This window comes from Triturus cristatus, chromosome 9 (assembly GCF_964204655.1).
Source record: "Triturus cristatus chromosome 9, aTriCri1.1, whole genome shotgun sequence".
In the NCBI taxonomy this organism is placed as follows: domain Eukaryota; kingdom Metazoa; phylum Chordata; class Amphibia; order Caudata; family Salamandridae; genus Triturus; species Triturus cristatus.
In genome coordinates, this window is record NC_140592.1 from 730651226 (window position 1) to 730723314 (window position 72089).

The 72089-nt window shown below is 46.4% G+C and overlaps 1 protein-coding gene across 1 annotated transcript; it reads left to right on the forward strand.

Moving 5' to 3' along the window:
• The first annotated feature begins 2075 nt into the window (after positions 1 to 2075).
• On the forward strand, positions 2076 to 42767 carry LOC146798626 (uncharacterized). The gene is made up of 4 exons (XM_085627768.1): positions 2076 to 2204; positions 13651 to 14141; positions 35733 to 35853; positions 42310 to 42767. Exons 1-4 carry the CDS (start codon positions 2076 to 2078, stop codon positions 42700 to 42702), a joined length of 1134 nt encoding a protein of 377 aa, XP_085483894.1. The 3' UTR covers positions 42703 to 42767.
• The last annotated feature ends 29322 nt before the right edge of the window (positions 42768 to 72089 follow it).

The following is a 72089-nucleotide window of genomic DNA, read 5'->3' on the forward strand; positions in this document are numbered from 1 at the left end:
GGCAGAATGATGTACTTTCCCAATGCCCACTTCCCAGAACCCACTGCGGTTCAGGCAGCTGCTCCAGAAAGGGGGAAAGGGGATTGGGACAGAGAAGAGACACTCCAACTACTCCTGGACTTCCTCCAACTATCAGCCAAGTCTTCTGTTGTCTACTCTATTATCTGGAGTTCACCTAATGCACACAAAGAAACAAATACCTGGATAACTCTTTGCTTAATAGTATATAACTGCTGTAACCTTCCACTAGCCTTTTTCCCCTACCAGGTTCCTCTGGAGTATAGCTTCTCTTCTTTAGATACTGTAGCTTCAGTTCGCTATCTTAGGGACTGAAGATTCCTAATGCACACAAGGAAAGAGAAACATTGGTTAAACACATTTCTTTCCCTCCCACCATCAATGACTAACTTTACATTTAATTCCCACCTGATGTATACCTGTATACTCCTTGTAGTTATTAGTACATTGGTTGTGTAATTTGGTATCTACCCCAAAAGGCTTTTACATCCGCTGGTTGCGCAGTTCCTCTCAGGTGAGTAACGAAGGAAAAGTTCAAGAGTTTCAAGTTTTAAAGGAAGCGCGCAAAAAGGAACAAGGTAGGTAAAAGAGGAAGGAGCAAATGAGGGAAGACGCAAGCGAAGCAAGGGTTTTAAATCTTCATAGCTGTCTCTTTGCGCAGTAGCAAACGATACAGAGGCAATCCCTAATTACTGGAATTGTCTTACTTGAATGCCGAAGTAGTTCAGAGTCCCCACATAGGAATTGGAGACGCTCCCATCTCAGGATTCATAAGTTGCAGTGTGGGCTCCGTGAGGTTCAGGACCGGAGTACCGGGGTTTGATGACTGCTGACTCTGCGGGAGAAGCCGGTACTGAAGTCCTCCTCCCACTGCTGCCAATATCTCCAACTCTCTCTCTCTCTACTAAGTCTCACGGAGATATTCAGCCGCTAGGAAGCGTTCACATTATAAACTTCCAAGCGGCGGTCAAAATACAGAAAATACCTGGAACGTCCATCTTACTAAATGACGCGACGCTAAGATTTTCTGCCGCTAGGAAGCATGCAGGGATAAATAACTTCCATACGACAGTCGAGTTCCAAGAATTTAAACGAAACTCTCTCTGGAATGAAATTATTTTACAGAGAGTTTCCCTGACCAAACACTCGTCTCCTCAAACAAATTGAAGTGCGCAGTTTAGCGCACAGCCTCACGGCTCGAAACCTTGAGTCTTGCGATATCTCAGAACTTCCATTAGTCTCAATGCAGCATAGTAGAAAAGCAAGCGGCCATCTTAGAACATGCAACACTTCTAGACGTTCAACCACAGGTTGCATAGGGAAGGTTTTACAACGATTCTAGATCCCTTACTGAGTCTTCCACTAGTCGCACAGAGCTGATTCCTGACAGTGGGTGTTCTGGAACTGAGAGCTGAAGATGCGGAGGGACGTAATCGACGGAACAATGTCCGGCTACTGGGCTTGCCGGAGGGAGTCAAGGGTAAACACATGGTGTCCTACCTGGAACAGTGGCTGAGAGACGTGGTAACTCCTGAGGGCCTGTCACCTTTTTACACTCTTGAAAGGGCCCATCGAGTTCCGGCGAGACCCCTGGCGCCGGGGCGTCCCCTGAAGCCGGTGATGTGCTATATTTTAGAGATAGGGCTCTCCTCTTTCAGAGGGCACATGCAGAGGGTCCCTACACTGTTGACAACAGCAAGGTTTCCCTCTTCCCGGATTACATACTGGAAGTGCAACTGAAAGGGGCCTCATTCCTGGAGGTCAAGAAGGCACTGAGGGATGAGGTGCTCCAGTACTCTCTGATGTTTCCAGCACGGTTGTGGATTATGTTGGACAGCAACACCCACTTCTGTGGTAGCCCGGGTGAGGCCTGGGACTGGATTGAGGCCTACAGACCTGGGGCCCCACAGACAGCGGGCTCTGCAGTCGAGTCAGGAAAGGTAGCAGAGCTCGGAAAACGCTCCAGACGATGATCCCGTCGAGGAGCCCTAAGGAGGCCAACCTCCCCATAAACTGAAAAGGAGAGGGCTGAAGTTTTGCAGGCGGTGGCGGCGCTTATGCAGGGTAAGAGCCCCACCACCGAGATAGAGGCTGGATCGTCAAAGGACACCGGGCACGTTGACCCGAACACATCCCACAGTGACAGTGTGAAGATACCGATGGTGACCCCGAACACGGCTGATGAGGTAATTTCAGGCTGTCTGAGCTCTGGGTGAACTTGGACTCCTACGATGCAGCCGACTGATTGGCATTAGTCTCTGGGTTGTCATGATCTTGTGGGGCTGGCGTGCTCCAAATGGTTTGGGCGTTAACCTTCTGTTTTCTTCTGACCCCCCCCCCCCCCCTCCCCCAGAGCACCTTACTGGAGTAAGGCCTCACTACGGATTATGTTCCATTCACTGTTTGGACGACTGACTGTTGTCAGGCTGTCCTGGGATTGGGGAGTTGTTTGAGATGGGGTTCTTTTGTTGATATTTTTAGTTTGGTTGCTTGCAGAGGCGAATGGTGGTGCACATATGGGGGAGCGGGCGGAGGTGGGATCCCCTTTGGGTGGGGTGGGTCCTGATGGAAATGGCAGGTACATCTAACACTGTGAGGTTCCTCACGTGGAACATCCGTGGCATGGGAACGATGGCCAAACGTCATAATATATACTCATATCTACAGCGCAGAGACATACATATAGCATTTCTCCAGGAGACCCACCTTAACAAGGAAGAGGCCGGGAGATTGCAGAAGAGGTGTTGGGGTCAGATCTTCTCGACCACCTATTTGGCTTTTGCCGGGTGCGTCTTAATTTGGGTGAAACCTGGAGTCCCCTTCGCTCTTGACCACGCCTGGCTAGATGCAGAGGGGTGGTATGCTCTGCTTATGGCGAGATTAGCAGGGCGGGAGGTGACCCTTCGTAATGTTTATGCTCCCAACCAGGAACAAGTGGGTTTCCTAGAGTCTTTTACCGCTTCCCTGGCGCAATGTTCAACAGATTCTTTTATACTGGGGGAGATTTCAGTTGTGTGGTGGATGTTGCCATGGACCGTTCGCACCCTACCCTGCTGGAGACCCGACCACTTCGTACTGCACTGGGCTTCCAGAGTTGGATGTCCCATTGGGGTTTGGAAGACACCTGGAGATTGCAACACCCAGGGGACAGGGAGTACTTATTTACGCCGGTCCACCAAGTTCATACAAGGCTCAATATGTTTTTATGTTCTCCAGTCCTTAATGGCTCCATGTCCCACACAGAATACCTGGGGCGCACCTTAACTGATCACAGTCCATTACTCATGCTACACCAACCCGTAGGTCGGCGCCCCCGATCCCTACGTGGAAACTGAATCAACTACTGCTTTAAGATGTCCCGTTTCGGACCTCGCTGGCAGCACTGATCGAGACATATTTCCCAATCAATTACAACACAGCCTCCTCTCCATAGGTAGAATGGGAGGCATTTAAAGTGGTGGTTCGGGGCCACTGCATGGCTCAAACGTGAAGGGCATATAGGGAGATCAACAGACTGGACAATTTGCAGGGCATGGATGACACGGCTCAGGTGTCCTTACAAGAAGCACGGACACAATATGATGAAGCGCTGAGCAGATTGAGGTGTTCCAGCTATAAAGAGTACCTAGATAAAGTGCAAAGGGAGGAAGGGAGGGCGGGTCGATTGTTAGTTTGTCTAATTAAACCAGAGTTTGGGGGAGCGCCTAGACTCAGGGAAATAGTGCACGACCCGGATGCCATAAAAGACTCTTTTTAAAAATACTACCAACAGCTGTATGAGGCCCGACTACATCCACCTTGCTGGATATTCAACACTTCCTGGCCCCTTTACAGCTTAGGGTATTGGAGACAGATGCTCAAGATGACCTGGAGGGTTTGGTTACTATGCACGAGATCAGAGCTGCTATTGCGACACTTGCACTCGGTAAGACGCCAGGGCTGGATGGCCTTCCGGCTGAGTTTTACCAGCGGTTCTCGGATATATTGGTGCCCCATCTTGTTACGTTATATACAGAGGCATATGAGGGACGGGGGGACTGCCAGACTCCACACAATGGGCACTAATGATACCTCTTCCCAAGTCCAAGCAACCAGATGCGGGAGTGAGAGAGTATGGACCACTCTCCATGCTTAACCTAGATTTTAAGATCTTGAGCAAGGTGCTGGCGGGCAGATTGCTTCCACACATGATGTCCCTAATTCACCCTGATCAAAACGGGTTCATTCCTCTCGCAGTACCTCATATAACCTTCGCAGGCTATTCTCAGTGCTCTACCATGCTGACGCATCAGCTCTCCAACAGGCAGCGGTGTTATCTGTCGATTTGGAGAAGGCGTTTGACACGGTGAGCTGGGAGTACCTCTTTGAAGTAATGTGCCGCATGGGCTTTGGGGATGACTGGGTGCGGTGGGTGCGGCTCCTTTATGCCTCGCCAAATGCGAGAGTAAAGACAGGAAGTACAATCTCCAGGCTTTGCATGATATCCCGGGGGTCCCGCCAGGGGTGTCCACTTTCCCCACTCTTGTTTGCCCTGGCTGTGGAACCGTTATCAGAGTGGCTTCGATTAGGTGGGAGAGGGCTGGGACTGACCTTAGGTGGGAGACTCCATATTGTCTCGCTATATGCGGACGACCTGTTGCTGTACATGGCGGAAGTGGTTGAGGGGGCAGCTGAGGCCCTGCAAATTCTGGGCGACCTTGCTCTTCTCTCAGGCCTTAGGGTCAATAAAGCTAAGACATATTTGTTTCCCATAGGCGGGCCACTACCTAGACCGGAGGCGCTACCGGCTGACACCCCCTGGGCCCTAGATGACTTAAAAGATGGTAACTTGGGAAAGACGTTGTGTTCTCTTCGCTACTGTGTACAGTTCTGGTGCACCTTGCAACTGCCCATTATGGCCCGGATTACATTATCTAAAATGGTAATGCTACCCCGGCTGCTATACTTTTTTGTGAACCTTCCGGTTCTGATGCCAAGAAGCTGGTTTCGGCCCCTACACGCTCTCCTGCGGCGCCTGGTTTTGGGGGATGGATGCCCGAGGGTTTCTTTGCAAATCCTACAGCGCCCTATATCCGAGGGCAGGCTGGGGGTGCCAAACTGATCCCTTTCGCGGACCTGGTGGAGGACAGTGGACTCCCCCCCCGGGTCAGTTCCTAACTTATGAAGTACTGACGCGTACGTTTGCGCACCTGTGGGACCCCGGGGAGGAAGAACCAGATACACACCCCGTCCTCCATGCTTTATTTACTCTTGGTATGGCTGGACACCTTCTGAAATGGCTGTATGTTGCTCTGGTGGAGGCCTCCACTGGTCCGCTAGACAGATTGAGGGCGCGTTGGGACACATTGGGGGGCAAAGTCCTCACTGTTTCAGAGTGGCGTATGGTTCTAAGATATTCAGGGAAAGTCTCTAGGAACACCAGACTAAAGTTTATTCAATTTAATTACATGTACATGACATATATGACACCGCACTGGCTTAACATGACATGTGGAGGGGAGGAGCGGCAAAGCCCTAGATGTGCTTGCCCAGACGCTGACTTTGGTCATATGACCTGGGACTGTCAATGGGTGCGCCCATATTGGGCGGCAGTGTTGGCTAAGATTAAAGACGTGATTGGTAGAGAGCTGGCTATAACAATTCAGACGTGTCTACTGGGCCTCTTCCCCAGACCTCCCAAGCGTAAGGTTGGGAATCGTTTGATTGATCTTGCACTGGGCCTTGCAAAGCGCAGGATCACGATGGAGTGGAAATCCGCAAAGGGACCACAACTTGCAGCCTGGAATAGGGATGTCGTCGCATGGGCAGAGGCGGAAGGCAGGCCCTGGCATGGGAGGAGGCCAGAGGGGTAAGAAAGCTTCCAATCACCGAACACTGGAGAGAAGTACTGGCTGAATGGGAGAAGCTGGTGGGTTCTGGCAGTGAAGAGGGAGAGTCAGACCATGAGTCGCAAACAGTCAATGAGGTTCTGGTCCCTCAGCCAGGGTCATCTGGGATGTCGGGAGTTTGATCTCTGGGAAGGAAGCGTATGGACATGGGATCCCCCTGGGGATGGCCGGCTGGCCACGAGTGAGATGTCAACTGTAGGGGAGTCCCCCCCCCCTGCACTGGACCCATTATAGGGTTAGCAATGCCTTCAACCACATTTGATGTCAATACTCGACACATCTACGACGCACCTCCGCACCAGTTCATTGTTTTTTCTGTTACTCGTTCTCTTGTTTCTCCTATCATTTCCCCCTATTTATTTTTCTCTCTGGGGTGGTTACAATATTAATGGCATTATGTGATTTAAGGTTGTAAACATGTATGCATTAGATGGTTCAAATTTGGACAACTCTCCATATAATTATCACTCTAACCCCGTGCGGGTGGAGCTAGCACCCACGAACATGGGCAGGAAAGGATGATGTAAAGTGATTCGATGTTCTTTTCTCCTTTTGTTATTTTTTTTTTATTGTTGATTGCTTCTGTTCCTTTCTCCTGACTACATCTAAAATGTAGAATAATTTAAAATGCCAATAAAAAATATCTTTAAAAAAAAAAGTATTCTAGATCACCAACAAAGAACAACTAATCTTACAATGAAGCTCTACTCACCCACTTCTCTGTACACAACATTGATGTTAGGAGATTAACATGTATTCTAGTGATGACTGTAAGAGTCACCTAAAGGATCACAATGAGCATATTGTGAGGTCATTGCCAGAGGGCAGTACAGTGGACCTCACAAGGGCCTTACCAGTAGTGGTCCCGGAGAGAGTCTCTGACCACACACAGCTCTCCCTTCACGCAGTCTGAGGCTCTTTGGATCGCGTCAGGGCTACAGGAGGATGCAAGTGCAATGGTAAGGTTAATCTTTAATCTGGGCTTGGAAGTGATTATATCTCCAGTGTTATCTTGTGCTGTTTAGTGAGGTTCAGTTCTCAGTTGAAAGGCCCTATGAGCTCTACTTGATCTTGGAAGGTGGTTCAGAAGCAAATTGTTCTTGCGGTGCACGCATTTAGGATTCTTCCCCTGGAATTTTAATTTCAAGTTCTAGTTGAGAGATGCCAGGCCCAGGCAGGTAGGGTAGTTAAACAACTTTGAACGTTTCAGTTCTGATCTAAATATAGTATATGTAATAGAGCACTGATGAAAAGAGAAAAATAGAAATGCTTTCCTAATACCACCTGAGTTGTTACTGTAGACAATTGGAGACTGTTTCGCTGTTGCAGAGAGAATACGTTTTTCAAAAAGGCTTGGTTCACCTTCTTTGTTAAATGTAGTTAGCTGGGAATTGAGCAAGTTGTTTACCCTTTCCTTGGGCAAAAGCTCAGGGTGATAATAGGTTATCCTTCCAGAAATTAGATGAAGGCTACCCCTTTGTTGTTACTTCCCAGCAGCCTTCTAGACCATACTTTGTGGTTTATACATTGGAAGAAACTATGGTTAAAGCTACAATAACGAGATTTAATCAAGGATTTTCTTAAATTTGATTATTTAATTGAACATAAAAAATTGAATGCAGAGTCATTATTCGTAGATGGATATACTAGACCTAAAATTTACATATATCACGAGCTGGGTAAATGGCATTTCTTAATGCCTTTTGTATTGAACAATCAATCTTGCCTTGACTAAAACAGAGGCTGAGTTCCTGTTTCTTATATACACATGATGCGGCAGTTTTATATCTGTTGATTTTGAGTATTCAGCGACAACTGAATTAACTGCCAAGTCAGATGATGATTAAAAAAACTTAGATGTGAACGTATGAAAAACAAAGGTTATGCTAAAAAATGGAATAGCTCATACTGGAAGTCAGAAATTTCAAAGACCTTCTAAATTTCAGGCGAATACTGAATATGTGGCCATTCAGATGGCCACTTGCTTTTGCTATTTTACAGTAAACATGCTGTAAGTTCACAGCCCTTTATTAAAGTGAATAGCATAGCATAGCATTTTAAAACATCCGTTATATTGTGGTGATTGTTCTTTTTATTGAACAGGAATTAGAGCAAGTTAGAACGATCAAATATTTACGTCAATTGTTCCTCGAGGCATTGGTCTGGGCATCCTATTGCTCAACACAATGAGAGGAAGTATGAAAAGTGGTAAATAGTTTTAATAGGATTAAATAGAATACTTAGCAGATTGGTGGTGCCACATAGGAGCCAATAAATAAAGCTTAAAAAACCAAAACTTTAAACATCCGTTTGTATGTATGAAATATTATAAGCCTGAATTCGACAAAGTAGAGGGTACGTTTTGGCTTGAATTAAATTGGCGTATCGCCCAAATAATATGCCTGTTCACACCAAAAGAGAGCATTTATTGGCAGAATGTTAACTTTACAAATTTGGCATGTGAAATTATTGGTATTCCACTTATATTGAACTAGCAATCTCATTATAATCAATGTAAAATTGAAAAGGAATTTAAATGGTCGCAGGACTTTCATTTAACTTTTGGAAGATGTTAATCATTTATTTTATCATTCAAGATAGTTTTCTGAATCACCACAGGAACAGACACTGTACCTGCAAGTACTACCTGATATTGGCGTTGTCAGAGTTGATTTAACTAAGTTACGCCTACAGACGTCCTTTCGCCTCTGTCTTCTAACTTGAGAGACGTTTGACACCAAATTGGTGGGGCATATGTACAAGCCTCGATCGTCACGGAAACGTCACTTTTAGTGACGTTTCCGTGGCGATAGGGGCTTTGCCTTATTTATATGGCAGCGTTAAGCCACTAAACGTGGCTTAACGCTGCCTTGTAAATAAGGCCCCCTTTCACGCTATGCTTAGTTTGAAAAGGGTGGGCAGTGGGCTTTGCAGTGGGTGTTCCATTGATTTTGACGCTGTCTCCTATTTAAAAGGGCAGCGTAAATAGGAGGCAGCTCCAAAATTGAGACCAGGGAAAACCTGGTATTAACTTGGCGAAACGAGGAGAAATGCTTTATTTCTCCTCGTTTTTGCTTTTTCCATGTGTGCTGCCTTGTGCAGCACACATGGAAAAAGCAAACCGCCCATGATTGTTTATGTTCAGGAAGGTAACCCTTCCTGCACATAAACAATCTTTTAAAAAAATGACATTTTATAACTTCCATGTGTGGTGCATTAAGCAGCAGACATAGAAGTGTCAAAATGGCATTTTAAGATTGTTTATGTGCAGGAAGAGGGACCTGCCTGTACATCAACAATCTTCCCCTGCACGCAGACACCCTTGATTTATGGTGCAAGGGTGCCTGCGTTGGCGCTAGGGAGGAACGCAAGGCTGCACCACATTCTTGTAAATATGGTGCAGCCTTGCGTTTCTGAAGTGGCGGAGTGAGGCATTAAGCCATGACGGGTAACGCTTCTCTCCACCACTTCTTTGTAAATACCCCCCTGTGTTTCAAGGAATCCTGCTGCCTTGTCATAAAGCATGCATATTTAAGTTTACCAATAAGTCTGAAAAACTGCTTTAAACTTGTAGGGCTTGGGGATAAAAATCAATACATAATGAGCATGCTTCTGGTCACATAGCATGACTATAACCCTCCATGTTGTGATTTGTGTGACTCTGGTGTATACAAATCTAAAGCAGACTTTACTCAGGTGAACACTAGGGTTGAATAATCATATCAACTGATAATGGAGTTTTTAAGTTTATTTCTACAAAAACAATATTGCTTAAATATTTGCTTATTTTAAACCATGATTGTAAGACATGGTGGATATGTTAAACAATAAATATATTTTAATTAAAAAAGGATTAGTGTAAAAACACGAAATTATGTTATGTGACTCAAGAAATGAATAGCAAAGCTTTACTTTTAAAATGATTATTCATTTTCAGTCAGCATTATAAATAGTGTGTGGTCACATGATCGAAATCATGTTAACGAAGCCACTTGAACGGCAGAGGCACCGGCAGTCCAATGATAGGACCTGTTGCTAGAAATGAATTCAGATTTTAAAAAGTTCTACTTTCAAAACATAGGGCATTTGTGTGAGTTGAAAGTAGGGCAGATGGGTGGTGCCCTGTTCACTTGCATGAGTAACAGAGCTAAGCACTACCATGTTCTTTAGAGAGACAGGTTTGGGCGTGTGGGTCTAGCGCAGAGGTGTGATCAGTGCAGTGATTATGACCAGTCTTACCATGCCTTTCCTCTACTGGTGGTGAGATAAGGATGACCCTTGTCTGAAGTCACCTGTCCTCAGAAATTCAGATTGACTGCATGGTGATCAAAGAATAAGGTGGTAAAAGGAAGCCAGAATATTGTCAACAAACAAAGAAAAATAAGGGAAAGCGCTACTTAAAGAAGAAATTGCTATCAAATTTCCAATATCAATTACAAGAGGAAGGGGGGACAGGGAGCTATTAAAAGGTCCAGAACATTTTGCTCTCAAGACCAAGTATGAAACCCAAACACTAAGAGGGTAACTGTTCCTGAGAAAGTGTTCATCAGGATGGAGGGAGATGGTCTTCCTTATTGGAAAGTAGTTCCCTCACACACATGTGAGGGTGTAATGATTCATCATCAGGCTTAGCTCCTCATGGTGTCGGCGCTGCAGTACCCCACGGAGCCCGGGAGAGAGCTCTTTGGCGAAGATATATAAAATATCGCCGCAATGATGAGTGTGGGTGTGTGGGGTGAGTGAAATGGTGAATTAAAACTATCTAAGGGGTACTGTGCGATAAATTTAATCAGGGGTCCCCTTGGTATGGATAAAAAATGATGTGCAGATTGTTAACTTCTAATTATGAAGAATAGCAATCTATCTATGTGTGTAGGTTGACATGTTTAACGACGCCTCAGAGGTCCAGGAGGGATCTATGGCAGCTATGGATAGGGTTAGGTGCATGGATTTTTGGTATGAAATGATTACCGTAAAGCGACTAACTCGGGAAGTAAGTAAAAAAAGTGCAGTGCTATATTGAATAAGCATAATGAGGTCTCGCAGTCCAACCGTACAATCAAGGAATTAGTGCACCATGCGTCGGTTGCAGAGGACTGCGTCAATGCTGCGGTGGAAACTATAGATGATCGCAGTGTAGAGCTTCTTCAACATGGGTGTAATCAAAAAAGTGCACACATAGTGCTCATGAAAGGGTAAACAGCGCGTGTAAGGCACGTGATATGGTGACAGCGACAAAGGCGTAATTAAAATTGGATTGACATAACAAGAGCAATGGGGCTACAATTAGCCAAGTTTATAGTTCAGCATCTTGCACATTGGTATTTTTCTTTCACTTCCCTCCTTGTCTATCAATTTCCTCCATGCATTCCAAAGAATGCTCCTTGGAGGTCACTGTTATTAATGAATTCATGTATTATTTCCCTGTGAGATCACTCTTGGATAGTATTTGTTCCTTTACTTTGCCAGTCTTGTACCTGAGCATTTATCACTGATATGCATATTCTTTTGTGCTCCGGACATTGACTAGCTCTCCTTTCTACTGCTCATGCCAATACAAATGGAACATCTTAAGATTCACATTACGTTTTTTTGGTTATAGTTTAATTGTCTCATTCCCACAGAAGCCAAATAATATATGTGGCGACTTTTCTTGAGATCACTGTTACTCTCTGATCATACACAGATGCAACATAAGTCTAAAACTCCTTTTCCTTTGATCCCACTGGCAGCACACATTGCATTTCAAGCTAGCAACAGACGCTTCGACATAAGCTCCCCTCCCACACAGCTTCGGTAGTTTGTAAGGTATAGTCAGTGCTTAAAGTGTAAACCATTAATTAGATAAGTGCAAATATCCCAAATTTTTCTTAGGAGCCAAGTTTTGAATACCGAGGTTGCTGAATACCAAAGTGGCCTAGTTTTCATTCCACATCAAGCCTCTTTCTTCCACCACACTACACTTCCTGGCTCTATATCTCACTCTTGCAGATTCTTTTTTATACCTACTTTCTCCCTTTATCACTGTGTTTCTACCTTTCGCGTACATCCATCTATCTCCCTTTTCTGTCTTTCTTTGGACCAAAGCCTGAAGACTAAAATGTATCTCAATCGCCCAAAATGGTTGTCTGTGCTCAACACCTGCAGCCCCAACACCCATTCTGGTGCTGGAGAAGTTCTGTGGTGAGCAGGAAAACACCCAACCAAATTCTAATCCTGGCCCCTTATTCTGGTGCTCGGAGTCCACCACTCTTGCGTGCACCAAAAGAACCATGTTTGCCAGTTGATGGTGGCAATTGATTTTATTATAAAGAACATAAAAAATATTTACCAGGAGCCACCAAAATGTATTTAGAAAATGAGCCAAGAAAAGAAAAAAAATGCAAAATATGGAAACTCAATGTAAAGTGCAGTTGCAAGTTTCAACTACATTTGGCGCACGGTTAATTTAACAAAATAATTTAGTTAGGTCTATTGTCTCCATAACAATTACAAAATTATGCTATCTCATCAAATTTGCATAAAAGAGCTTGGTTCGGTGCAGAATATGGAGAGCTTTGCACAGAATGTGTCCGAAGCTTCATCAAGTATGAGGTTTGTTTCTCTGTGTATCGGAAACTCCTCTTAAGGTATAGTTTGCAAATCCCTAGCTGCTCTGGTGCAAGGTGAACACAGAAGACAAGAAAGGGATCCCTTTTGTATCATTCACTCTTGGTCATTCATATCAATCCCCTCTTTTTCCTATAAGGAAAAAAGACAAGCATTCAACCTTTAGTTATTATCTATTCCACTATTTTGACACTGAACTCTGTTTGTATGTAAAAAAATTCCAATTTATTCCAGAAAATCTTCTTCAAAAATCGTTACATATGTCATGCAATATATTCTGCATAAAATGTCATTAGAATAAAAAAAATCTTTATATTTAAAAACAATATTCATAACAATTGTTTTTAAATATAAAGATTGTTTTATTTTAATGAAAATGTATACAGAGTATATTGCATGAAATATGTAACGATGTTTTAAGAAAAATATTTCTGAAATAAATCGGACATTTTTTACATACAGAGTTCAGTGTCAAAATAGTGGAACAGATAATAACTAAAGGGTTAATGGTTGTCTTTTTTCCCTATAGAAACAAACAAGGGATTGGTATGAATGACCAAGAGTGAATGATACAAAAGGGATCCCTTTCTTGTTTCAGTCTTTGACCCGCTCCCTTTTGATTAAATGGGTAACTCTCTCTATTTGGCGAACTCACACGCCCATGACCGACATAGATTAAACTTACAAGGATGATAGTATCATGAGATGATGAAAAATACATTTTATGTAGCTTCAGTGGAGATTGGGTCAATGGTAAAGCAACAGGAGGAATCTTTTCTTCCCCATTTCCCAAGCAAGGTGAACAAGGGAAACATGTTTAATTGAAACCTTACATATAAAAACGGTGACATAAATGTGATGGATCTTCATACATTTGATGAACTTTAACTGTTAAATAATAGGCAAGATAAGATGAATCTCACAGCTTTTTTCCCCTTAGTTCGACAACATTATTTAGGTCTCTGAAACATTTTAAGCTGGTCTCGTTCATCTAAGCGGCAAGACTAGGAAAGTACAATGAAAGTGTAATAACAAGCAGTTTTCCTCTCTGTTGTCTTCCTTCTCTGACACTGTCTCCTTCCAAACTGCTATGTCCCTTCAGCCTAAGTGTCTCCCTCTGTTGTCTTGTCCGTAGGCTGATCTTGGGACTCCTTCCATTCAGCGTAGAGCCAACAAAGTGAAGCCTGATTCCCCCTGCCGAACGCCTGATGCCCCCGAAGACTCCAGTGGGCCTCTCCATGAAGAAGCACGCTTCCAGACCCAAGCAATCTCTGCCACAGGAGACGTGCCCAAACAGAAGCTGGCACCGTCTATGGTTGGTGGGGACATGGCTCTCTGCTCCAATCAGAGCACCGTTTCCAAAGAGCATAACTACTGCAGCCAACAAGGGTCGGTTAAACCTCTCCTAGCTGCCCTGTGCTTCCGCAGAAGGAGATCCAAAGGCCGGGCACGAAAGCACTGCTTCCTCAGACTGGATGGAGCTACAGTGAGCCGGGAGGCTGAGTCGCAGGAGATGGTGCTCCAGAGCAAGCAGATACCAAAGGCCAAGAAGGTGTGTAGGCTGCTGGTGGTTTGCAAGGTTGGGGATGGGCTCTCCCAAGCACCCAGACTGGGCGGACACTCCATGTGACTAGTTCTGCTACGGGTCAGCTGAACCTTTAGGCGCACATGTTTATAGATGCAGCCCAGTGGGCTCGGTATTATGCATTCCACCAGTCTGTCTTCTATTTCACATGCCTTATGGACCCAGAAATGGAAAGAGAGTCCAATCAAAAACCTTACACTGCTATTTTGGAAAATGTTGATATGTCATATGTTGCAGCGGCCTGTCAGTGTGTGTATAAAAGTAATTGGCCTTCATGCATGTTTGCTTTCCATTTTTAGTTTTGGTGCAGGGCTCGGGGCTAAGCTATGGCACTGGTGTTATGGAAATGGGGCATAGCATGGGCAGTAATCCTGTGTTTTTCGTTGTCTGCCTTTGCTAAAATAAAAAGACCATCCATGTCACAATTGGTACTACTACAAGCATGGCACACTTCCTCTATTGTATGCAAATGCTGTATGCCCCTCTGTGATTGGCTGATGCGAGGGTGAGGGCTGTGCCAGGACTTCTAAATACTGTCTCCTCAGAGCACCATGGATACTGCAGGAAAGAGTTCTAGTGGCTGAGAGAGGGTGCACAGAATTGTTCTCTCCTTGGTGTTCCTCAGAGGGCACTGGGGAGAACAGGATGGGGTTGTCTACTGTGCTAGTGTAGTACAGCGTTGCATGCCTGCTTTGTAATTCGGTCATGGAGGTGGCTTGTATTAGACCTATTTTGTGACGCGTTTGGATGTACCTCCTTTCTTAGCAGGCCTGCTATGTGGCTTATCCACAAGGTCCAGGCGCTGCTGTCTTGTTTCCCGCCCACAACCCTCCAGTGATGTGCTGCTGAATCCTCCAGAGCCACCAACTCACACCCTCAACAACCCCACCTCACCATTCCGTGATGGTTGGCAACATCTCCTTCCCCTTCTTGATGGAGAAGGAGGCAATAACGTGCTGGGAGCACGTGGGACCTGGGGAGGTTGGCCCTGTGAATTTTAGGGTGGAGCCAAAGCTCCCTTTGGAGGGTGCCAGTCTGCAACAAAGCAAAATGCCTCCAATAATTTTTAAAGGGTTCGCCAACCCAGAAAACACTTACCCAATCTCCAAAAATGTGTAATCTCCAATGATTTTAATGGATTCGGAATCCAAAACCAGTCCATTTAACACTCCCAGCTCTTTTCTTCTTCCTTTGACTCTAAAGCTGTGCACTTGCCCACAGAGTAGTGTGTGAGACACCATCAGAATGCCCATGAGCCATTTTCCTGTATTTTGGCAAATTGTGTGCTTGTGCCTACTGCCACCAGCTGCCCACTCTGAATCCTGTAGTTCTGTGTGCTGCTGGTAAGCCTGTGTGCTGCTCACTTTCCTGAGGGTCACTGCCAAAGCTCAGGGAGCCATCTTTGTAGAGTGACTGTTGAATAATGCACCAGCGGCTCATCTGCACAGCCTCATCACAAGCACACCGTAACCTCCCTACTACTGGGTGGTAGGGGTTAGAACCTACAATGGCAGCAGAAGCTGTGTTCAAGGGATCTGCACTGTGCTTGAACTAGGGCGCTTCCTACAGCGGATGAGGCATCTGCAGTCTTGCTGCTATGCTCCCTGTATTTAGACAAAAATATGTAGATTCCAACTCAGTGGGTACTGAAATCAACTAAATGACGTTTATGGCTGATCACAGACAGCAAGATCTAGAATCTATTACAGCATTGGAGCCCGACATATAAGGCTCTACCGGTCATTAAAGGCCCACTCCAACATTAAAGGCCCAAGCAGAAGGCGAGGGTCTTTAATGAGGGAGTGGGCCTTTAATGGCCGGTAGAGCCCGCTATGGAGGGTTCTAAGGCTATTAGAACATTCCGCTCCTAGAGGGCACAATGTTCTAATTTGTCAAAACAAAGGCCTCTCCAAGCCCAAGAGGGTTTAAATCCCTTCATTCTCCGAGAAGCCTTTGTTCACAGCAACAGCTGTGAAATGGAAAAACCATTGGAATGTTGCTCTCCCGGCTTCTACCAGCCATTAGAAGCATGGTGCACTCCATTGTCTTCAATAGAGTGCTCAATATTCCAATGATCTAAATAGAATTATAGAGGCATTACTGTGAAGCACCGGGATGTTTTTCACTGGGGGGTTCTTAGTGACATACAATAGACAACAAAAGCGAAGCTTGAGTTCTCTTTGATGTAACTCATAACCCTAAGGTGAAAAACATCCCTGATATCTACAGTTACCTGTCATACCCTTTATAGGGGGCCCACAGGGCAAGCAGGGGCTACTGGACCACCACTGCGGGGGTTGGAGCCATTTGCCTCTGGTGTCCTGGGGACGGTCCTAGAAGCTCTAAAAAATGGACCAAGTACACCCTTTCTGCACTTGACTCTCCGTGTAGCGAGTGTGAGTAGTCAAAGGCTTCTGAGGGAAGTAATGTGGTGGGGTAGAGACTCACAAGTGAGGTAGTCAAACAACAGACACAACAATTCATTGTGCAGCCCAGTGCTTTCCTTTAGGTAAAAAAATACTTTAGGCACACCAAAATAAGATACTACAAATGTTAATCACTACAGGGTTGTGAACTACGGATGCTACTGGATTGACTACACAGAAATGAGTAGGCTAAAGTGCAGGTAAGGGGTCAATATGGGTGAAGCTGAGCAGCTTCCCTGGTTTCTATGATCAGTAGGTCAGTTTGTATTTCCTTTATTAGGCAGTTTCCTTTTAGGGGGGATGTAGTTTAAAGCACGGATGCTACAGAAATCTGTAGTAAAGCGCACAGTAATCTTACAATTCCAGCAGAGGTATTACCTGAGATGTCAGGCACTTCTTAAGCTTAAGGGCAAGCAGGCAGGCAACAGTTGAGCATTAGTACAGATGAGCAGATGTGGTCACAGTGCCGCAACTCGGCCAGGCAGCCGCCTCCTTTTCGCATAGGGCCTGGTGCAAGTGCAGAACATCTGGGGAAATTTGCACTAATTGTGCAAGTCTCGGCACTCCCAGAGGTTGTCTTCCATCCTCTGGGACATGGCATGAGTCTGGCCCACCCCCGGTATCGCTGTGCAGAAGGTATAGTCAGTGCAAGTCCATTATCCTCCTCTGTTGGCAGTCACAAGAGCGGGCATGCTAAGAGGAGGGGAGTGCTGAGCCGGCTTGGCTCAAGTTGTTTGGAAGTAGAAGCACTTAGTGAGGCCAAGAGCCTTTTGGACAGACTCGGTCCAACTCCAATTACTCTACCACAAACAGTCCACCCTTTTGGGCCTCCCTGTTCTGTACTTGGCAGCTGGGCGTCTCTTTTTTCATCAGTCTGCTCCTGCATGGTCGGACACACTTTTCTCCCCTTCTAACCATTTCAGACAGGTTTGTGGATCACAGGCACACCCACAGCTCATCCACCATGATGCACAGATTTAAGGTGATGTCCCCTGAACTTTGGGGAAATGGATTTTTGTCATATACCAACCCTGGGCTTCATTTTTGAGGTTTTGATGTAGGACAGCGCCGCAAGGAGCCTTGCTGCGCTGCCCTACGTCAAAACAAAAGGGCAGGAGTGTGCAGTATCTATGTGATAAGGCACATTCCTGTCCTTTTCCCCAGCGCCGGCACACAATGGGCTGCCGTGCGCCAACACAGGCACCCTTGCACCATGGAGCAAGAGTGCCTGTGTTGCGGGGCTGATGGATTTTGTGCAGGAAGGGACACAAGTGGCGATTTCCTTTTTCAATGTTAGCCGCAGAATGCAGCACACCTAGAAAAAGGAAAGCACGAGGAGGAATAAAAGCATTTCTCCTCGTTGCACCTCCCTAACGCCATCCCCGTTAGATTCTGACGTATTTCCAGGTTTTATGATCCAAAAAGTGATGTTCTGGTGGCGCAAAAGTGGCAGTAGGACCTTAGCACTTCAATTATTATGCAGATCGTTCCCTTACTAGGCATTGAAGAATCTTGTTCTTGAACATAGTTGAGTATTTTTGGTCCCACATTTACACACACACTTCTCAGACAGGGGATATTGAGCCCACTGCCATGCCCTGGAACCAGTTTCATGTTTTGTTTTTCTTTTTTCATAGTCTTTCTGCAGGGCGGACACAGTCTTTGTAAACGATGATGGCCCTCACATCAGGTAGTGATGGCTCTCACAGGCAAGAGCACCGACAAAAGCAGCACAATGAGTGTGTAAACTTTGCACCAGGCTATCATCAGGCCTTCCCAAAGTAGCACTCAGGGAGAGAAAAAAGAGGTAAGCACAGCCTAGAAACTTTCTTCCCTCTAACAACAGAATCTGCAGAATCATCCATATTCCCCCACTATTAACTCAAGTGTCAGTGCTCAGGAAGAACTAATCAGCAATCCACTGCTAAAAGGTCAACATAGAACTTCTAAAGGCAGCCTTGTCTCCACCCTCCCACCATTCAGTGTCTAGGGCAGGGGTCTCCAACCTTTTCTGTAATAAGAGTTACATATGTTACGTAAACATTGTTCTGAACTACTAATATTATTTTTAGTGTTTTAACAATGGCTACATCAGACCAGGTTACATTAGTTGCCAAAATATATATGCAAGATGATGTATATTTAGTGTTCATCTCAGCTCACGAGGCATGGTTGCCATCAATGTTAAAAAGCTCCAAGTGGATAATACATAAAAGCCAAAGTGGCAATGCCTCTGGCACCAAGTCAATAATATTGATGATAAGTCTTAATATCGCCACATAATTTATCACTTTTAAACATATTTTGAAAATTCAATAGTTTTTCTCCGTACATCAGTTTATGAGTTCTGCAAAAAACACACACTTCTGCCTTCAATGCACACTTTTTAATTTTGGTATAGCTATATTATTGTTATTATTCAACCAAACGAAAACTTCTAATTTAGAAGGGTGGTCTGCACACAGGAGAGATACTTAGAGGCTGAAAACCTACCAGTAGCTCACAAGCGACTCATTAGAGAAGCCTAGTCTAGGGTTACACCCTCCAGCTTGCGAATGCAGGCAATACGCTTATATTTTCTAGGGAGACTGTACCACCACCTCCATCTTGTGCCATGAAAAACAAGGGGCAATCTGAAATGGATCCCACCGGTCTCAACAACATTTCAAGCATATCCATACAGAGTCCTCCTACCATACACACTTTATACAACATGCACTCGACAGGCACATGGGATTTTCAGACAGGGATCTGGGTGTCTCATACAAGAAGAACATTATATGCGTGAGGCCAATAGGCACAACACTTCTAAAGATCTGTGCAGTGGCAGAAAAACAGTATTCTACCTCCACCACTTAATTATGAGAACCCAGGACATGGACAGCAGGCTGGTGTGAGCCAGAGGGCACACTTGAAGCACCACTCTTGGTCTCAGAACCAGGGTCTGGCTTCAGAGTCAAAGGGCAGGCATAGGCCTGAGCACTGCACACTGGATTACCATGTGACCTGGGCACAAAATTCAGAATACCATATATCGCATGGAATTGGAACACTCCGGGCAAGGGGTACACACCCATTTACCATGTAGGGGACATTCCTGTCACGAAATTTACCATCTGAGGGCCCGATTCACATAGTCAAACTGAGACGAAAGTCTAACTTTACGACTTTCGGTATTCACAAAGGGCATTTACGTGTAGTAAATGCCCTTTGTGAATACCGAAAGTCGTAAAGTTCGACTTTCCTCTCAGTTTACGTTTGTGAATCGGGGCCTACATCTGTATGTCATGTATGGCCCTCCATTTCATCTCCTGCTGCTCTCCTCGGTTCTGTAGGAATCATGAGCGGCCGGCCCTACATAACACGGCCTCATCTGCTTCAACCCCATGCCCCTTCCTACACCTGGTAACTTGCCACTAGCCCACACCACCCTTGTGACATATTATAAAAACCATATCTGACAACGCGTCAAACTCCCACACCATCTTCAGTATTGCAATCTCAAATATTCAAAGAATGTACATGGGGTCCTGCCACCCACTCAACACTATGTGCATTCACGGTCCCCTGGCCACATTTTGAAAAGCTGGTTCTCTGCCATCCCACGCAAACTACTCTCTCTTTTGCGCATTACTCAAGGAAAAGTCCTATCACGCCAAATATTTTTTTAAATAACATAAAATTTAACCTCCCTTCCCTTCTGCACCGGCACTTAATTGTCAACACCGGCACTTATGACAATATGCCACGTGGTGGCGCTGTTTGCCTAATTTAGAGATAAGCGCAACAGCAGTGGTATATTAATTCAATACACGTTAAACAAGCATTGGCATAGCCAATAGGTCTCGCCTTTGGGACCTTATAAGTGTTTAGCCATGCAACAGTTGCATAACTAGGAGAATGTGCTGCTCTACTACCTCAAACATTGCAGAAAGGGGAAGCTGCATTTGAATGGAGGAAAGCTGGTTCTCCCAATAGAGTGATTGCTAATTTGTATTGACCATTTGTATTGTATTGTAATTGACTTTTTATATAGCGCTTACTACCCCTGACGAGGCATCAAAGTGCATTTTCGGCGAGCAGCACGCTACTCCATTTGTAGACACTGAAGTTGTGCATGGAGCCATAGTCATTACCTTTCAAGTATTTTAGAAAAGGAGAGAACCAGGTCTGTAATTGATTAAGATGTCTGGGTTCATTGTGGGTTTTTGACAAATGGTGTGCCTGCTTTAGATCTGTAGCAGGACGGTTGAGCTTCTTTTAGGAATGAGTGCTTGTAAACATGGTAGCCATCACTCAGTATAACTGGGGCAGAGAGGCAAAGTCTGGAGGTCAGTCTGTATTGCATAATCAAAAAGAATGTGGGTTTTTTGAGAGGAGCGAAACACCAGAAAGAAGGAGGGAGGAGATATAAAGGTAGCTAGTGAGTCAAATATTTTAGACATTTTATACAAAAATTGAGTCATTCGCCTACACTTATGGAGGAGTGTGCTGTGGTGAAGCAAGGAGGTGGGAAGAAGGGATAGGAGTCTCTAGGTAAGCTTACTGGACCCAGCTCTGCAAGATCTGATTGGTAAAATGTGTTGAATTTGCTACATCAGGAGAAGAGTTGAGAAATGGAACAAGGTTTTTAGGCACCTGAGTAGGGAGGGGCTGGCCACAATTACAGTAGAGTTTAGGCTTTTAGATGTTGCATGCCCAGATGATAAATGAAAACCGTCAACTAGGACAGCATTGAAACATTCCACAAATAACTCCTTTTAGAGGGAGAGTTGTCTGAGGGAAGGTGAGGACTGTAAAATTTCACTCGTGCAATGATCTATTTCGAGTAATAAGGGGGGCTGTGAGCTATTTGTTGCAAAGTATGCAGATTCCTGTTTGACTGTTAAGTTGGGTCACTCCTTCTGGCAGCTGAAAAAACTTTCACATTCAAGTTGTCTGAAAGAAGGATCCACAACACTGTGATCTTCTGAATCGCCTTTGTCCGGTGGATTTGGACATATTTTAGCCAGGGCAGGACTGGGAACCCAAAGAAACCCTGGAAAATCTGGTCATGCCAGCCCCCATAAGGTGCATAGTGATCAAGCGCAGTGAGCAATCCTGACCGCAAGGGGGCCGGGGGGGGGGGGGGGGTTCACCCCCCAAGAACATTTGGGAAAAAATGGTGCATTTCACAAAATACTTTTAGGGTCGAGCCTGCGAGAGCATGCGCTAGCACATGCATCTCGCTTGCTAGATACTGTTGTTAACAACCGTTGCCTACCATTTGTTGGTTTGTTTGCCACTCTTCTTTACAGCCTCGTAATTTGTCAAGGCAGGCCTAACATAATTTCTGTTTCTCTCTGTGGAGCAGGGACCAAGCACTGATTGATTCGACTTAATCAGTGCCCGTCCGCTGCTCCTGACGTGATTGAGGTACTATTGAGGTCTCGCCTGACCAAGCGCTTGCGCTGGTGTGGCGAGACTTTAAGTAAGGGATTCAAAAAATGCTACCGCCGGCTACAGCTTGCAGTGCATATGAGCAGAGGTGCCATATGGCATTCCTCATGCTCATTAAGCGCATCGCTCGCCGCGCGCTTGATCGCGATCACTTTCACTTTCGCGGACGCGCGACGGCCGCGCACGCACCTCTCCCTTTATACTCTCCCTTGATTTTTAAGAAAGCTTCAGTCAGTCAAACCTCCATTCTTTATTCAGCTCCCTGGCATGAGTTGGTTTAGTCACTTGGTAATTTAAATCGGAATGGTACTCCTCTGGGATAAGTGCACTCCTAGTTTAAAGTATGCAGTATCTTGGATGCTGCCATCTTAGTGGTATGTGTCCTATATATAAATATAATAAAATATATCCGTGGCTTTCTAAAAGTGTCCTTTCCTAGGAACTGTGTACGGCAGGCTGTTGGTTTTCACCTACATTCTGTAAACATTCGTGTTTGGAGGCCAGAATCCGAGCTCATGCTCAGCATGCAACTTTGACACAACCCTTGCGTTCTTTTTCGCTCTCTAAATAAATTCTCACTTGTTGGTAATGGCCATAAACTAGCACCAGAGTCTCAAGTGGGAAATATTCATTATTATAAAAAATCTGAAAAATTGTGTGCAGAGTCTCGTATACAATGTCGCCAAATGATTACACACACAAGTACACGTGTGTACGCGCTCAACGTCTGGGTAGCCTTATAGGAGGGGGAGGGGGGCGGCGGCCCCCCCTACAATCAAACCCGGCCCTTGACAGCTCCCGTGTTAATTTTACCCTGCAGTGAATATGCTCCGGCTGGGAGGTGTAAATGGGATTTTCCTTGCCTTTCCCTAAAAGCGTGTTGTGTGTGCATTGAAAGAGAACACAGTGTGATGGAGGGCCGCGTCCCAGCGGGCCCGGGCGCTCCGCAGCAGGAACTTCTCGATCAATGCCCTGTCTGTGCTCCATTATGCTGCCTTTGCTACAGGACACGTTTTTGTCACAATTGCAGCACAAATGTTTACTTTCCTAACAGGCAACACATAGAAGAATTATAAGGCATGCAGGGGAGACCACACATGCTGTTTTTTAAAATATTGTTTAAAGGTCTTGTTTCTGAAACCTCGCCTTCCCTGGTATTTCCTCTTAGTTCAAATAAGTTATCAGAACCACGCTTTTCTTCGTGAGGGGGTCCAATCTGGAATTCAAGATTTTGTTTGTGCTTGACCTGTGTGATCCAAACCTGTTAATAAATTGGATCTTTGATAGGGTGACATTCTAGACATTCATAGTGAAATCTTTTCTGCTGGCTATGGGGTCTGATCATGAGCAGCTTTGCACGTACTTTATCGTTTGTTTTAGATTTTTGGCCGACACTTTGTCCACCTCCTAAGCATACCCGATTTGATGTTCCTTGCCACATAAAGTGGCTTTGGGGGTAAGTTAAAGGGATGGTGGCTGTAGAGAGAATGTCAATTTTAGACAAATGTACTGAAGGTTAACCCTTTCAGTAGAGGGGTTTCCTTGGGTGCGTTTGCTAGTTTTACTGCTTTAAGGCGTCTTTTGTTCCTGTTTTGCCTAACATGTATTTTGATGCCCCTCTGCCTAGTAATACAACAATCCAGGTGAAGGGCGCCTTTACTTGCTTTTTGATCATCTGTAGTATATTCTTATTTTTGAAACATGCCAAATAGTTTGAAGATGAACTGGGGTGCTTGCAGCAACCTTGTGTTCTTTGCCATTCACTGAGTCTGGTGGTTGTAGCGCATGGACAGCTGCTTCTGCTACCATAGGACATTAATGGAGGTTAGCTATTGATGGAAGATTATGCAGTTTTAATAGAAGTCTGTTGCTCATGTAGTATGTATTGCATTATTTCATTTTAATTTGTTGGTTGAATGTTGGATGTCAATTAATATATTTCGCACATACAATGAAACATTTGAATATCATTTGAAGTTTTGAGTATTGCACATTACAAACGTTTCTTTTAATTTTGTGGTGAATTTGTTAAAAACAGATAGAACAAAGAGTGTCCTTGGGACTTAAGAGGAAAATGTCATTGGTTCTCAGAATGATTAGGAAAATTAGGTTCTTCCTGTCTGAAGGGAGTCTGAGGACGGTGGTGACTGCACTAATAATGTCACGTCTTGATTACTGCAACAGTCTATATCTCAATATGCAAAAACAACATCTGAACAGGTTGCAGGTAGTTCAGAATGCAGCAGCTAGATTGTTGACTGGGACATCTAGGTTTGTTTCAGTCAGAGGTGAACTAAAGAAACTGCACTGGCTCCCTACTCATTTGAGATCTTGCTTTAAAGCGCTGTGTATTGTTTTTAGGGCCTTGAATGGAACAGGTCCTGAGTCCCTCAAAAATAAGTTTGCATGGTATATACCCAACAGAACTCTTAGGTCTACAGGTGCCAAGCTAGTGAAAACTCCCTCTTTTAAGAAAACTAATTGGGGAGGAAGAAGTTTTGTGTATGGTGCCTCCAAGGCCTGGAATGAACTCCCCCTCACTTTGAGAAATGCTTCTGATTTTATTTCTTTTAAGAAAAACCTTAAGACATGGTTCTTTTCCCAGTTTTAGATCCTTGTTATCTCAGGTAATCAGTGCTTAGCGCCAGGACACCCTAGGGTAATCGTGCGCTCTAAAAGTATTAATAACATAACATAACATTAAAATGTCAGTTGTAGAACCAGTTGAGAGGCTTGTATTTTTAACCGCTACAGGACAAACACTGCTGAGACTCTGACTGACATCTCCCAATCTTCCATGATTACATTATATCTGTGGTACCCATTCCTTAAAAAAAACAAGCTGAAAATAACTGCTAAATAATGAGCTTGATGAAAGGCTTGATCTTGCACGTGTGTCCTTTCTCATTTTTGCTTTTGATTAGTTGTCATGTGAATCTCATAAAATGTTACTTCAGAATGATTACAAGTAAACCAACCTACCCTGGCCTAGATGTGAATATTGCGCTTTTGCTACAATATCTTTCAGTCTCGAATGTTGGAGAACGGAGTAGTGAGTTAAAAAACAAGTTTATTCTTAAGCTAGTAGCATTCTGAAAAATGGGATGGGAGTTTATTAAAGAGCTAGGAAGGGAATCGTTAAGTCCCAGAATATGTTTCGATATGGAGTGTTTGGACTGCGCTAGATCACTGATCAACCCTCTTGGTTTGAACTCTTTAGGACGAACTATGCATAACCAACATTTGGTCTTATTAGAAAATTGGAATGTTGGGAGCTCCATTGAAAACAATGGAGCGCTCCGGGCTTATGATGGCTGGTATAAGCCCGGAGCACCAACATTCCAATGTGTCTTTGTTCACAGCTGTGGCTGTGAACAAAGGCTTCAGGGAGCCTGTGGGGATTTCAATCCCCTCGCGCTCCCTGAAGGCTTTGTTTTGTTATAACATTCTGCCCTCTAGTGGCAGAATGTTCTAATAGCCTTATAGCCCTTCGTAGCAGAGCTATACCGGCTTTTAAAGTCCCTCTGCTTTGTTAAAGTCCCTCACCTTCAGCTCGGGCCTTTAACGCTGCAGCGGGCCTTTAACAGCCGGTATAGCCCGCTACAGCGGGCTATAAGGCTATATTATTTCACAGCTAGAATGGAAATAAGAAAATTTCAATAAACCTTCTGAAGCAGGGGTGTTTCTCAAGTGTGCTGCATTGCCTTTATAGACAACTCTGGAGGGACGTGGCAAGGAGTGAAAGGGTGCCACCACCCTTTTGTTTCTTGAACATTCTAGATATAAACATGTGAAGTGTTGTTGCAGATCACCAAGATTCGGATGGGGAAAATTACAACTTGTTCATATCATAGTTCTGTGCACTGTGTGTATGAGGCTTTGAATGGGCTGGCATCGGCAGAACATTATTTAATCTTCTTCGAAAATTAGATGGGCTGTAACTTTATCAAGAGACGCATGTCTGGAGTGGGTTTCTAAACGAGTAGGACAAATCCAGATGTTAAGGAGGGCTTCAAAGAAGTTAAAAGGGGTAGTGGCCATTTCAGGTGGACTGAAGGCCGTTTGTAATAACTCGTACTCCACAAGTGACGCACTCCTTAAGATCGGCTGTTAGGTGAAGAGGGCGGAGAAACCAGCATGACCCCTGATGTATACTCGTTGTATTGGCAGTGCCTCACTGGCAAAACCACCAGAGGAGTCTGTGGAGCCCAAGAAAAATGCTTTATCCATATGGATAATTGCTGTTTCCTTTTTGAAGATATTCGGAGACTGAGTCCTGAAAGGGGTGTGTACACGGTGTGGGTTTTTTATTTACAAAAGTGTTTCTGGCTCCATACAGGAATAAGGGACGTGTTTTCAAGGCCTGGACATCTCATATCAAATTTAGACCATAATGTTTTTACCTTAAGATATGTTAATATTGAGCATTGTATCTCCTCAAAATTACATAGTCTCACAATCTTAGGCTTGCCTCAGATTTCTTTTTTTTTGTTATTTTGGCAATTGTCAACTCTCCTGTTTGCATTTTTTTCTTTGCTTTTAATCTTGCCTACAGGATACCTAGAATATTTGATTTGTTTCTTCCTGCATGAACTTGTTTTTATTTTGGTGCCCCATTTGAATGTTTTTTTGTTGTTGTTATTTACTCCTTGTGCTTCTTGTGTTCCTCCAGGAAGACTACTTCACCCATGTATTTTTGTAAGACACTTTGACTCTTTACTGCAGTTAGTCTTTGAGCACATTTGCTGATCTGTTTTAGGATTGTTTAAACACAGCCATGAGTACATTGACATTATTACCTTTTATAATCCTAAAAATAAACAATTATGTACTTTGTATTTCTATCGAAAGTTATGCGTATGTTTTGATTTTCAAACAGAATTGTCTAATCTGCACGTGATTCACCAGTAAACTTTGCATTTTAGGGAAAATGTACCGGTAGTGTGTCACACACTGGGGTTCACCTATATTTGTTTTGTAGCCACATTTTCTTGATTCCACCTACCCTCCACTTCTATCAAACACACATATCTCATTTTTATGGCGATTTCTAGACTTCCACACTTCGTATTGTATTTATTTTAATATATGCCTCAGATATCACATTTTGGATAACATCAATCCTAGCTTTCCTCTCTAGACATGTTTCTTAGGGGGTCAACAACGCAATGTGTGTGTGTGATATGAGGATTTATGTTGAATTGGTCTTTGCCATTCATTGTGGAAAGTACAAGTTGGGAAACTTCCCTAGTTCCTCATTTCCAGTTGGCTTCTGTCTTGTTGCTCATTGGCACAGCTTGCAGGCAACCGCCCTCCCTGATGAGATAATACGAGCTGCATATGAGCAATGGACATTTCTGTGGGCTCTTGGACAAATACTCCTTTTCCTGATTATCTCTAGAGCAGCTACTTGGTACACAGCTTAAAGTGCTGTAAATGCACACTCGATGGCAGATACACATTGAACCCTTCGTTATTTATTTACTTGGTGCCAAAGTTTGCTTGAGCCTTCACTTTCCTCTTATAAGTATTCTGTTTCTAATATTTCTGAAGTGAAGGATACCAGTGGTCATTTCTGCTCAATTGGTCCGTAAACTTAACCCCTTCCATGCTGCGCAGATTCCGCCGCTGTGCTGACGGAATCTTGCGCGGGCGTGGTCATGACGGAACGGTTCCGTCATGAGCACAGCTCAACCGTGGCTCATGACGGAACCGTTCCGTCATGAGCACCGAAGGGGTTAAACCTGTTTCTAACACTGGCTATTTAAATGTCACATGTTCAGGTTTTGAGGATGTCATGCTTCAGATGAAGATGCAACTTGCATCCATGACCGCGCAGTGTTCTTATTTGTGTAGATAGAACTTTGCGCACTGCCGTAAGCCGAACCACTGATCTCTAAAATTAATAAAGAGGGGGAAACACATGGACTATATATAGCTCTGGAATTAGTGTAGCTGGCTAGATTGTTTTGGGGGGTTATCTCACCTTGGACCTGTGCTTTTTGCATTAACATATTCCTTCTACCATGTTTCAGCATGGTGGTTGCCATCGTCGTAAACTATACCTGCAAATGAATGCTGGAGTTATTTGGACAAAACAAATGGGTTGCATTATTATAGAAGCGGTATCTCCATAATTCCAGATTTAGAACTACAAAGATTTTAGTTATTAGGCGAAAACCATGGATTTGAAAATGTAGTTTTTAAGATTTCTGCCAAAGTGTTTGGTCTTCCAGCGCCATCTTTAAGGCAGGCTTAACTGATTTTATTTAATGTTTTGCAACAGGTACTTTTACACCATTTTAAACCTTTTTCATATATTCTTTTTTTTTCTTCTATTTTATAAAACTTATGTACAGCAAACACAGGATTCTCTTACAAAGTAGTCAATGCCAGAAGGGTAATGTGTGTGTGACGTGGTAGAACTGTAACCCACACAAACACCCCTCACACAAACCTTCCCTTCTTGTTGCTCTTGTGAGTGTGCCACACTCTGAAACTTTTTTGTAAAGTGCTCACAATCCCAGGAAAGGTGCTGAAGTAACACCTCATGAGGAATGCCGAGGCACTCAGTTTGGTTTTGCCAATCCACCAAACTATGAGTAATGGAGCAGACTTTTTAAAAACTCTTTTATTGACATTTTCAAAGTTTTATCGTTTGCATCAACTTGCATAACAATTACAGATTTCTACTCGCCTTTCACAAGGAAACCTAAAGATTCACATCTTAACTCAGGGCTAATAAGGTCTACCCGTGAAGCATTGTACGACAATTAAGTTGCCTTTGCATCGGCCATAGTGTATTTTGTCACAGTACCCCTTTCAAAACAATAAACCCACCAAGAACTGAAGCTCTTGCATCCTGGTGAGTACTCTTTATGCATGGTATCGAAAATATTTTGTACTTGTTGATAGTGAAGTTGTTGAGTTTGTACCAGTGTATCGTTTCCTAATATGTTGTTTGAGCAAGCCATTCACTAGCTTCTGTCCTCTGACATGTCCATGAATGATTGTGTTTGTAAAATCTATAGACTGTGTGGTTTCTTTCGGTTTCATTCCTGTAACGAATTTAGGAAAATGTTTCATATTTGGCCAGAACTTAGCCGAAAGCTCTGCACTAAATATAAGCACATTTTAAAATGTTTGTCTGGCTTGGTCGTTAAGTGCACATGAACAGCTTTCATTGACTTATTTTATAGGTTATTATTAAACAGTCCAGCTGAAGCGTAATGCATATTCTGCTCTTAATGCCCTAAGTTATTCTGCTTATATCGATGCTCCTGTGTCAGTATTATGCTCTGCAGTGCAGAGCACAGGCAGTAGATATTTAGCACTCTACCAGCTGTACTACACTTCTGCACTACACTGTGATGATTATGAAACGTTAAATATACATTCAAAATAGCAAATGTACAGCCAGGGTGCCAAAACCAGGGTCTCTGTATACATTTATCATGCTTATGAATGGTGCCTAGACGGGTGCAAGACAGTTCTTGAAAATAGGGCAATTGCTGGTACCAGTGGCTGTTGCCAAAGGCTGAAATGGAGCAGTTCTAAAATGGAAAGAAAGGCATGCGTTCTAAAAATTGTCTGTTTTTGAGACTGAAGCATCCTAACCATTTCCAAGTCTCACAGTTCCGGAGTGCTTTCCTTAATTTTCTTTCTCATTAATTTCTCCTGGGGGTTTGTCAGTTTTGCACAGTGCCCATAGTAAGTCAACTCTGATATACTTTGGTTTATTAATAGAATGGCATCTTGTCTGCCGACTGATACTCACTGAAGAGAGAAAAAACAGATATTAGAACATTGGAATGTTGGGAGATCCATTGGAAACACTGGGGTGCTCCGGTCTTCTAACGGGGGCCTTTAATGGCCGGTAGAGCTCGCTATGGCGGGCTCTAAGACTATATTAAAAAACCCTGACCCAGAATATGTCTTGGGCTGATAATGAGGACCAGGGCCATTAACACCCTTTTTAGGTCTCGTCTGAGCCAGCGCATGCGCTACTCTGCGAGGCATTTAGTAAGTGTGCTTTTCAAAGTTTTGCCAGAGGCTTTTGCTGGCCTTACGCTTGCGTTCACGCGAGCGTGCACGCGTGCAGCCGCCAACTGCTCGTCATGGCTCATTAACTCTACACACACAACCCGCCCCCCCTCTCTTCCTCATTAAGCATGCTCCTCCCCCACCACAGATTCCGTCTCGCGCCCGCTTGCGCGCGTGCCGACAATGCTTGTTTACTACGAGTATAGGCATTGTAGCGCTTTCTTCACCGTTGGTACGGTTCTGGGGTTTCTGCAGGCAGCTGTGTATAGTTGGCTCGTAGAGATTGTGACGCGGAGTGCAGGCGCGCATCGCCCCTTCACACTCACCGGCCTTCATTTGCATTTCCAGGTTGGTGTGAATTAAGGCACTCCCCACCCTCTCCGAGAGAATCTGTGGCAGCTGCTGACCCACCTCCTCTGACGTCATCCTTTACAGCGCCTTGCGAATCCCCTTTCTCAAGCGTGTGCATTCCCAAGGTGCAGACGTGCCCTCCTCCCCTATCCCACTGACGGCAGCAGTGCACTGCATGGCAAGGGTCCGGCAATCAATGCCTTCAGCATAGCCTGGACTTGCAGTGCATGCTTGTCTGGGTGTAGACTCATTAATCGTTCTTCTGACAGGCCACAAGGAAGAAAATTAAAGTCTACTAATAAAAGCATTGTTTACTACGAGTATTGGCATTGTAGCGCTTTCTTCACCGTTGGTATGGTTCTGGAGTGTCTGCAGGCAGCTGTGTATGGTTGGCTCGTAAAGATTGTGACGCGGAGTGCAGGCGTGCATCGCCCCTTCACCCTCACCTCGGCCTTCATTTGCATTTCCAGGTTGGTGTGAATTAAGGCACTCCCCCCCCCTCCGAGTGAATCTGTGGCAGCCGCTGCCCCACCTCCTCTGATGTCATCCTTTACAGCGCCTTGCGAATCCCCTTTCTCAAACACGTGCATTCCCAAGGTGCAGACACGCCCTCCTCCCCTATCCCACTGACGGCAGCAGTGCACTGCTTGGCAAGGGTCTGGCAATCACTGCCTTCAGCATAGCCTGGACTTGCAGTGCATGCTTGTCTGGGTGTAGACTCATTAATCGTGCTTCTGACAGGCCACAAGGAAGCAAATTAAAGTCTACTAATAAAAACAATGTGTGGCCTTGCTGTTTACCGACTCTCATCCCTGGCCGCCCCTCACTTTATTCCCTCGGTCACAATCCCGCTCCTCAGTTATACCCACGTCCACTCCCACCTGGTCCCCACCCAGGAGGCTTCTGTACTCTGTACCCAGGTCCCCTCATTTTATTCCCTCGGTCACGAGCCCACTCCACAGAGTTATAGCCACTCCCACCTGTGCCCCGCCCAGGAGGCTGCTGTGCTCAGTGCCTGCCGGCCCTCACTTTATTCCTTCGGTCACAAGCTTATACCCACGCCCACTCCCACCTGGTCCCCGCCCAGGAGGCTGCTGTACTCTGTACCCTGGCCAGCCCTCATTGTATTCCCTCGGTCACAAGCCCACTCCTCAGTCATAGCCACGCCCACTCCCACCCAGCCCTACCGCCAGTGGTTTCTACCCGGCATTGAGGATGGGAGGAAGAGAGAGTTTTTGTGTGTAAAGGGTGAGTGATAAATGACTGGGGCCTTTATCCTGCGGGCTTGTACGGGTGCTTTGCCAAGCATGAAAAAAACACACAATGACCTCCCCTGCCAACGGTAAGTAGTAAAAAACAGTCATAAATGACGTGCTGTGCTTCCTCCCCACCTGTCAGAACATGGCCCCCGTTCCACTGAACCTTCAGCACCAATGACCTCCAAGTCTGGCCTTTCGCACATTGCGCATGTGTGTGAACTTGTAGCTTAATACCTTTTAAGGTGGTAGGTGGGCACTTAGACCCAGAAGAGGATATGCCCTACCCTCAAGGACAAAGTGGGGTTCCAGTTTAGACGTTTTATAAAGTAGTACAAGCGGGTGTTTAAAAGTGAACTCACCCTCCAACACCTACTGTTCCTATAAAAAAAAAACCTTTGCCATGCACTAAAGAAATGTGCAGCGTTCACTAATTGGCGATGGACTGAATGAATCCATCATACGTTGTCTCGAAAGTAGCTCACACAGCTTTGTTGTTCTGCTGCAGAAGTCACAGTTAAAAACACATCAAGAAAAGTCATATTCCCACCTTTAATTCAGCGATGAAATTCACCTTTTCGTGACAGTAACACTGTTAAAACGCATTGTATACAGGAGTCCTGCTTGGGTGATTCCCCCATGTTGAAAAGGGCTGAAGGGGATACTGCGTGTGCCAGCCTTTATGTAGCTCACGAAGTGTGGAGGAGGGAGATTACTTCATTACAGTGATAGGGCACACTGTAGGTCTCAGCTTTTAACTGGCACTCTGTACATGAGTGACTGTCTTCTTGTACTGTTCACCAGCGAGGAGGCCCTCTGGTGTTGGAGAACCATATTTAAGACATTAGCCACCTTGCCTTCTGCTTCGCTCTACATCACATTATGCCCGATAGACACGCTTGAACATTTCAGGAAATATATATTTTCTTTCCATTTTGTGTTCGGGGATGCCCTAAGTCTGTAGTATTAAAATTAATATTTTCCAACCATCAATATAGTTCCATCTTTATATTTTTGGTAGTTAAGCAGGGAGAACCTTTGGCACTTTGCAGTTCTTGTGATAAGTATTGCTGGTGTCCTTGTAACAGAAACAAGCATTGGCATAGCCAATAGGTCTCACCTTTGGGACCTTATAAGTGGTTAGCCATGCAACAGTTGATGTTGTTGCACAAAGGATATTGTGCTGCATAACTAAACACTTATAAGGTACCAAAGGCGAGACCTATTGGCTATGCCAATGCTTGTTTCTTTTTTTAATTTTTAGTGCCCTGCAAACAGAAGGCGTGTGACTGGCAAAAATGTGCCTAGCAGGATAAACAAAATGACAAGGATTTATTTTCTATAGTTAACGTTCTATTATTTTGCCACGCCTTCTTTTCTCACTTTGCATTCATGTTTTCTTTTGTTTTTGCTTGTGGGCGCTGTTCTCAAAATATGAGGATTATGTTATTGCAAAGCAACATTGTTTCTTATGCTTTAACACATAATCATGCAGTACACCCCAATCCACCCGACTCCAATCCACGCCAATCCACCCCACCCCACCTCACCCCACACCAATCCACCCCACTCAATCCTCGCCACCCCAGACCAATCCAATCCTTCCCACTCCAATCCAAACCACTCACCCCAATCCAATCCACTACAATCCACAACACTCCAATCCTCCCAACCCACCCCACTTCAATCTGCCCCACTCCAATTCGCCCTTCCAATCCGAAACAATCTGCCCCACTCAATCCAAAACAAGCTGCCCCACTCCAGTCCAAAACAGTCTGCCAACTCAAATCCAAAACAATCTGCCCCACTCCAATCGGCCCCACGCCAATCTGCCCCACTCCAATTGAAAACAAGCTGCCCACTCCAATCCAAAACAATCTGCCCCACTCAATTCAAAACAATCTGCCCCACTTCAGTCTTCCCCACTCCAATCCAAAACAATCTGCCCCACTTCTAGCTGCCCTATTTCAATCCAAAACAATCTGCCCCACTCCAATCCATCCCACTCCAATTCAAAGCAATATGCCCACTCCAATCTGCCCCACTCTAATTCACCTCACTCCAATCTGCCCCGCTCCAATCCAAAACAATCTGCTCATTTCAATCCACCCCACTCCAATCTGCCCCAATCCAAAACAATCTACCCCACTCCAATCTGCCCCACTCCAAACCAAGACAATCTGCCCCACTCCAATCCAAAGTAGTCTGCTCCACTCTAACCCACCCAACTCCAATCTGCCCCACTCCAATCCAAATTATTCAGCCCTACTTTAATCCAAATAATCTGCCCCACTCCAATCTGCCCCACTTGAAAATGCCCTACTCCAATTTACCCCACTCCAATCCACCTCATCCCAATCCACCCACTCAATCCCTATTCACCCTACTCCAATCCATTCCACCCCACACCAATCCAATCCACCCAAATCTGCTCACTCCAATCTGCCCCATTCTATTCCACCTCACTCCAATCTGCCCTACTCCAATCCAAAACAATATGTCCACTCCATTACGCCCCACTCCAATCTGCCCTATTCCAGTCTGCCCAGACTCCAATACGCCCCACTCCAATCCAAAACAGTCTGCCCCACTCTAATCCGCCTCACTCCAATCTGACCACCTCAAGTCTACAGAGGCGCACTCACAGAGCCCAAGAGCACTAGAAGAAGTGGTGAACCAGTATCTGCTACCCTGTTGGCCAGTGTTCATCAGAAAACCTTTGCCAACCTACAGAACTCTGGTACCCACTGCAACATTTCTGACTGACTACTTTGAAGAACTAGCTGTAGGCAGTTGAGACACAATACAGAGTGCCTCTAAAATTTGTTTTTAACCCTCTCTCAGCTAAGAAGCATCCTTTTTTAATAGAAACCTCAAAGTTTAGCTTTCCAGTTTTTAGGTCTTGCTTACTATAGAGTGCATGAGCTGTCTGTTGCGAGATGTATTGTCTGCTTACAGTAGGCATAGATCACTCCCACCTTTGATTGGGTTCTTACTTGTTAGCTAGTGGGGGCTTTACTTCCTCTTTTTGTGCTTGTCCCTCTCCTGGATCATGGTCACATTACTTATGTCCTTCCACTGCTCATTTTTCAGGTGCTACTTTTTTTTGGTTTAAGCGCTCCACAAGATTGCAGGTGTTTTCCAGTTGTCTCGCTCGCGTACTTCTTCTAATCTGCCGTGATCGTGTTGCTCTTTCTCTGTCCGTGTGCTTCTCACCACCTCTTCCATGATGCGTTCACCCTTGTGTGCTTCTCCCCAACTCTGTGTTTTCTTACTTGTTTACATATCCCGCCCAGCTACATGTTGCTCTTTTGTCTGTTTGCTTTTCCTCTCCCCCATTCAACGTGCTCTCATCTGTATGCTCCACGTTGTACTCCCTCCTTTTGCTTTCTCACCTGCACCCCTGTGTTACTTCCCCCAATCCACACCCCTGTGTTACTTCCCCCACCCCAGCCCTCTGTTTCGCTTCCTCTCACCGATACCCTCCATGTTGCTTCCCGTCACCTACACCCCGTGTTGCTTCTGCCAGCTCCCCACATATCTTGCCCGCGCCTTCTGTGTAGCTTCCCCTATCCGCTTGAGTAACTGTGCTTTACTTTTTGTTTACTGATCTCCAACTCGAATTCGTAAACAAAAAAATTGCTATGTAATTTTGTAGGCACGCATATGCTTGTTGTGCATGCCTACAAAAGATGTGACTGGCTATGTCATATGCTGTTTTTATCTCTTTTAGCATACTACACACCATATAGGGTACTGTACAACATGGCTAAAACCATTAGCAAAGCCTGTAAGCCCCAAAGGTGAGAAAAAAATTGGATTTGTGAATGCTTGTTTGTTATTGAGCTTCTGAAAAAAAAAATCCTGGCCGTCATTTGCTAAAGCTTTGCGACGCAACACAAAACAAGGTATCAGTTTACTAACCATTATTAGGGCCAGGTGCAGCGCTGAGCTCCTTTGCATGAACACCCATGACTTCTTTAGTAAGTTAATAGTCCATGTCTTATAAAATCAAGTTAATTTTACAAATGCGAATTCGGGCTGAATAAAAAGCTTTTTCTGTCTTTCCTTTTCTTCTCATACTTTTTACCTTTATAAAATATGAATCTTCACCCAGACACCATGCTGCAGAATTTGTTGGGTATGACCTTCTACTGAATATCATGTGCTACAGTTTTAGGCAACATGGGACTGGATGCAAGGTGTTATCAGAGGCCACACTTGTCCAAGTCTGGCAGGTGTGTACAGAGAGTTCTGTGAACAAAATACTAGTGTGACTAGTGGTGACACTTCAAACACAAGGAGATGATGGACGGAGTGCTGAAACTTTTCAGACACTCACCCCCAGTCACAGATCTGGGTTGAATCCATCATCGTTCTTTAGCTCACTTCGCCACCTCAGTTCAGACCCATCAATATGCAAATCAGTCTTGACCCTGTGCCTCATTGGAACAGTCCAGCCCAAACTGCCAAGCCAGGTCTTCCCTGAACCGCAAACAAGCATCCTGGGACCGGTTTCGGGCTAACAGCCCTCATCAGCCAGGCTAGCTTGAATCCAAAGTCAGCAAGGGGCCCATGTCTGGGCATACCTTACGCACTTAGGGCGAGAAAGCAAAAGACACACAATTGATGGACAGAATGCAGAACAAATCAAAACATTCACCCCAGTAAGAGTTTTGGGTTAAATCCATCATTCTTTGGCTCACCATGCCACCCCAGTTTAGACCTGGCCATATGCAAATCAGTCTTGACCCTGTGCTTCATGGAAACAGTCCAGCCCGAACTGCCAAGCCAGGTCCTAAAACCGGTCCCAGGATGCTTGTTTCCGGTCCAGGAAGGACCTGGCTTGGCAGTTCAGGCTGGACTGTTCCCACAAGGAATAGGGTCAAGACTGATTTGCATATGGCTGGGTCCAAACTAGGGTTGTGTGGTGAGCAAAAGAATGATGGATTAAACCCAGATCCTTGTGACTGGGGGTGAATGTTTGCATTGTCCAGCATTCCGTCCATCAATTGTTTCTTTTTTTTAGTGGTGACACTTGTGCCAAGAGTCAACTGCACATGAGAGCCTTCTGCAAATGGCCAAACACAATGATCATGGATTCCGTGGTTTCGGGGCTGAGTGCTGGGTATTAGCAGTAGCCGTACCATTCATTCAAAATCCATAGCTCTTGGCCAAAGGCCATACATAGCGGACGGTAGGGGCAGGGTGGATAACATGGTTTGAGGCCACACCCTACACCCATAGCCTTTTGAGCCTAATTGGCCAGAAGTCATGCAGAGCTGATTTTAGCTGTGTCCAGTAGTATATCATTAAAAAAATCAATGGAAAAAACTGTGAATTAAGAAAAGACAAAGCAACATTTCTTAAAAAACATTCGCCTGAAAAAAACCTCCATGGAAGGTACATTATGTTTGAAATGCAAAACCTCATGCACACAAAAAGTGATGGGAGGAAAACTTGGAATTTGTCTAACCACTGGCAATTGTGCAGGGTAGCATTTCAAACCACTATTCTTTTGCCTACTATGCCACCTCAGATTTAACTCAGCCATATTCAAATCAGCCTTGGTCCTGGCGCAATACGAATAGTCCAGCCCGAACTACCAAGCCACCTCCTCTCTGAACCAGAACACAAGCAACCCATTACCAATTTCAGCCTGAATGGGCCTCTTCAGGCAGCTGCAGCTTGGTTCCAGTGGCACAGTGAGCAGGGGACTCAAGTCTGGGCATATCCTTGGCCACTTACTGCATAATGTCACACATGCAGAAGGTGATGGGAGGAATGCATGCACTTTTTCTAACCACTGGCAATCGCTCGTGGTAGCATTCCAACCCATCATTCTTTTATCGACTATGCCACCTCAGAGAATTGTTTAAACTATTTGATGTACATTATTGATGTTAATCGTGTAAGAGCATTCCTGATAACAAAGCTCTCAATTTGTTCTATGTACCAGATAAGTAAATAGTCCGATGTGAAATGGCCAAGATATGAACCATGGACGGCATGACGGGGGATCATGCGGAAAGAGAGATTTCAGTATAGAGAGCGGGCATGACCAAAGGTTGCTGCAGTGACCTCCCCCCCCACACACACACACTCAAGTATAATTATGCACTATATATACTTGAATATTTGGTATATCTGACACAGCTTTTTTCCTGATGTCCATGAATGTAAAGGTTCATTGCGGCACTCTCATGCATTTTGATACCCAGTCCTTGCTTATGTATATCCATGCCCACTGTTGTTAGATCTATACTGAAATGTACATGCTAAGCTGCAGTGTTGACTGTTTCAGGATCACTGTTGTGTATTCATTCTTGTAAGTGCTTTGTCATTTAAATTTGAAATGTACTAGCTAACATGAAGTTACAGTGCTATCAAGGGCACAGAGTGAGGATTATGTTTGACTGTCTTATCTGCTCAAAATAGAGGTCAGCACCCCAGCATTTGTTATCAAGATAGAACACATCAACCAGAAACCCCTTTGAGATGAAAATAAAAAAAATGACATCACCAGTGAGACACCCACGAGCTCTGAATGTCCAAACACCACTTTTTCGCAATGCTATTCCATATGCACCAAAGGGAATCCCAACTTTCGATTTTCTCACAGAATTCTCACTTTTGTTTCTGGTAATTCCTATTAGGAAGGAAGAATGGCTTGGGGAGCTCAAAACTCAATGCGTACACACTATTCGTTAACGTCTTAATCGATTACAGAACTAACACAATCAAACAGCTTAATTAGATATCAAGTTACACGGAAGGGTGGATGGCATTATACGGTAAAGGAAGCTGAGGGTAGGACAATCCTCGCCTCCATGTCCTTAATGGAAGTGTAATTTTCCTTTGCATTACCTAGGAAATTTTACATCCTATGGCAGAACCAGAGGCTGTGATTATGCTATTTTAAAGCTTCTCTTCTTCCAAAGATCAAAATCCAGTTGTGTCTTACTGTAGGACTGTTTAAATCTTGACTTCCCAATCAACGACTCTGCAGAAAATCTCTAGAGACCATGGCGCATCGTGCAAAGCACACTCAAAAACGAAAAGTATCAAAACCTGCTCAGACAGGGCCCACCAACCCCAAATGATCCAAAGCTGTGTAAGACTTGCAGACTTTCTAAAAGAAATGGCTGTCTGGGAATCAGAGCTCGGCCTCGAGTCCTTGGTAAACAATTTATACTGTTTCAGACACCTGACCACACATAATTTGGGATGTTCTGGGAAAGCTGAGTATTCATTGTGGCTTTGGTCTCCTAGAGACAGTGAATGTTGCTCCATGGGATAAACAGCCTTTCAATCAAATCCAGTGCTCGTACATCAGACACTCTTCTACATGAAAGTATACAAAATAACTTAGGGGCATATTATCAAGGGCCTTATCTTTGCTTTTTTGGCTTTAAAAGCCAAAAAAGCGGAGATAATGTTTTCGCCCTATTAACAAGAGCGTGATAACATGCATTAGCGCATGTTAGCACCCTTTTACCCGATGCCTCACTTTGCATCTCTAATGAGATGCAAAGTGGGTATCACTGGGCAGAACAACCTTGTAAATATCGCTGATGTGCACATCGTGATATTTACAAGGAGGCCCAGGCATTTTTGCAGACGTTAGTTTTTGGCGAAAACCGCGGTTTTCGCCAAAAACTAACGTCTGCAAAAATGCTGACTTACCTATCCCTAATAATGGGGGTGGATTATGCTGATACGACCACAGGGTCGTATCAGCAAGGTTATCGCCGTTTTCCATGGAACATCGCTGGTTTTCCAACGATGTTCCATGGAAAACAACGCTATCGCAGGAACAATTATCGCCATTGCGCTATGCGTTGTTAATACAGCGCTAGCATGGTGATAATTATCTGCGATTGCCGGAAATAGCAATTCTCAAGCACAGAACGGCCAGCGATAAGTATCGCTGGCCGTTGATAATATGCCCCTAAGTAAGCTTAGTAGAGAGTTCCTTTTGACACAAACTGTTGTTATCAATCCTCTCCTGGCACAGGGACAATACCTTGTTAACATCCCATAGTTGACAATACATTGAGGAGGTTTAACAAACCTACGCTCATCAAAGGTATCACACAAAGAGGTTCTCACTGTCTAGAGAATGACCGACCCATATGACTAAAAGTTAGGAGTGCCATCAAATTATATACTTTCCCATTCATAGCGAATTCTGTTTATATTTGTAATTCTCTACCCCAGAGGATCGATAATTCTCTCAGGACACCAACTATGCCATGTAGCCAAGGCTACGTTCCAAAAAGAAGGGAGCCGGCTCCACTAAAAGGCAGCCTGCTCCAAAAGTCCCAGGACTAGCCAGTGACTCTAGAGAGCCAGCGAGCCATCAGTCACAGAAGATTGTCCCTGATCATCAGCTGAATCTCCACTGTTGGACCAAAGAAACAGGTCTAAAAATGGGGTACGGGCATTTGAAATTGTAAGAAAGTTGCAAAAGAACTGAAAGACTCACTTGAAACCTCAAAATCAGTGTATTCAACACACACTCCGCCCTCTGCCTCCTGACTTGAGCAACCAAACAGAGGAATCATTAGAAAAGGAGAAAAGGTGTAGTTCAGGCCCATTTCCTAATCCTGGAGGAATACATCCACAGTCAATGCCTGCAGGTACCTGAGGTTCTGGGAATATGTTTCCCATCTGTCTATGATCACTGCAGACACAAATATATCCAGCTTCCAGATGCTTGAAGCTCCTGAGGGAGAGAGAGCCCCAGTCTACGATCACGATTGTCTTTCTCCAAAGGTACTTCACTGTGACAGATATCTCCCTTTTGAGAAAGAAGTCCCAGAAATCCTTGGTCAACCCTCCTAGCATCCTGGACCTCATGCCTCCCAGGTGGTAGATGTATTGTACCATTGAGATGTTGTTCTTCCTCAACAGGACAAACAATGAACCCGGTCAGCCACCAGACATTGCCCTGCAAAGACTGTATTTATGTATTTTATTTGAAAAGTTTTACATAGCGCTGGCTAGACCCGGAGGTATCACAGCGCTTTACATGAGATAGGACATTATTTCAGTACATTGTTACATAGTTACAGCCAGGAGCTCCAGAGAGTTGGTAGGAAGCAGTAGCTCTTTCTCCAACCAATTTCCTCCTATGGATACATCCCCACTCTGGGCCCCCATCCGAACCTGCTGGCGTCAGATTGATAGCAACAGCCCCGGAGAAACTGAATGTGGCCCGGCTGTTCCAGGCCTCCATGCGATGCAGCAGTGATTCCCTGTCTTAGCCTCCTTCAACATTAAACCCTCCTCTGAACATGCAAGACCCTTCCTCAGATTTAGCATTTAAGGGGCAGTTAATGCAGCGCACCCAGAAAAATTGTCTGAATAGAAGTAGTAGGCTCACAATGAGGCCAGAATGTGGAGTGAGATACATTGGGCATTTGAAACTTGTATCAATTTCTTCTGGATGTTTGACGTCGTCTTCCCTGAAACCTACAGAGTAGCTTCCAATGATTCCTCAGTGAAGCCCACGAATTGCAGTTTTCCTTATGTAGGTCAGATCGGACTTCTCTTTCCTGGGTCTAAAACATTTCAACGCTGGACATTCACTGATGCATGCTTTGAGCTGGTGTCTGTCCCGTGGTAAATTCCCTGCATGTACACTACTCCTGCTCACCAGTCACCATTTATTGAGTTGCCCGTCTTCCCTCTTTATGCTTTTGGAGAAGAGAGGAACGGCACCCTCAATTTAAGTAAGCCTGGACGTTTTTATTTTCTCAGCATCTAAAGCCCGCCTCCCTCTTAAGGTGTTTTTTTTAATGCTGTATCCCTTCTTGTTTATTTAAAATCAAACATAAGAGCTGCTTGTAAAGCGCACATACTGATATGTGCCTAGGATCCCACAATTTGGACAAGCGGGGAAGCTAGTATTGATTTCAGGTTATCTGGTTTAACATTTTGAAATTCAGCTACCAGATGGTTATCTCTGTCTCTCTCTCTCTCTGTCTCTCTCGTTTAGATCAAATGCACTAATTTGTCTTTCATTCTTGGCCCAGGACAAGAAAAACCAAAAATAGCAGACCCAACTCAGAGCCACGGACCCAACTACCAAGCCAAGAATGCATTTATTTGAGGGTTGTCATACCTCCAACACCCCCCAAGCTACGCCCCTCTTCAAGGGCTGGCCAGAATGCTCATATCAATACTTCAAATGGATCAGATCCAGGAGGTGTATCCCTCTTGTCCGCTTTGCACTGTCACATGTTGGAAAGTAAATTTAGCTTAGTAAAGTGACAGTCTCACATGAACACCCACTCCACTACTTGATGCACACCTAAAACACAATATACTCAGAGAGGGATAACTGACAGAAATTACAAAATTACAGACCCCCAGGGAAAAACGTGTTGGTTTATACTGGTAGTAAAAAAAGGAAGACTAAAAGGAAGTGCCGAAAACAAAGATCACTTAGCTGACTGCTGAGCAGCAAAGAGGCGTAGTTTGGACGTTCAAGGCTCTTTCAAGGACTGTGGGGGCTTTCTTTTGTTGGCCTTTTGTAGTTGAATCCACATAGATTGCTGTAGATTTGTGTAGTAATGGAAATCAAGCACAATCCTCACCTCCTGTCCTGCCACAAATTGTCATGATACATGGGATAGTGATTAGATTTTGTGTCAATGTAAACAAGCACTCTCTATTTGTGTCCTTAGGGGGTATGTAAAGCCAGTCCGGCGACTGCCACGAAGAGGCAGAAGCGCCCACGACAAGAGAAGGCATGCTGTGAGGTTGCGCAGCAGATCCACGGGCTGCCACTAGAAGACTACCGCCAGCTGTTCTGCACCCTGGTGGAAAAAGCACTAAGCCCACGTTCATCTCCTCGTTCTGGCCTCCTACAAGCCCGCCGGGTGAAGGAGAGGCTCTACCATGCAGTAGGGTGCCCACAGTACTGGGAAGTAGTTCACCCAGGGGGCCAGGTAGAAGTCATAGAGGGTTTTGGCCAGACCAAGTCTGGACTGGCACCACCTCACTTTCACATCGACACCGGAATGGGAGTGTCCCCTTGCATTGGGGAGCCTCCCAAGAAGAACCAGGCAGCCCCCTAGAAAATAATCATCAGCCTCAATCCCCAGCAGCCCCTTAGGTGTGATGACCACAGAATGATATTTGCATTTTCTGTACTTACTTGTCCATTTAATGTTTATTTGATTGATATTTTATTAATAAGGTTCTTATTAAAATTACTCCTTTGCTAGATTGGTGAAGCAAAAGCGTTAATGTTTGAGCACTTGGTAAACTCAGAACATGTAGACAGGGACATGCACAAAGACAAAGGAAGACAAATGTTTATTTACTCACTTAAAAAAGGCCACTCAAACAGAGATGCTAGCAAACTGAAAACACAGAACTACCGACAGAAAGCTGTTCCTTCACAGAGAAAGAACCTCCGTCACACTGGCCTTGGTCACCACATTCTGTGCAGGAATCACCGCGCATCTCCTCAAGAGACTGCAGACGATACAGAACGCTGCAGCCAGACTCGTCCTAGACCTCCCCAAGCGGTCCCACATCACCCCCCACCTCAGAAAGGTCCACTGGCTCCCCATTCAGAAGAGGTGCCAGTTCAAGATGCTCACCCACGCCTTTAAAACCCTCCCCTCACAACCAGGGACCAGCGTACATCAACCACCAGCTGAAGTTCCACCATCCATCCAGACACCTGCGCTCCGCCTCCTGCCTTGCCCACACCCCCGCATCAGCTGCAGCAACAGCGCAGGTCGCGCCTTCTCCTACCTCGTGGTGAAGTCTTGGAATTATCTTCCTCTTCACCTACAGACCTACAGACCTCATCCTCTCTACTGGAATTCAGAAAAGGACTCAAGACCTGGATGTTCAACTAAGCCTTCGGCAGCAGCACTCTCAGCGGTGATTAACCACACTTTACAAATCCAGATTGATTGATTGAGACAGTCTCATAAATTAACACTCAGACACACACATATAGCCCTGTTGAAACATAAATACTCAGAGGTAAAGTTAGAGATACAATCGGCCCAATTCACAAAGCCTTTTGTGCACTTGGTGGGCAAATTGCATAATTTACGGTTGTAAATTGACTTTTACAATTCCCAAAATGCAAACGATGTTCGTTATGTGATGTTATTTTTATTTGTATGGTGCACATATCACCCGGGATGGTATCCTCGCACCAACAAAATGAGATGTGGAGCCCTGTATGGGAAGCCTATTGGAAGAGGCGTGTTTTTAGTTTTTTGTGAAATTCTAAGATGGAGTTGGTATCTCTGTTGTGGTAGGGGAGATTGTTCAAGGCTTTGAAGGTCAGGTAGGAAAAGGCACAGCCCACAGCTCTGGCTCAGCAGATGCAGGGGAAGTGGGTGGGGAGAAGGCGGACTGAGTGGAGGTGTCTGATCAATGTTTGGAATTGGATGTAGCCACTGTGGTATGGTGGGGATTGATTGTGTAGTTCCTTGTAGGTGTGTATGAGGAGATTGAAGAGGGCACATTTGTGAATAGAGAGGTAGCGGGAAGGTGTTTGGATATGTGCATGCAGAGTGGTAGTTTGAGAGTGAGTCTGGCTTCTGCATTCTGTACATCTTGGGGCCTCTTTTTGAGTTGATACTGATGTAGAGGGTGTTTCCGTAATCCAGTCTGCTGGTTATTAGGGCTTGCGTGACGGATCTTCAGGTTTACAGCGGGAGCCATCTGAAGACTTTCTGGATGCGACCATATTGACTTTGTAAGACATTGAGATGTTATTGTCAATCATGATGCCCAAGTTTCTGTCTGAGTTCTATTGGCTAGTTGTCAGTCCTAGTTCTGTGGGCCACCAGGCCGAGGACCAGAGAGAAATGCCCCTCCCTGAATACATCTTGTCAGTGAAGAGTTTTGGGCAATTGCTACTCATCTAGTATGCAACCTCAGACATACAGCTGATGAGATTAGCTTGGGTGTTTAAGGTGTCCTTCAAGAGGGAGAGGATGAGCTGGGTGTCATCGGCATGGGAAATAATGCTGAGTCCATGAGCATCGATGATTTTAGCAAGCGGGGTCATATAGATGTTGAAAAGGGCTATGCGAGGCGCCTTGAGCAACACCGCAGATCGTGGTTGGAGGTAGCACGGGGCTAAGTAAACACTTTGGGAGAATCCTGAGAGGAAGGAGGTGATCCATCAGAGTGCTGATCCGTAGATTCCCATCTCGTGGAGCTGTTGGATGAGGATGGTGTAGGTGACAGTGTCAAATGCAACCAAGAGGTCGAGTAGTATGAGTGCCGCTCTGTCCCCCTTGCACATGATGAAACAGATGTCATCAGTGGCAGTGACGAGGGGAGTGCTGTGGTTTGGTATGAATTCAGATTATGATGGGTCCAGGTGGTGTTTGGCATTGAGGCAGTCAGCCATTTTGGTTAATGACAAGCTTTTCTAGTACTTTCCCTGGGTAGGGGAGGAGGGAGATGGCCCTGTAGGTAGCCAGTGTCTTCGGGTCCGCTGAGAATTTCTTTGGGAGCAGTGAGATGGTGGTGTGTTTTGAGGCATCTGGGGTGGTGGCGTGGTGATAGAGCCATTGAGGATTGGTGTGAGGGCTTTGCAGATGGGGTTGAGTCTTGTGGCGACGATGAAAGACAGCAGCAATCCGATGGGGCTCCCGAGAGTATTGAATGCATCACATTGGCAGTTTCAATTAGGGTAATGGCTAGCGAGCAGGTCAGGGAGGTTTTCAGGGTATCATTGTCATTAAAGTGGATAGTAGTGAGGGTGAAGAGGTCCAGTTGAGGTGCAAAGTTGTTGTAAATGGCATTGCTTTTGCTTGTTAAGTGGTAGGAGAGCTGAGTGCAGAATTTCTGTGAGGGTGTAACGGTCGTGGAGCTGGTGGCAGGAGACATGTATTCCTTCACTATGGCAAAGATTTCTTCTGAAGTGTTGGAGCTGTTTTGGATCCTTTAAGTGAGTGCTGACTCACTGGTGCTAGTTCCAGAGGGCTGATCTGTACGTGTCTCTGTCGCTGTTGCTGAGGGTGTCGCACCATCAGCATTCCAGCTGTTTGCAGTGGTGCTTGATGAATCAGAGGCCTTCTCTGAACCAGCTTGCATGTGGTTTGCAGCAGTATGTGGAGGTGGTTTTTAGTGGATCCAGGAAGTTTGTGAAGGAAGTGGTCCATGTGTTGAAGATCTTGTTGTGAAGGGGCTTTCATCAAGACTGAAGCTCGGTGGTCCAGGTTTCTTCAGGCACTTTGTTCCAGTTGTGCTGAGAAGTCCTGGTATGTTCAATTCTGTGCTGGTTGGGCGGGCTTAAGCGGACGAGGGAGTGGTCTGTCAGGAGAGCAGAGTGGGCTTTTGCTTTGTGACACTGGAGAAGTTGCTGAGTACAGGTTTGAGGAGGTATCTGGCTATGTGGATGGGGTTGTTCACTCGTTGGATAAGTCCTAGTGTGCTCAGGTCTTCCAGGAGGTGGGTGGTGTTGGGGTTATTTTGGTCCTCTAGGTGAAAGTTGAGGTCCCCTAGTAGATTGAAAGAGTTAGATACAAGTGCCAGCGGAACGATAAGGTTCACAAGAGTGGTGTCGAAGTTGGATCTTGATCCAGGAGGCAGGTAGAGTATGACTCCTCTCAAGGTGGTAGTGCTCGAGGTGCTGAGTTTGAAGACTATGTATTCTAGGCGTTTGCTAGTGTTTGCTGAAGTAATGGAGCAGCTGATTTTCTCTTTGTAGAAGAGTACTCTACCAGATTTTCTCATTCTATCCTGTCTTGCAATCATGTATGTGGGTTGAGGGCCACTGTGATGTCAGAAGATGGGTTGAGAGAGGCCGTGCAGGAGGCCCCAAACTATTGAAGCATGTTTGGTGAGCGAGTGGGTGTTGAGGAGTAGGGAAGTGAGGGTGGGGTATGCACTGTACATGGTGCTGTCTGTTGGGGTGTGGTTGATTGTACAATGCACAGTGGGGATGGGGCAGTGGACACGGGTTGGGGGTGCACAGAAGTAGGTCCGAGTGTGCAGGGTGAGGAAGGTGCTGGAGAAACGGCAAGGGATGTAGTGGTGGTGTGTACAGTTTACTGTGGGGGCAGGGGCCAGAGGACGCAGGTTGGGGGGCATGCAGGAGGAGCACAGAAGGTGTGTGGTGGAAGGGGGTGCTAGAGAGCCCACGGCAAGATGGCCACACTTTAGTGCAGCTCAATTGGCCATGAGCTATAATACATCAATTAGCCTGCCATCCAGCTTCAAACCGGTCTGACCTATGCAGCACTGCGGGCTGTGAAATTTGACTATACCCCCAGGGATGGCGCTTTAGTTAAAACCCCATAGAAAGCAATATAAAATAGCCCTCAGCAAGCGTAAGGAGGTATTGAAGGAGGAAGAATGGAGCAAGCTCATGGAAGCTACAAACATCAAGGGTAGTGCCAAGTTTTGGAGCATTATCAACAATCCCTTCCTGGGAGTAGAGATCGTAAATGTCCTGGCTGCCCATATTACAGAGAATAACTGGGTCAGCCATTTTGAGGGTATGTTCGGGGGCTTTTAAGCCCAGTATCCTTCGCCTGGGGGGGGTGGGGGAGACTGAAAATACAGCCCTGTCAGTTACGGAGGAAGAAGTGAGGTGGGGAATCGCCGGTATGGCGCGCAATAAGGCCCCCGGACCGGATGGAATCCCCCCTATCTATACATGTCCGATTTGGAGTTTTGGGCACCCATGCTCACCTCTGTCATCAATGCGACTGTTAGGTCCGGTCCTCCAGCCTCTTAGGCAACCTCCATTATCATCCCGGTTTAGGGAACAGGGATAGTGCTCATTGCTACAGGCCTATTTCCCTATTGGACACAGTGGTTACAGTGGTCGGACGGATCCTGCTGGACAGGTTATCGATTTGGGCTCTAGACAATAACATCTTGTCAGATGCCCAATTTGGTTTCCGGCCCGGCCGCTCCACAACAGACCAATGCTTGATCCTTTTTATGATAATGAATAAGTACACGATTGCCCGCCCTGGTATCATCTTCCGGGCCTTCATGGAGCTCTCTAGCACGTTTGACTGCGTGAACAGGGGAAAGCTGTGACAGATTCTGCTCTCCCTGGGTCTGCTCTCCATGGGGTTGGACAGGGATATAGTCCTCTTTTTACAAGATCTCCATCGAAACACTAAGGTGGACATGCGATATTCAGTCGACCTGAAGGTGTCGCACACGTTCCCTGTCAGGAGTGGGTCCGTCAGGGTTGCATTCTGGACCCATTTTTATTTAATCTTTACATCAACAATTTGGAGAAAACTCTCCAGGAGCCTAAGGTGGACTTCCCTCAGGCGGGGGGCGTCGCGGTCTTCCAGTTCTGCTATACGCAGATGACGACGTCCTAATGGCCAGGACCGAACGGGGCCTGCAAATGCTCATTAACTCCTTTGTCTAATTTATGGGTGACCATGACCTGAAGGTCAACAACTCTAAGTCTTACATCATGCAAGTAGGGACCCACTCCAGCAGGCCATACACTTTCAGGGTTGGGTCCACTCCGATTCCAAGGTTGAGCGTGTTATCTTATCTAGGGGTATTACTAGACGATAAAATGAAATGGGGGCCCCAACTTACGCACAAGAAAAATGGTCTTACCCGGGTGATTGCAGCCATATTCAATGTTGCCTCTAGACTGGCGAAAAGACCGGCGGGGGCTCTTTTAAACCTTTACAGGGCCAAGTGTATTTCAAAGGCCCTTAACGGCAGTGAAATCTGGGGGTACACCGCCACAGATGATCTCCAAATCGTGGAAAATACATTTTTGAGACAGCTTTTTCCCATTCCTCAGGGTACTCCCTCTTTTACTGCTCATGAGGAGCTAGGTATGACCTACATCACCGACTTGATATCATTTCGCCCTGTGTCTCTCTGGTTAAAAATCTGGGCTGAGGAGGGCAACACATTAAATAAAGCGATCCTAAAAGATTGTCAGGCTCTTGACCATGCCTCCCGAGTACCGTGGCTTAGATATGTTGAAAAGAGCTTAATGGGCTTGGGGAGAGGAGATCTCTTCACCAATCCCGATGTGACGAATAAGAAGGATCTGAACCTCATCAAGGTGGCCTTCCTTGAATATCAGATCATGGCAAAGGAGGAGAAGGAGCTACTGAAGCCCAGTGTAGGTTGCTTCATCATGTTAAGGACCACCCAGATTGTGGAGCCGTACTTACTGAGATTCATACTTTCATATGACCGCTTTCTACTGACCAGGTTCCGGTTCGATCTTTTCCACCTCCTCCTTGCCCACCCCAGGGGTCAGAACAAGGGACAAATCTTGCCGGCCTGTGGCTGCGATGGAATATCTCCACACAACATGGTTCATTTTACGATGTTTTGCCTATTTTACGATATCCCCAGAAAGCCCTTTTTAATTCCCATTTAGAAAAAGGCCAATTTTAGACAAGTATGACCCGCTTTTATGTTTTTTACAAATTCTGTCGGGTGGCACGGTCTTTTACATGCTTCACTTTTTAAAATCTGCTATCAGGCTTAGGGCTAGCTGTGACTAACTAGCTTGATTCCCAACACTATCCCTGGCACCACGCACCATGCCTGTTTAACTTGCCTATTCATTCATCAATCTGATCATGTGCGAGGACCTACTGTATTACCTGGAGTGATTTGTTTATCTGGCACCATCGGTGTGTTATTGGAGCCTTGGTAACTCTGTAATTTTAACTTGTATACATTATTGTTAAATCTGGTATGTCCCCGTGTGGATCGTATTTATGGTATATTTTATATTTTTACTTATGCTTTTATCGAATAAAGATTTAATTCATTGATTGATTGACTATACAGTACGACTGCGGGTGCGATTTAACACATGAGTGAAACACCGCATGTGAGGCCGCTAAGATCAAAATGGTGGGCGCATGACAAGCTGCGATACCTGTCCACACCTTTATTGATAACAGTGCCGGTGAAGCCTCTGCGAGCAGTGTCACTGCAACAGACAGTGCCGAAACGGCCTCCAGCGCTGCTGTGGGCTGGAACACAGTGATGGCTGGGTCCTGGGCAGTCGGCAGCGGTGAAGCGCTGTGACGACGCGGCGAACAGAGAGAGGTGAGGCTGCATGAACAGCGGCAAGTAACCGCGACCGCCAGCACAAAGAGGCGCTGCCCGAAATGTTAAGCGTCTCGAGAGCAAGTGTGGGTCCATAAAAAAAGCTGGCGGCCGGGAAAACTACAGAGAAAGAGGACAAGTTGGGTGGCTGGCCCTGTAAACGGTGCGTGAAATCACCATGCGGCGCAATTGACTGGACAGGCCAGCAGACCATCTGGAGTCAATAATTGATGCAGCTGAGCGAGAGCGCAACACGCAACCATCAGAAAGGCTCCTGGTGACTACGACATCTACAATAAAATTACGTGGCCGGTGGCTGCTGATACGGCCCTGCAATAATAGCGGACACCTGCGAGAGCGTGAAATTTGTTGCCCTCCCTGCAAGGTAGACACTGGCAGAGGCTATGGACTGTTGGAGGGCATTACGACACCCCCTGCACCCGAATGGGTTATTTGGCGGTGCTCGTGTCCAGCGCTCTAATAATTTCGCGCGCATTACGGTTGGAGCTAATCACTAATCCACCGTGCCCGAATAGGTATGCTAATACGGGGCTCATGTACTGCACTCCAATACGTTCGGGCGGGTCACGCTGTGACTCTGGGCAGATAATTAATATCCACGTGCCCGATGTATGTATATATGGTGCTCACGAACTGCGCGCCATCACCTTCGGATCGAGTTTGCGCTGTGGTTGTGACGCTGGGCAAATCACTGATCACCCCATGCCCAGATATGCATGCGTGCTGCTGGGCCTGGTCTACCTGGGCCCCCGAGGGTCGCGAGTTTGGGCGGCCCATGATCCCACTCCGTGCCCGAATATGTATATAGATACGGGGCGTGCGGACTACGCTCCAGATACAGTCGGGCGAGTCGCACTGTGACGCCGGGCAGATCACTTAATCTCCCCGTGCCATATTATGTATGTAAATACGGTGCTCAGGGACTGCACGCCAATACCGTCTGGTCGAGTTCGCGCGTTATAAAAGTGCTATTTACAGCAAGGGTCGTGCTGTCCGATCCTGACCACACGTAACCACGTGTCCCTCGTCTCCAACCTTTTTGCTGAAGGGGGGCTTGGCTCGTGTGTCGTTGTTGTTGTTGTCAGCAACAGATAAAGTATCAGCGTGTGGGTAACAGGCATCTGCTCTCCAGCAACTCCGTGCCCTGGGAGCACGCGCGTTGCCCTAATTCTGAGGCCCACCCATAAAGGGGCCGAGGAGCAAAACAAGTAAATAGGCTCCATAGGCGGGCCTCTGGCCTTACAGCTGGGTGATAACCACCAGCATTTGGAGATAGGCCCAGGAAAAATAGGGCCTTTTCTGGATGTCTAGAGGACCATTGCCCGATCCCTCCGCGCTCCCGGCGCACGTTGGGATCGGGCATGAGCGTGCGTGGGTCCTCGGCCCTGGGACGCTGCCTCGCAAGGTCGCAGGTTCAAGTTACATTGATTCGGTTTCCATTGGCGTACCTTTCGTGGCGTACCTTTCACCCCCGCGCATCTTACGTTTCGGGGGTCTCGTAGGCACGGTTTAAGTCACTCCTGCTCACGCGTCGCACGCGGGAGCTATAGTGCTGTGTAAAGGATCAATACCGTCCGTCAGAGCACACATTTTAGTGATTGCCTTTCGCCCGCGGGGCATACTTCGCAATGGTGGTCGGCCTCGCGAGCAAAGTAAATAAAGGGGAGTGCGACCGGCTAAGAAGCCGCATACCCTGTGCCGTGGGAGCCGGTAGGAGACTAGCGTGGGTTCACAGCCCCATTACACCAGCATTGCAGGGCTGGGAGCTGCCTGGGTCCCCACTGATCACGGGCGGTGCAACACCTGTGGCGCTCCCTAGTTAAGGTTATCGCCCCCTCTCCCGTCGGCTACGCTGCCGTTGAGGGTGGTGGGGGGCATGCAGTGGGCTGCGTGCGGCAGGCACAATGGACCTGGCACGGGGATCGTTAGTATGGTACGAATCTTGTAAGCTCCCCGTGCTTAAATGTGTAATGTAAATAAGGTGCTCAGGTAAAGCGCTCCAACACTTTCAGCTCGCGCTACATAATTATGCAACATGTATTGCTGGCTTCCTATAAGGCGGATACATGATACCAAGACATGCACTGTCCACATCACGCGATTACGGGTATTACGAATCCCCTATTCTCCCCGTGCCGGCTTGTGTAAATACGGTGCTCATATAAAGCGCTCCAATACCTTTGGCGTCGAGTTCGCGCGATACAAATATGCAACATGTATGTGCTGGCTTCCTATAAGGCAGATACTTGATACAAGTGCATGCATTGTTCACAAAATTTGCACCAATACCTTCCGGTCGAGTGCGCGCTAGATAAATAGGCAACATGTGGTGGCTGGCTTCCTATGATGCAGACACATGATACAGGTACATGTATTACTCACAAGAATTTGCTCGTGCCCACATTCGCGCGCATTAGGCGTTTCCGGGCATTACGACGACTCCTGCACCTGAATGGGTTATTTGGTCGGTGCTGTGTTCGGCGCTCTAATAATAAGTGGGAACACAAAGTCCACGGTCTTGGGTAACTTCCAGCGGTAGGTCATTTGGCAACAGATGAAGTATCAGCGTGTAGGTGACAGACATCTGCTCCCCAGCAGCACCGTGCCCTGGGAGCACGCGCGTTGCCCTAACTCTGAGGCCCACCCATAGGGGGGCCGAGTAGCAAATCAAGGAAATAGGTTCCATAGCTGGGTGAAACCGCCATCATTGGAGATAGGCCCAGGTAAAATAGGGTTTCTTCATGTCTAGAGGACCATTGCGGTTGGGGGTATCCCCCAACGGAATCACTGGTCGCGTACTGCAGCTGCAGGAGACTGGGATCCTGGTTTACGGACACTTTACCGCGCTCAGGGAGTGCTGCCGACCTACATATGGTGCTGCTGTCCCAATAACTGGGGTGTCAGTGGGGCAAACACAAGGGGACATTATGTCAATAGAACACTTTTCACGCCCAGGGTGCATGCAATCTCTACTTCAACGGAGCTGGAATTTGGCACTGTTAAGGATGCTCTGGGTTTGTGGGGTGGCAACCCCCCCCCTGCCACCCTAGTACTAGGAAGCATGATGGGAGGGGCGAAGTAGGACTTAGTCATCCCTCAATGCTTGAACTTTACAGACAGCGCGCAATGCTTAAGTCAGACAGATTCCCGAAGCTGGTAGGCCTAGGGGGGTCTCATCACTGAGGGATCTGTAGGGGCTTAACTCCCATAAGGAATAAGGGATGGTGGGCAGGGGCAAGAGCCACCCCTTGCCCATGGTCACGCGCGGGCAGCTAGGAGCACTCCTGTGCTCCAGGTTTAGCAATCAGAGGGGATTGGCCGAGGATTAAGTAAAACCCTTCTCGCCTTAATAGCCAAAGAGGGCAGGCCCAGAATTGTGAAGAGGTGTAACTTTCCCGCTGGGGGGCGAATAGTTCTTGGCACATCTTCGCAGGCCCAACTGGTCCTTTATTTCAGCAGACCCTATCCGATTGGGATGGCGTCTCGGGCTTTAGGGACATAGATGGGGCCATCTACAACACTAGGAGCTTTAGCTCACTGGTAAGTCTTGGGCCTGTGGATATAGGGGATCTCACAGGGTTTGAGTCCCTAGCGCTGTCACACTGTCATGCGGTGGCAGAATTTCAAACTCTTCTTTCTGCTAGGATGGTTCCCTTCCAGCTAGTTGCAGGAAGCCCTAGATAGGAGAGGTTGCAGGTAAGACTATAGCGGGTTGGTGGGGGGCCCTGGCTGCGACGGTTAGCCGCCTCCAGGGCTGTGGCGGAGTTACAGGGCGATCTGGAAGCAGGCCGGTACAAAGGGTACCTCTGCGCGGCACCATAGGGGGTGCCTGAGCCAAAACCAAGGAGCCTCAAGGGAGGTCCCGGAAGCCGTGTCGGCGCCCCGCTAGTCCTGCGGGCGGTTGTGGGCCTGAACAACCGGGGGTTTGCTATGCGACGCTCCGCCCCGAGAGGGGGGGCGTGAGTAGAATTACCAACGGCACGTGATCGTAGAAAGAATCACCTGGGGGGCAGCAACGGCGGGCAACGCTCCCGCGCTGCCCGGCTCATCAGGCGGGCAGGCGACCCAGTTGGTTGCCTGCCCTTGGATCGCCCGTAAGATAACCCACCCATTACATATACTGGAATTATGTAATAAACCTGCAGCATTGTGTTACCCAACACCAACTGTCTTGTGTGTGTCATTTGGGTAACCTATTATGGGGGAGGGGGGACAGCGGGTTGCCCCTGGGGGTACTATGCCGCTGACCGCGGCCCCCACAGGGGGCCAATCGGCGGTCGGCGCCTTAGTGCCCCCGGGGCACCGGTCACCCCTCCCCTCCCCACCGGGGGGGGGGCGGGGTCGCAGTCCGGAGCCCCCCTCCATGGAATGGCCGGAAGTGACGCGCAAGGCGTGTCACTTCCTGGCCCTGGGGTGAGGGGGAGGCTATTTAGCCTTCCCCCACTCTCCTGGCGACCTCTTTGTCGCCCGCTTCGCCTTTTCCCTCCCTACCGCTTACCCGGCGTAGGCGTTGGGTGGGGGGTTTTTTCTGAGCGTTGTAATGTTTTCTTTTTTCGTTGCAGGCGGAGTTACAGGGCGATCTGGAAGCAGGCCGGTACAAAGGGTACCTCTGCGCGGCACCATAGGGGGTGCCTGAGCCAAAACCGAGGAGCCTCAAGGGAGGTCCCGGAAGCCGTGTCGGCGCCCCGCTAGTCCTGGGGCGGTTGTGGGCCTGAACAACCGGGGGTTTGCTATGCGACGCTCCGCCCCGAGAGGGGGGGCGTGAGTAGAATTACCAACGGCACGTGATCGTAGAAAGAATCACCTGGGGGGCAGCAACGGCGGGCAACGCTCCCGCGCTGCCCGGCTCATCAGGCGGGCAGGCGACCCAGTTGGTTGCCTGCCCTTGGATCGCCCGTAAGATAACCCACCCATTACATATACTGGAATTATGTAATAAACCTGCAGCATTGTGTTACCCAACACCAACTGTCTTGTGTGTGTCATTTGGGTAACCTATTATGGGGGAGGGGGGACAGCGGGTTGCCCCTGGGGGTACTATGTTGCCCTCCCTGCAAGGTAGACACTGGCAGAGGCTATGGACTGTTGGAGGGTATAAAAGACACCAAAACAAGCATAGAGGCAGCCTGTGCTGATGGTGACAGCCCTGCTTTATTTGCCCACTGCGCCCAGACTCTGAAGCGAACAAATATAATGGTGGGAGTCATCTTCATGACACCTGCTGAGCCATATTATGAAGGGAGTGCTCACGACTCACAGCACCTATCCAGCCTTATACGCACTGCATGGCCAGCGAGGGGTGAGCTGGGAGAGTGGCTGTTAACAGCGTTGCAGTACCTACTAACCCAGAGGACCATAAGACGATGAGGGAGCCGGGGTGTCCCCTTCGCTGTGGCTGCACAGTCCCTTCTCTCTCCAATGGGGTAAACAGGCAAAAACCAGCTGTGACTCACCTTTGAAGCAAGAATAGCCACCAAGACCCCACAAGATGCGGCCACAGAACAGGAAATGGATGCTACAAGTCAGGGCACAATGGCACTTGAGAGCACACTACTCGCCATGCAGCTGAGTTTGCATTTCATAGATGGGACGATTGACACCCTGAACCTGCGTATGGACCACCAAGTTGGAGCAGCAAACTGCGCAAATAACGGCGACGGAGCAGCACATTACCACAACGGGAGATGATAAGCGTTCGATGAGCTCTAAATGCTTAAACATGGAGAAGGTACTGGTGGTCATACAGGCAAAAAATGAAGACTTATAGGGGCGCACCCACTGTAATAATCTGCATATCACAGGTGTACCGGATTCAATAAACACTGGAAAAATGGAACTGCACGTGGAAACTATGCTCACAGACATTTTTGGTTCTGACAATCTGTCACACTTGCTGGTGGTAGAAAAGGCAAACAGATCTCTTGTGGCGAGGCTACCCGGGGGCCCCCCCACAGCCAATCACTGTGACTGAGATACAGTGCTCCTGTTGGTGAGAGAAAAAAATACATTAACTACCAAGGCAATTGTGTGGCATTCCTCCTGGAATTCACAGCATCCGTGCAGGCAGCCTGTATAGAATCCTTACCTATCGAAAAGAAGGTACCGAAGGCAGGCGCGGTGCGTCCATTGGGGCGTGGGGGCGTAGCCCCCCCGCCCGCGCCTCGCGCCTGCAGCTCTCCCTCCTCTCCTCTGTGAATGTCAGGCTCTCCCTCCTCTGTGAATGTCAGTCAGCATGACGTCGGACCGTGGGCGGTCCGGCGTCATGTTGACTGACATCATTGTCAGACGCCTTTAGGAAAGGCAGCACAAGTGCGCATGAGTGGGCATGGAGCTTAATTTTTACTCCGTGCCCAGTCATGCGTACTTGAGTTTTTGCTGCCTTGCGCATGCCCATTAGGAGCCCCTCGGTCTCCTAATGGGGAGGCGGCGGGCGAGGAGTAGGCGGTGCCGTCAGCCAATCCTGGCGCTGCTGCAACGCCAGGATTGTACAAAAGGGGGTGGTGATGGACGGAGCATCAGAACCAATCAAACACTCACACCCAGTCAACAGATCTGGGTTTGATCCATCACCGTTCTTTAGCCCACTCTGCCACCCCAGTTCAGACATGGCCATATGCAAATCAGTCTGACCCTGTGCCTCATGGGAACAGTCCAGCCCGAACTGCCAAGCCATGCCTTCCCTGGACCGGAAACAAGCTTCCTAGGACCGGTTTCTGGCATTTCAGCCGTCTTCAGCCAGGCTTGCTTGAATCCAGTGGCAAAGTGAGCAAGGGACTCACGTCTGAGCATACCCTGCCAACTTATGGCGAACAAGGCGGTACAAAAGGGGGTGGTGATGGACGGAGCATCAGAACCAATCAAACACTCACACCCAGTCAACAGATCTGGGTTTGATCCATCACCGTTCTTTAGCCCACTCTGCCACCCCAGTTCAGACATGGCCATATGCAAATCAGTCTGACCCTGTGCCTCATGGGAACAGTCCAGCCCGAACTGCCAAGCCATGCCTTCCCTGGACCGGAAACAAGCTTCCTAGGACCGGTTTCTGGCATTTCAGCCGTCTTCAGCCAGGCTTGCTTGAATCCAGTGGCAAAGTGAGCAAGGGACTCACGTCTGAGCATACCCTGCCAACTTATGGCGAACAAAGCGGTACAAAAGGGGGTGGTGATGGACGGCCAGGATTGGCTGAGGGCCGGGTTGCAGGCAGTCACTGTCACTGTTGCGTCACGTGGACGTGGTGTTCCGGACCGTTTGAAGGAGCAGAGAGGCGCCAACGCGGGCCAGGAGAAGACGAGGCGGTCACCGGTCAGGTAAGTGTTTTTTAATTTATTTTAGGGTGGTTTCCTGACTGTGACCCGGGCCGTCGCTGCCTTTGGCCGCGGCGCCGGCCCCCGTATTATTTATTGATGTGAAGTGAATCAAGTCAGTGATTTAGTTGGGTGGGATCTTAATTCCCTGCCTGGGTGCGTTTTCTTGTAATTACCCTGCCGAGTTTCCTGTCCCTGTTCGGGTGGGTTCTCGAGCTTTCACTGACACTGTCTGTTGGTTCTCCAGTCACTGCGTGCGTGTGGTCCAGTGCTCCCCACTCCTTGCTGGTTTCTCGTGCTATCATTGGCTTTGTGCGGTATTTGGCGCTTCAGTTTTTGGTTGAGAGGGTTCTATCACTGGGATTGAAAGTTTTGTGTTTTACTGACTGGGTAGGCTGTCCTGTCGCTGGACAGCTGGCGTCTCATGATCTCTGTCTGCACTTCTTCTGTTGGTGGTACGCGGAGGGGGGGACTCTATGCTGTTTCTGGTTGTGTTTTGTTGTCACTTGAAGAACATCCATGAGCCCACGTCTACTCCATTAGCGTAGTGTCTTACAAGTTAACGGCCTGCATTGTTTGTGGTGTTAATTAATCAATGCAAGTCCAGTGTGTCTCAACAGTGTTTAATTTTTTAAGAGACAGTGCCATTTACCAGAACATTGTATTCCATTGTGTGGAAATTTATAGAGCGCTTCGTAACTGCAGAGTTTTCTGATTCTTGCCTTTTTGTATGCAACGGCTTGCTGTCCCATTCCCAGGTAAAAAAACAATGTTTACATAAATAAAGCGATTTAGTGTATATTATCCGCATTCCTGATTTCATTACTTTCCCTTCCTTACAGCAAGAGACATAGATATCAAACGTGCAGCAAGGTCAGTGGCACCACAACCCCGGAATCAGAGGGGCCCATTGCATCCCCAAATTATAGCTGGTTTTTATTAACACATGTTGATTGGGGGTGCGGGGTGGTCCGTTCATATATTAGGGCCCTATATGTTTTGCAAATAGTATTTCTTGTTACGCTAGCGTCATGAAAAGAGCAATACCAAATGAATTAATGAAGCTAAACAGACCCTTGTACCAGTGGGTTTTGTTTGTATTAGGCAATTACTGCGTGAAGTGAATTCATGTGGCTGATGGGTTCTGATGCATGTGGCTGACAGGTGATGCAACAACAGCTGTTCCTGAGTTTGTGCGCATCTTTTTCGGTTACACTTTTCAACAAGGCTAATGGACCGGGAAATTGGGCACTTTCAGAAGTTGTTAGCTGGGTAAACATGCTGATTGTGTGCTGCCATTTCTTTAAACGAGTCGCCTCTGCGGGTTGGCATTTCTCCTGATGGTATGTGCAGTATGCCAATCATTTTATGCCCCACCTCTTTCAAATGTCACCAGCCGCCCCTGACCGAAGGTGGAGATACCCTAGGTGATGCTCTACCCAGCCCGCCTACGCATCGACCATCGAGGAACAGAGAACATTTTCATAACACCAAAAGCACTGATGGAATTTCTTAAAAAACATTCCCTGCGGCTGCGCGAACATCCAGACACCGAGATAGACAGTGAGAGCACTGAAGTCACTAGGGACGTGACCGCTGCTGGTGCTCCCTGGCTACGAATTACTTTACGTCAGAGACTGCGAGTTGCCCATGGGTCACTCAAAGCATAAATCTGAATGTGAGGCCAGCAGAATCAGATGGGTGAGAATTTGTGAGGATAGGTATGCCCCTCATTTGCGCTGGTGAACTACTATGCTGCGTCTTCCAGCTGAGAGCCCTCAAATCCACATCACTACTATATCGCTTAAAACTCCACCCATGATAGACCTTAACTAGCCAGAAACTAAAGTGCCTCTCAGCTATCTCTGTCATCTGGGACTCAAGCCGCCCCTGCATGGGTACACCCCGTATGATTTCTAAAAATGGTATAGCAGCGGATGCTGGTGATTGTCCTTTTTGTTTACAATTATATGTTCTTTATTTCTAGGTTTTAGGGAGGCCTTTGGCATGATTGGGATCCTGAAGTGGGAGGGGAAGGGGTCAATGTTATTTGTTGTTTGTTGTACTATCATAGTCTATCGCTACGCCCACTGGCTCGTGTCATTTGACATATCATACAGACTGCTATAAATTCACACTAAGCTACTATGGCCCAACCAACTGGAATATATTCCTACTTACATGGAATGTACGGGGGCTTAACAACCCCCATAAAACATGCCAGGTACTTGCTTACTTAGATAGACATCACATACAAATCACGCTCCTCCAAGAGATGCTCTTAACACAACTCAAAGAGGGTGCCGTAGGTGCGCACTGGGTGGCAGCTCGACTGGCCTCATCTTACTGTTCATATTCTAGAAGAGTGTAGATATTAATTTTAAAAAGGTGTGCCCTTCACTGTAACTTACACCGAGAAGATGATCAAGGTAGCTATGCCATAATGCAGGGCAATCTATGCGCACCTTGGTCACCCTGGTAAACATTTACGGACCTAATATTGATGACCCTGAATTTCATACATAGCTGTGGAACGAACTGCATTCCTTGTAACCATCTGCCATCCTGTTGGGGCAGGACCTTAATACATATCTTGATCCGAAGCTGGACCAGTCGACCCGGGCAGAGTGGCATGGTAGGCACACTGCGGGTGTCCTAAGGAAGGTCGTGGAGAACTGTTGTCTAGTGGACCTATGGAGGCTGTGAAACCCTGATTGGCAGGAGGGCATCTTCACATCCTCGGTGCATAGCTCGTGGTCACTTCTAGACTACTGGCAGACGACCTGCGAGGTGTGTGCCTGGGCCATGGAGATACAACTTCTCTCCAGAACGCTATCAAATCACAAGCCAGTCAAGTTGATAGTATTGATTCCCACACGTATTCCTATTCAATTTACATGAAAATGTAATGCAACTGCGTTACTGGACCCGGTGTACCAGAAGGGATTCAGATAGAGTATTTTGAAAAAAGAGTGGGATCTGTGAAGGGCCGATACACTTTTGGAAGCATTTAAAGTCAGAATCAGAGGGGTTTGCAAAAGCACACAAGCTGGTGTCTTGGAGGACATTTGCACGCTACTGTGCAAGATAGAGAACACGCTGCAAACACTGGAGCAAGACTATGAAACTACGCCCAGCCCTGATAGACTTGCTAATATTTGAGAACAAATCTGAAACTACAATGATATGGGAGAGAGAGAGCTGCACTACCTCTCTCAACGGCATTTGGCACAAGCTTATGGGGACGGAAGCCGTCCTGGCCGCAACCTGGCACATAGATTAAAGACTACCTCAGTGCATAGCCACGTTGTCAAAATCACTGACCCTGACAGAGGGGACAAGTATGGCGTACTGGCAGGCATATCCGCTTTATCTGATTTATATACCCGTCTCTACACCACTTGCGGCTTGGCCGCAGAAACAAAGATTGCTAAATACCTAGATGATGTTGCCCTAGCATGGCTGTCCATGGGCCAACCGGAATATCTGGTGCAGCCTATCACAAAGGATGAAGTAAAGGAGGCTATACGAACGTACCCCAATGGCAAGGCACTGAGCCAGGATGGCCTCATGGGCAAATTTTATAAACAGTTTGCCGACCTGTTAGCCCCACATCTTCATGTGCAGTACGCGGTGGCGTACACTAAGCAAGTTCTTCCCCTTTCTCTTCGTGAAGCCTGAATTCTTGTGTTACTAAAGCCTGAAAAGCAACCTGAGTACTGCGAAATATACCATCTACTATTGCTAATTAATACAGACACCAAAATAGTGGCAATAATCCTGGCAACTAGGCTCCAGACCTGTTCCTACCAGAGCAATCAGGTTTTATACTGACCCGCTCCACTGCAAATAATTTGTGTACACTATTCGCACTACTGCACCAACTTGACCCCAATATGTAGGCGGCAACTGTACTGTTAGATGCTGCTAAAGCCTTTGATTCCATTGAGTGGACGTTTATGTTCACCGTTCTGCGTTGCATGGGAATGCCTAAGGCTTCCTTGAGGTGGGTATGTCTGTTATACAGTGACCCAGTGGCCAGAGTGCGTATTAATGGACACATGTCGGAGATATTGACTATATATAGAGGTAGACGACAGGGCTGTCCCCTAGCCCCAATTTTATTTTAACCTCACGCTTGAGCCCCCTGGCATGTCTGCTCTAATAGAGGCATGCGGACTCTGCGTTGCGCTTCCAATTGCAGCCAATAAGTATCTTCTTCTACGCTGACAATATGGTATTTTACATTTGCAACCCCACACTACACCAAGGACCGCTCCTCTGGGAATACATTTGATTCAAACAGCACTCCGGCCTCAATATAAACTGGGTGAAATTAGTTGTGCTCCCCTTAACCCCAACCACACAGTCTCACTCACTGGAATATCTCTAGAATGGGGCACAGATTCTGTCAAATATTTAGAGATCTGGTTCCATAGAGGCCAAGAACCTGGTAGTTTGTGGAAATTATTGGCGAGCGGTGTCGAAATTAGAAGACCAGGTGGCCCGATGGTCCAGTAGCGATCGTGAAAATGATAGTACTCCCAATATTCCTCTACCTTTTCACTAACATCCCCATAGTGCTAGCGCAACACTTCTTCAAAATCATTTGCTCGCACATAAGAACACTGGCATGGGCAGGTAAACAGCCTAGGATCAGCTGGGAAATAATGATACTCTCATATACACAGGGGGCTTTGGGGTGCCAGACTTATATCTATATTACTTATGCACCCAGGTGCAATTCACACATTCTTGGTATAACTCTCACGCATATACTCCACACTGGCAGTTGAGGCTGATGACGTGCACCCCATTCCACTCAACGCTATCCTGCCACACAAACATGCACATATGACTACAACAGAAATTAACACAACACAATGCACTGCCCCACAACAGCCTGGGATGACACTTGGAGCGCAAGCCCCAAATCTACCTCTGTATGCCCCTGCGCTCCCCCTAAGATTTCCCCCGGCCTTGTCAGTCAACCATGAGGCTGGCGCACTTGCTCTGTTTGATAAGACGGGGTTAAAAATGATGGGAAATATGCACCTGGAAGGGAATTTTCATAATTTAGCCGACCTATCACACACGCAACGCCAGACACCGCTATTGACATTCACATACTACCGCCTCAGGGCTGGCATGAGGGAGCTATATACCTAGTTTCCGGTAGAACCACCAGCACTTGGAGCGCTCCAAACTCTGCTCACTAGCCTCACGTGCAGGAACCTAGTTACGCGGTTATACACCGCAGCCAAAGGGGATAAACTGTTAGCCCAGAACCCATCATTAGATAGATACAACAACACCCTTGACACACCCCTGAAATTGGAGGACTGGGGTTTCTGTTGTATGCTGACGGGAATGCTCACGCCAAATTGCAAGCTGCGAATTAGTCATTTTAAATATCTACAGCAAATATATTACACTCCTGCGAGCTGTTTAGAAATGGATTACAAGGAGACACACACTGCACGTGTTGTGGGATATTAGAAGCTGACTTTATACACATGGGGGCATATTATCAAGAACGGCGTTATGTTCACACCAGAACATGGGCTTCTATTGGAATTCTCAAGGGCATATTATCAAGCCCCTTATGGCCGCTTTAGAGACAGTTTCCTGCCGCTAAAGCGGCAATAATTTTAACGCCGTTCTTGATAATATGCCCCTTAGTCTGGCTGTGCGCCCCTGTCCAGCAGTTCTGGGTACAAGTGGTGAAAGACCTGTCAAACATGGCACTGGAACCAGTGAACTGCACCCCCCACATGCTTTTACTTGTCCTAGTCAAACGGCTACTACCAGCGACTCGAAAATTTGTGACGGGACTGCTCTTAGCGAAATGGCGGATGACTATGCACTGGGGAAAAAGATCCACACCTAAGCCTAAACAAGGGCAACTTGATGTGCTATATTGTAAGGAACAATTGGAACTTTTGCCGAGGCACACAACGACATTTGGGGCACACTCACAGCTTACTTACTGTAGGCTCCTGAGGTGGTCTAATGTATGATGAGATATGCGGGGTTACTGCCGGGTGACGATGGGACTGAAATGATTGTACTGACAACACTGTTAATGTACCATAACTGTGATGTTGTCCTCCATGAGGTAACTGTTTGCATATTGTTTGTATCTTGTTTTATGAGGCTGAAAATCGGAGAAGCGCCTAGAAGTACAGGAGAAGGCACCTTCCTTGCAAGTGGGCTATGCCTTGGTCTGTAAGTGTTTGTAAATCCACCTAGTCAGACATAATCATTCACTAGTTTGGAGAAATATCATTTAGGAGGAAATCTGCACCCCTGGGCAGAGAGTGAGCATCCTAGGGAAGGAATATCATTGCCTCTCATGAGTCGTTGACCCTCCCCTCTTCACATTTAAAAATGGCAATAAATAGCATATTACATATTACATCTGCATACCTATTATATATCCTATGGCAGTGAAAATGCATGTGGCCGAACTACACGTTATTTAAAACAAATCTGTTAAACATACATTCACACTCTTTACTGCCCACACATTTCATATTACAATTACTTAACTCATGGAAACAGTTCTCCTAATGGTCACAAGGACATTGATTTCTGAAAAAAAGGCTAGACTGATGTTATAATTAGGTGATAAAGTTAAAAACAAAAAAACACTGAAATTCACCAGTTATACTTCAATGAACAAACTATAACTATGCAGCGGGCCTTTAATAGCCGGTATAGCCCGCTACGGCGGGCTATAAGGCTATATTGGTTACTCACTTACAAAGTACGGAGGGTTGTCCATAGGACCTAGATGCATGGAATGGTCCTGTGATATGGAGTCTCTGCACTCTTACACTTTCTAACAAATATCATCTGTAGTGTATCATTGTATGAGACAATACAAATGCAGATATGGGTGTACATAAACTAATAGGGGCTGTGATATTAGCTTTGCTGAGTGGGGAGTCTAACATTTTGATATTCCCTCACAACAGCAGACAGTCTAGTGCCATGTTTTGCCTTCTGAGACTGCTCAGGTAGTGCCGTACCCTGGTGAACAGTTATGGATAGTTGCTACAGCTAACTTGACTGTACAAATTACATACTAGCCACTGTTGGCAAGACGTGTGTATGTGAACCCACTTAGAGAAGTTGATATCACTTAAGAGTGATGCATGGATCTTAACGTCTGTCTTAACTCCATGGCATATGATGGTCTGTCTTAATCAGAACCCAGTCTCACAAAAGGCAATGCACGTCATAGCATCCAACACCCATAGGCCTCTCAACCACGCACTGGACAGTGTACCAGTCCTCACCTAATGCACAAATCAGTTATAAGGCTCTTGGTTTGAACACAAGTTGGTCGCACACTGCTCGTCACACCAGCAAGTTGCCCCAATGGACTGCTCCCTGCTGACGAGAGGCAACTACCTCGAAACACGTGTCCAGGGATGGCTAAATGCAACACATACTGTTCTCTTTACACATCGTGGCATAGGCGTACCCGCCGTCGCCACTACATTTACCACAGTCCTTTTGGGCAACTTGCTGGTGTGACGAGCAGTGTGCGACCAACTTGTGTACAAATTATTACGGCTCCCTTGAGCTAACGGGCTGACGAGCCTTGGATCTGCACCTGCGCGCCATGAGAGGTACTTGACCTGTTTTTAATTACATTTTGGCAGTCCATACGGCACCCCTTTACACTGTCCTGCTCCCTGCTGACGAGAGGCAACTACCTCGAAACACGTGTCCAGGGATGCCTAAATGCAACACATACTGTTCTCTTTACACATCGTGGCATAGGCGTACCCGCCGTCGCCACTACATTTACCACAGTCCTTTTGGGCAACTTGCTGGTGTGACGAGCAGTGTGCGACCAACTTGTGTACAAATTATTACGGCTCCCTTGAGCTAACGGGCTGACGAGCCTTGGATCTGCACCTGCGCGCCATGAGAGGTACTTGACCTGTTTTTAATTACATTTTGGCAGTCCACACGGCACCCCTTTACACTGTCCTGCTCCCTGCTGACGAGAGGCAACTACCTCGAAACACGTGTCCAGGGATGGCTAAATGCAACACATACTGTTCTCTTTACACATCGTGGCATAGGCGTACCCGCCGTCGCCACTACATTTACCACAGTCCTTTTGGGCAACTTGCTGGTGTGACGAGCAGTGTGCGACCAACTTGTGTACAAATTATTACGGCTCCCTTGAGCTAACGGGCTGACGAGCCTTGGATCTGCACCTGCGCGCCATGAGAGGTACTTGACCTGTTTTTAATTACATTTTGGCAGTCCACACGGCACCCCTTTACACTGTCCTGCTCCCTGCTGACGAGAGGCAACTACCTCGAAACACGTGTACAGGGATGGCTAAATGCAACACATACTGTTCTCTTTACACATCGTGCCATAGGCGTACCCGCCGTCGCCACTACATTTACCACAGTCCTTTTGGGCAACTTGCTGGTGTGACGACCAGTGTGCGACCAACTTGTGTACAAATTATTACGGCTCCCTTGAGCTAACGGGCTGACGAGCCTTGGATCTGCACCTGCGCGCCATGAGAGGTACTTGACCTGTTTTTAATTACATTTTGGCAGTCCACACGGCACCCCTTTACACTGTCCTGCTCCCTGCTGACGAGAGGCAACTACCTCGAAACACGTGTCCAGGGATGGCTAAATGCAACACATACTGTTCTCTTTACACATCGTGGCATAGGCGTACCCGCCGTCGCCACTACATTTACCACAGTCCTTTTGGGCAACTTGCTGGTGTCACGAGCAGTGTGCGACCAACTTGTGTACAAATTATTACGGCTCCCTTGAGCTAACGGGCTGACGAGCCTTGGATCTGCACCTGCGCGCCATGAGAGGTACTTGACCTGTTTTTAATTACATTTTGGCAGTCCACACGGCACCCCTTTACACTGTCCTGCTCCCTGCTGACGAGAGGCAACTACCTCGAAACACGTGTCCAGGGATGGCTAAATGCAACACATACTGTTCTCTTTACACATCGTGGCATAGGCGTACCCGCCGTCGCCACTACATTTACCACAGTCCTTTTGGGCAACTTGCTGGTGTGACGAGCAGTGTGCGACCAACTTGTGTACACAATAAGGCTCTTGGTTCACTGGTAATGGTGCTGGCAGTGCAATTTTATATACAAATGCACATGTGTGGCTCTATTCCCCCGGTGGCATACAAAAACTACCACTCCCGGAATGCACTCTGCTCAGTGCATTCTATGTACTACAGCAAGCCTTTGACCTTAATATGACTGCTGTATTTGCATAGAATAGGTGAATGGAGGCATGAGACACCTGATGGTACAGCTTTGTCTTCCCTCACATCATACTCTTAGACACATATTGCAGTTAATGCGCTTACCATTCCTCTGCTGCTCATGCTCCTCCAGCTGAGCATGGAGGGTCGGCCAGGCTACCCTCAGGACCCTCCTGTACAGTACCGAGAGGCGGGACAGTGCATATGGTGCTGGGAGGACTGCCCTACGATTTCCTGGACCTTGATCCTGGCCCAGCGCTTTAGGTCCTCCCAGCGCTTACGGCATGCCCTGCCCTGCCGGGCATAGACGCCCACTGCACTGCAGCGCTCCCCAATGGTGGACCAGAGTCTGGCGCGCACAGCATTGCTCAACTGGTCATCGGGCTCCCCATACAGCTGAGCGAACTTTTCTAGCACCCACTATGCTAGGATATCCAATTCCCTTTCAGTGAAAGGGGGTGCTTTTGTGGTAAATAATTTAATTACCGGGACTTAATTTGATACAGAAACATAATAAAAATAGCTCAGTAAATAAGAGGCAGAATCCGTGGTATTAGAGGTTCGGAATGGGCTTTATTCCAATGGACGATTCGAATCGGTGACTCCAAGTTCCATCACCACGGAGGTTCAGGAAGTGAAGTACATACTTTAGTGATAAATAATCACTTTTATACAATAGGCATTACAGTGAAGCAAATGCAGGAGGCGTAACAATTGATAGTGAAGAAAAAACATACATACGTAGCAAAAGTGGGCGTAACTAAGGAACGTCATCAGGTGTGATGTCATAATAGGGTGGTTCCATGAAAGAATTTCGCAATGTCAGCAGAAATACTTGGCAGAAATGCGCGCGCAGCAGCATGACGTGTGATTGACGTGCAACTAGGGGGTGAAGGGGACTTGACATTTAGCTCTACATGTGGCGACAGAAGTCTGGAGGGTCAAGTCAACCTAATCCCAAATCATATCTAACATCCTATGTTTAAAGAACTATGTTATCCAAAAGAGAGGTCTCTTAGAGTAGAATCTTATTCTATACTGACTATACTGACTGTTAGTGCGTGTACAAGCGTCTAAGTGTCTACACTAGATGCGAGGGCAGAAGTCTTCCATAATAATAGGGCTATGAATTACTTGCATAAAGACAGAGAAGCCGGGCCTTTGCTCGGTAACTGGAAGAATGTTTACTTAAACTACTAGACAGGAATGCATTGGGCAGGGAGCGGAGCAGATAATTTCGAAGGTGAAATACAGTTTTTGGCAGGCAACAGGCTGATGTCAGGCATCGTGAGCCGCGCAGGGAATGAGACAAAGTTCATGGTCACAGATGCAGGCTCAGACTGGAGCTTTCAGAGGCAGAAGGCAAGAAAAGCTTGATGACAGAATCAGGGCCTACTTGCCTGGACTGTAAAATGGCATAAGTGAACCATATAAAGCCGATGGCCTTTCATATTTAGGAATGGAACATCCGGCCTATTCATGGTGGATCTGAAAGAGGACATGTTGACGGTGGACGCACATGTGTTTGCGTCTTCATAACTGGAACTGGAGGGAACATACATGTACTTGTGATTCATACATGAAACCGTTGGGGTCCAAGATAGGGGACATAATTGACCATAAAAATCCATATTTCCACATTCCCTCCTTGTCCCCTACTTGCCCGTTAAGAGATATCAATCTTCATCAATCCGTTGATTTGTTCATATAGCATCATTTGTTCTTCTTTTTTCTTCTGGGATGAATGAAATCTTGGTGGTGGAATACACGATGTGGCACACAGACCACAGATCGCTGGTCCACATTGTAGACATAGACAGCAACTGAATAGTATGAGAAGGCCAATACCTAGGAAGGATAGGACCTTCCATCCAAAGGTAGATAATACACTCCAAAACCAACCGGACCAAGTCCAGGTGCCTGGATTCTGGTGTATCTGGCTTACAATCTTATGAAGGCGAGTTATAGCTTTATATACAGATGGCGAATTTTCTGGTATGAAAATGCAACAACTTGATCCGATGACCCTACAAGCTCCGCCCCTATCGGCCAGGATGACGTCGAGGACAAGACGATTTTGAAGCACAACAATCCGCATAGCAGACTGCTCTTCTGTTAAATTGCCTAAGGCGGAAATAGTTTCGTTCACTACTGCTTCAAGGGTTCTAGTTAATCTACGTATCAGCTTACTATTAGTAACGGTACCTATATAGGGAAAGAGACCTTTATTGAAATCTGTGTATTTTTCCCATGCTGTTTCAGTATAATCGACTATTGGGAGATCTCTCCTTTCTCTATTGTGTACTAAATGAATATTTCTGTGATAATCAGGAGGAGCTAGGAAAACAGGTGGCAAAAGGAATCCAATGTAGCAGGTACCATCCCAATCTAGAGGCAAACGTACATATGCCGTCTGACCACATATGAAATAGGAATGGCGGGAAGCTCTAAATGTAGACTTGCCTTGATCACTAAATTCTACTACAGTGGTGCATCTACTATGGCCCATATGTATGGAACCATTCTTTCTTACACATAATTCACCTTTTACTGGAAATATTGACATAGCGGGCAAAATTGGAGTAGCTTCGGATTCGACATTTAGGATCATAAGATTAAGCGTAAAATTACCTAATCCATACACTTCATTTTCTAGATCAGTTCCTGTTCTCTTGGGAAGTCCCTCCTTGTTAGGGTAGCAGACTTTAAGTAAAACTAAGTTCAAATTTCCCCATACCCAGTTATCTTGATAAACTGCAGAATTCGAATCTAGGGAATTAATTAAACTAAACCATGCTCCACAGGAGCCGTTGTGTGTGAACGGGTATGGAAAGAGAGGTAGAATTCCTTTATAATTCTGATAGGGAGGGAGTCGGCCACATATCCAACAATTTGTAGCATTGCTAACCTGATGGGAATGATGTAACATACTAATAAACGTGTTATTGCGCAGCGCAAATCTATAAGACAACTCATGCAGAGGTAATTCACTAAAAGAATGTTCAGCAGTAACATTATAAACATGTCTAGAAATAGGATAATATATGTGCAACAATATACTTGCAGTAATTATTAAAAGACTTAAGAAAAACAAAATTAATAACGTCACTGTGCAATGACTACGCAGTGATCTACAGTACGCATGTTGTTTCAACATTTTTCGGGTTTTTTCTCTATTCAGGTCTAAGGGATACATGTCAGAGACAAATTCAACCGCTTCACCTTGGAGAGGACTTAAACAATCAAATTGCCTGACTGGTTAGACCTGAGTTTTAGTTTGTATTGTTCGTGATTACTCATTTCAACCAAAGGAAGTTTTGAGTCAATGGGTGGAGACACACGAGGTGTGGTATTTACATCCGATGGTAGTCCATGAAATTTCTTGATATGACTTGAATGTACCCAGCCTTTTCTGCCCTCGATCTTCACGGCTGTCCTTGTGGTGAGCAAGACCAGTTGCGGCGACTTCCACCTAGGATCCAGCTGAGTCTTCCGATCAAAGTTCCTCACTAAGACCAGGTCCCCCGGAACTACGTCATGGGGTTTCACCTCAGTGTTGTCAGGAAAAGCTGCAGCTACCTGTGCACGACAAGATTGTAGTGCAGACATCAAGGAAGCCAAGTAATCTGTCAGCATATTACAGTCAATATCAGTTATTTTGCGTGGTATCGGCGTCCCCCACATATTTGGTGGTCTGCCAAAGATCACCTCATACGGGGATAGCCCTGTTCGAGAGTGTGCTACCATTCTCATGTAAAAGAGTGCAACTGGTAATGCTACTACCCAGTCGACACCTTTCTCTCTGCATATTTTGGACAATCTAATTTTCAGGGTCTGATTATGTCTTTCCACGAGACCTGCTGCCTCGGGGTGTCGGACACAGTGGAATTTCCACTGATAGCCTAACAAAAGTGAAACGTGTTTCATTAGTTCGGATGAAAACGGCTGGCCGTTATCTGAATAGACAACACGTGGTAAACCGTATCGTGGGAAGAATTCTCGAACCAACTGTTTGGCAGTAGTCGGGGCAGTGTAATCTGAAACCGGGTATGCCTCTGTCCAACGGGAAAGAGCACAGACAACTACGAGAACATATTTGAATCCTCGACATCGTTCCATCTGGATATAATCCATCTGGAGGACTTCAAAAGGGTGATCAGGAGGCTGAAATCCACCCTGTTCTACGGGAATGCTTTTTCCTGGGTTGAACTGACAACAAATCATACAGGTACGAACTTTTTGTTTGGCTGCTGCTCGTAAATGTTTGTTGAACCAAATGTGTTGAATGCTGTCTAGCATAGCTTTTTCTCCTAGATGCGCTGGACTATGTATAGTGTTAATAATGACCTGGACCATTGAATCAGGAAGGAACCACACAGATTTTTCCTTCGTCATCCATCCTTGATCCGTTTGAATCCCTCCTAATTCAGTCCATTTCTTTATTTCGTCTGGTGTAGCATGTGTCTGTATGTCAATTACGTCAAGAGTGGGATCTTTAACCGTCATACAATGTGTTGGCGTCGGGACTATTGTCTTTGTCATGTCGGATGTTTGAGTTTGAGCAGTCTGTTTAGCTGTTCTGTCAGCTAGATCATTGCCTTGAGAAATGATATCAGTAACTTTCGTATGAGCTTTACATTTCATAATTGATATTGCAGTGGGTAGATATATTGCATCTAATAAGGCATGAATGAGGGGTCCGTGCTGAATGTGGGCACCGTGAGAAGTTAAATAACCTCTCTCTCGCCACAGCACGCCGAAGTCATGTACAACTCCGAATGCATAGCGTGAATCAGTATATATGTTGACTTTTTTATTTGTGGCTTGAATACAGGCTTGTGTCAGAGCGATGAGCTCTGCGGCTTGAGCTGACAAGGTATTTATGCAATTTGTTTCAATGATTTCAGTGTCTGTTGTGACTGCGTAAGCGGCTACTAACTCTCCTGTACTTGTTCTCATACATGAACCATCTACATACAACGTCAGGTCTGGGTCTGACAATGGGACATCTGTCAAGTCTTGTCTGGGTTTCGTCGTGATTGTAATAACTTCAATACAATCATGAACTAGTGGGTCTGTTCCGATTACAGGTAAAAGTGTGGCAGGATTCAATGTGTTACAACGTCTGATTTCTATATGTGGCTGAAACAATGTTAATTCATACCCTGTAAGTCGCGCTATAGTCAAGTGTTGTGTTTGCGTTCGATTCACAAGAACCTCTACTGCATGTGGTACTTGAACTGTCAATCGATGTCCTAACACTATGGCATCGCTTTGTCTGATTGCTAAAGCTGTTGCTGCCACTGATTTTAGGCATGCAGGCAAAGCCTGAGCTACGGGATCTAATGTACTAGAAAAATAAGCACATGGTTTGTGTGATCCTGCTTGTTCCTGTGTGAGTACTGACAAGGCAGTACCTTCGCGTTCTGTAATGAAAAGTGTAAACTGTTTATTGTAACATGGTGTTGCTAAAACAGGTGCTTGGCATAAGGCTTTCTTTAGGCTTTCAAAAGCTTGTGTATGTTCCTGAGTCCAAGGGAGAACAGTCGATGTGGCTGCCTCCTGTGTTGTCAATTGAATGAGTGATTTTGCTAGAAATGCATACTGAGGGATCCACTGCCTACAATATGAAGTGAGGCCTATGAAAGCCCGCACCTCCTTTTGTGTCTTGGGTATTGGCATGTTAGCTATTAACTGAATGCGGTCGGGTGTAAGCTGCCTTCCCTCCTTGGACAGCGAGTGTCCAAGATAAACAACTCGCTGGACACAGAATTGCAGCTTAGAAGGGGACACCTT

Excerpts from the sequence above, each read along its gene's own strand:
- LOC146798626 (XM_085627768.1), top strand. The coding sequence starts at position 2,076 with ATGCAGGGTAAGAGCCCCACCACCGAGATAGAGGCTGGATCGTCAAAG. Across the intron at positions 2,205-13,650 it reads CCCCGAACACGGCTGATGAG|GCTGATCTTGGGACTCCTTC; the intron begins GTAATTTCAGGC and ends TCTTGTCCGTAG. Across the intron at positions 35,854-42,309 it reads CACTTGTCCAAGTCTGGCAG|GGGGTATGTAAAGCCAGTCC; the intron begins GTGTGTACAGAG and ends TTGTGTCCTTAG.